The sequence below is a fragment of the Carya illinoinensis genome, chromosome 6, assembly GCF_018687715.1.
Source record: "Carya illinoinensis cultivar Pawnee chromosome 6, C.illinoinensisPawnee_v1, whole genome shotgun sequence".
Classification (NCBI taxonomy): domain Eukaryota; kingdom Viridiplantae; phylum Streptophyta; class Magnoliopsida; order Fagales; family Juglandaceae; genus Carya; species Carya illinoinensis.
Window position 1 is genome coordinate 8,033,664 of NC_056757.1, and position 72,089 is coordinate 8,105,752.

Consider the following 72,089-nt stretch of genomic DNA (forward strand, 5'->3'; position numbering starts at 1 on the left):
AAGAAAACACAATAAAAAATAAATATTGTGAAAAAGCTGAATAAATAAGAAATAATGTCATTACTCTATTTGGCTTTCAACAAATGAGTGCCTCAGGTGTTTTTTGAAATTATGAACTACGAAATAGGTCAAGCACATAATCTCGTGCACTAAAAGTTGACTTAGAATAAATAGTAGAAATAGGAATGGTCATCACATCCCATGCAACTTTGGTCAAAATGTACTGTATTTCATTTATCTTCCGCTCGTGCCTCACAATCATGTTCTAAATATTAATCAATATGATTTGTTCATCAAATCAAATTCAATAATTTATTGCTCATACTCAATTCAAAAACTTTGATGAGGATCATGATCAAGCATACGAGGATCAACTAAGGAGGGAGGCTTAGAATAGGGAACTTCACTTAAACTACAACACTATATACTCTACATGCATGTCAACCACCAATTGTTTCACTTTTACAACCATTCTTTCTACTATATATTTTTTTAAAACCAAAAATACAAAAGACGAAATTAGCATCTTGAATCAAGAACTAAACTGATGAATATTATCAGTGATTCTTTTAAATTGCTCATTTTCTATTCACTAGATCATTACTTTGACTCAATTTTTATAATTGTGATTAGGTGTGACATACAAAGCACTAGAACTCACAGTAGCATTATAAAAAAATATTTAAAAACTTAACCAATACTCTAAACTCTCTCCCACTATGAAAATAGTGAAAAAAAATAATCATCATTTGTTTCCAATCGCAAAAATAGATTTTGAAATGTTTCTGATACTTTCAACACAAGTTCCATCTTGTGGAAACATCAAAGCAACTTTGAACAGTCGATTTTTTCCTTCTTTATACATGATTATATCATCACAGTCTTTTAGCTTATTCTTTAGAATGAGGTTCATAATATGCGCATAACACCTTGTGAGTGAATATTCAGATTGATAAGGTTTCATAAATACTTTGTAGGGCCAGTCAATTTGTACTCGATATCACCTCAAGATATTCCCACCTTAGCCTGAGACTAGGTCTAGCCTGGACCTGTGTCTCAGAGCATGTACTTATTTCAATCTGTCCCTTGAATAGTGACGGGTGTCAATTTGTGCTCCAAACAGAATAAAAGCTTCATTCAGTAATGAATTTTGAACTGATGCAATAATTTCCTTCCAACAAATGACCTCTCACAAACCTTTTTTAAATGATCAATGACAACATCATTTGAGAAAGCATGTTTATACCCTATAGACATGAATCTACATGTGTTCCAATATGAAAATTAGGAATCATACAAAATTTTATAATTTTATGTGTAATTTCCATTCACAATCTATAAAGTGTGCAAATAAGACACAATTGATGTTTTGAATGGATATCAATAGTTAAACTAACTCGTCCAACTACTTTAAATATTTTTCGTAACTTTTCCTCCATTATAAGTAGTGTAACATAGTCTCTCACTGTATTGTCCTAAATCCTTGAGTTTTCACTACCCTAAACACGAAACCTTATAAAAAATATCATCTCTGCAATTGTCATTCGTACATTTTCTGCATCAAAATTATGTGTAGTTTTCGATTCTGCTTATCTCACTCATGACTTATAGTTTGTTGATCTATTGGTCGGATTATATTAGGATTTTGCTTACAACATTAACATGATATAGCATACTTGATGTACTATATTTTTTTGAGGGACAAGATAATAACACTCCACTTTTGGGTCACTTAACGAACATCCATCTATTTTGATAAAATTTTTCTACATTATTGCGGGACCATACCCTCCTTTTGGGAGGATGGATAATAGTGTTACTACTATTGGACAAGTTAGTGTTTGAAGCCATATGTTTGCTTTCCAAAGGAATAGTTGTAATCTCATCATCTCTTAAATTTGTAAAAAATATGAGAAAATATAACACAACTTCCCAATATGTGGCAATGTCTACTATATGAGTTAGTAGAGTAGTTTAAAGTTATGCCAAAATCTTGGACAGTGTTGTTTGTTCAAACACAGACACTTGTATACTTGTCATATACTAATTTCTTATATTTCTCGTGTCCTTATATTTTATATTATATATTAGTTTATATATGGGTTGTTTTGGAAGTGACGCTCCTACATATTAAAGAGATGGTGATGTTAATACTCTTTTGGAAAGAAAATATATGGCTTCAAATATTAACTTGTTCAGTAGTAATTACATATGTCTCATTCTTCTCAAAATGAGAGCAATGACCCTTCAATGGTGTGGGAACATTTTACAAAAATATATAGATGTTCGTTAAGTGATCCAAAAATGCAGTGTAATCATTATTGTAGTTCCAAAAAATATGGTACATTAAGTATGATATATCATGTTAATGTTTATAAGCAAGACCTAATAGAATCAGACCCATAGATTAACAAACTATGAGTCATGTGGGAGATAAGGATATGTAGCAGGGCAATTGCATATAAGTTTGATTTAGAAGAGGTATGAATGGAAATCGCAGAGACAATAATTTGTTATGAGGTTCCGTTTAGGGTAGTGGATTTAGGAAGGTATGTAGATCACATGAACCAAGGTTCTAAGTGCCATCTTGAATCACTGCAGTGAGAGATTGTATTAAATTATTTAAAATGGAAAAGAAGTATAGAAAATATTTAAGGTAGTTGGGCAAGCTAGTTTAACTGCTGATATCCATTCAAAATTTCAATTATATATGTCTTAATGCACACTTTATCAACCGTGAATAGAAATTACACAAAAGAATTATAAAATTTTGTATGATTCCTAATTACAAATGAGACACTATTGGATGAATGTAATGTCTATAGGATTGGAGTATTAGCAAGATATTTACTATTACAGTTGACAATACTTACTCAAACGATGTTGCCATCGATTATTTAAAAATGTTTGTGGGAGTCATTTGTTGGAAGGGAAGTATATTTATATAAGGTGTTGCATGTATATATTGAATCTCATTGTGAATGATGGGTTAAAAGATTGTGATTATTCAATCGCAAGGGTGCCCAATGTAATTAAGTATGTTAGATCTCTAGTAAGAATGGAAAGATTCAAAAAGTGTATAGAGAATGAGAAAATGGTTGTTCAAAATTGGTAAGCCTTAATGCAACAAAATGGAACTCGACATATCTCATGTTGGAAGTAACAATAACATTTCAAAAGTCATTTTTGCAATTGAAGAATCATCATCATCATCATCATCATAGTGTGAACTTAAGGCCTCTTGAAACTAGTGATTGGTAGAGAGGTAGAGTATTGGTAAAGTTTTTGAGATTTTTTACGATACTATTGTGAAACTTTTTGGCTCTTTGCATGTCACACATCTAATGCTTATTTCGAGCAACTTTGTGGCATTTAATCACATTTATAAAAAAATGAGTCAAAGTGATGATCCAATGTTGAGATGTATGACGGCAAATATTAAGAGAAAGTATGACAAATATTGCTAATTAATTGAAAAGACTTAACTTGATGATATTCATTGATGTGTTATTCTTGATCCAAGATGCAAATTTAGTCTTTTGCATTTTTGGCTCAAAACAATATATGGTTGTAATTTATAGAAGAAATGATTGCAAAAGTGAAATAGATGATGATTGATATGTATGGGGAGTATAGTGTTATTATGGGAGTTTAAGTGGAGTTCCCTATTCTGAGCCTCCTTCTTCAATTGCTTCTAGTATGATTAATTATGATTCTCAGCAGAGTTTCTGGGTTGAGTATATGAGTAAGAGATTATTGAATCTAATTTGATAATCAAATTAGACATTGATCAATATTTGGAATATGGTTTGTGAGGCACAAACTCCAAATTCTGATATTTTGGATTGATGGAAGAAGATCAATGAAGTTTATATCCTATTTTGATGAGAGTTGCATGGGATGTGATGTGTCTATTCTCATTTCCACTATTTTTTTCTTAGTCAACCTTCATTGTGCAAAGGGTCATGTGCTTGACCCATTTCGTAAATTCGATATTTCTAGGAACAATTGAGGCACTCGTTTGTACCTAAAATTGGTTGATAGATCCAACATTCGTGCATCATTGAATAATGTTGAAAGCTTTGAGACGAAATCAGATTTATTTCTTATTTGTCGATTTATTAAAATTTTTTATAATATTTATTTTTATTATGAAAAAATTTATCTATTTTCTCATCATCCTCTTATCATTTCATGATGCGGCAATACATCATATGTTCTTTTTTTAGAGTTTGACTCAAAATCAAGGTTTATACTCGTGTTGATGAAGGAGTGACTACTCAAGGTTATATAATTTGCATGATGATATGATTTTCATTTTCACTTAGAAACTAAACCACTTTCAAGTTAAATGCTAAATTAGCTTGTTGTATGAAATTTATGGGCAGAATGTTTTTTTTTTTTTTTTTTTTTTTTTTTTTTATTTTTTTTTTTTTTTATGCGGCTTGAATTATCTGTGATTATGATGATTATTTGTGATTGGATTATGCAGCTTGAAGGATGCCTCAATGCATTTAACTGATTGGGCCAAAATTTCAAAAGAATCCTTTCCAAATGAATTGAGTTATTGGCAACAGTGTGATCCATTGCAATCATTTAGATCTTTTTGCTTATTATCTCCTCTACATGTACTTAAGCTAGGAGTGTAAATTTTAACCGGAAAATCAGCCCGGATCGGACCATTCGGTCTAGAACCAGTTTTATAAAATGGAAAATCGGCCAGAATCGGACCGATACTATTTAATATATTTTTATTTATTTATTAATGTTATACATTATATATTTTATATTATATATAATTTTTATATATAATATAATAATATAAATTATAATTATATATAAGATAATGTTATTATAATTTATAAAATAAAAGTTTAATCTTAAACATGAAAATTTAATTGATCATATGCTTTAAATATATAATATTATAAATATATATTATTTATTAATAACATTTTATCATAGATTCATAAGAAGTAAGAACCAAAAAAGAAAGAAAATCACTCAAATATTATTACTAAATTTTGATGGCCTAATACACTTAAAACTTTTTATATTTTTTCTCATAAGTACATAAGACATTAGTAGATAAATATAAATTATATATATTAGCATATAATTTATATAAAGCTATACTAATAGCATAATTGTTTTATATAGCAGTTTTTTTTTTAAACAGATTTTTTTATAATAAATATGTATTTTATTAAAACTAAAAAAAGGACCGAATTGGACCGAAAACGGATAAAATCGAAATACGGTTTAGGAAGGTAATTGGTGCGTAATTAGTTTTGAAAAATATAAAACTGGTGTCTAATAGTTTAGTCCTAGATTTTATCTAAAACTGAACCGGTTACACCCCTAACTTAAGTCCAAGTGTACGTTCAGTTTTTCCTTCATTATCACAATATGCTATTCCATTTCAAATTAGTGCAGGTACTCAAGATTTTAATTTTAATGCATTATTTTAAGAGACTGTTGAAAGAAAAACACTAATATGCTGCTTGGAGCATATCGCTCCACTTGACCACTCGCTTCTTTTTTTTTATTTAGTGATTAAGGAAGTAATTTTAAATATATTGATATATATATTTTTTATTTAATAATTAAAAAAGTAATTAAAAAAATATTAAATTTTTTTTAAAAAAAATAACTGAGCCGCACACTCAACCTAAGAGTTGGGCGACGTAGTAGCCGCAGCCTTATTTTAAATATGTCGCGATGTGAAGACTTCCTGATATCAAAGTCATATCACGTTGATTGTTTGGTTTGGTTATGTATATTATTATATTTGCAAAGATTAGATTGGTCATTGGTATTTGTATCAAAATTGTATGGCTAATGGAAGTGCCATAAATGAACTAGGATTGTAGCTCTTTATTGGTAGGTGGGAAGGGGAAGCTTCATGCAACAAGGCCAACTTGTTTCATGCAACAAGGCCAACTTGTTTTTCTCTGTTCCCACGAAGGAAGAAATTTTAGATGAGAGAGAGAGACAGTTTGCACCAAGCTTCCCCTTCTACAATTGTCTTAAGAACCAAATCACTAATGAGAAAAGATATTTATAATTATAAATTATGCAATCATCATATAATTATTTTTAAAAAAATAAATAAAATATAAAATTTATATAAAAAAATTAATTTTTTAATAATAGATCACATTTTTTTTCAAAATAATTATGCGATATTTACGCACTTTACGAATATATGTAAAATTACTCATCACTAATATATCTAGTAGAAATTAAAACTAATTGCTTCACCTGCTTTTTTTATTTACTGAAGTATTCATGAAAAAAGATCCTTATTATGTTTTGAATTTATTTCTCATTTTCAAATATTTTTTTCAACCAATCCCCTGAAATCAAAATGTAATCGGAACGAAGTAAAAGAAACAAATTTATTTGGTTATCTCCCAAATCATTCAAGAAAGCTCTAGAATCGACATCCAAAACTAGTTACAAAGAAAACCCCATTTCAGATTCTTTGGATTTCTAGGAGGAAATGAAAATCCAAGATATATATCGCATAAAAAGAAATAGATCAGAAAGCAAACAGACAGACCAGGCTTACAACTCACAAAAATATTTGACGTACCTATGGGGCTGTTACATTGAAACAGCAGCTCAAAAGGCTTTATAATCTAACATATTACGTAAAGTCACATCAATTTATAAATTTACTTTTGTATAATTTTTTTATATTTAAAAAAAAAAACTAGGAAAGAAAGATAGGAAAACAATGCAAGCTTTAACGGTTAATTCTTTATTGAAATCTAATCGTTGGATGGATATCAATTCCCAAATAACCTTCTCTGTTTTAAAGTTTTGAATTTTCTAGCCATTAGCTGTAAGAGAAACATGAAATACAAACGGCTACTTCTCTCACCTTTGAATTTAAAATATTATATTTTAATATTATTATTGTTTTGAGATTTGAAAAAATTAAGAAAAAATTAAATTATTTATTATATTTTGTATGGAGATTTGAAAAAGTTGTAATGATGAGATGAGAATTTTGAATTTGAGATAAAAATTTCTATCTACCAAACGGAACCTTAGTGATTTTCTAGCCGTTGAACTGTTAGTAATTTCGAGTACGTTGCTTTGTGCTCTGCTTATACGAAGAAGATAATGATTTAGGAGCATGCAAATTGCTCTGGATTCGATTAAAAAAAACCTGTCACATAAATAAAATCAACACGTTATTGTAGCTAGAACTCTGATTTTGTTTCGTTCTCTTGTGATTGTCACAGCATTCGAAACATGTACTTTTGAAAACATTTGACATTATTGCAAACAAATTATACGCGACATTCCCAAGGGATTGATTGCCCCACCGTATGCCCCCCACACTCGACACTTTAAGGGCCAAACTTCTCATCATTAAACAAACATCTTCATAACCAAAACTTAAATAACTAACAAAGAGCATCCCTACCTACTACTGATTACAAAAGCTACTACAAACACAATTTAATTGCTCCAGGCACTAATATTCAAATTCAAGTGGCTATTTTCATCAACAGTTTTGAGCAATGCAGCAAAGATAAGCTGTAATTATTCCTTAAACAGAAAGGGTTCAGTAAGATTCATCTTGGACCCACATCCACATTATCAAATTGCAATTGCACCTACTCTGTTGTCCCCACAGGTTCCGAAATTTCATTTTCTTTAAACTTTTCCAAAGCCAAAATTCTTCTATCAAGTGAGTTAGAGATTCCTTCGATCTGGAGAGAGAGAGAGAGAGAGAGAGAGAGAGAGAGAGAGAGAGTACTAATTACAAACCAAATCAAACAGTAAACTGTCATATGGTTATTCTTGACCATGGCAGGAATCTTAACAACTACAATGGTAATGACCATGTCCTTAAAACAACTATAATGGTCATGTCAATGAAAAAGGCATCAACCAAATGCAAAATTAAAACAACATATAACTTTTTCTTTATCTAGGAGAAACCAATTTTTTTAAGTTCAATACAAATCTACTTGGGGTAAAAGTTTCCATCAAAATTTCTGCCAAAGACAACATAGTTTTTCAAATATATATTTGCTTTTTCAGTAACTTACTCACATCTTGTGTTTCTAGAAGTGATTTGATCATGGTTCTTCCATGCAAGTGCTTAGTAAGTTAGATTGATTTAACACAGACAAACCTAGAATGGAGAGGATCATGGGTTGGAACAAGTGTATTCCTGACCGTGCTAAGCTTAACAATAGTGCAATGACATATCTCTTTGGTCCATAAGATCCAAAGACATTATCGAGGGGTGCAGATTCATAATCGACATATGGAGATTATTGAGCATCAAATAACATCCAAAATGCTTCAGAAAAAAAGATTCTTCTAATCTTCTTTTACCCTGATACAGAATTGTTAAGTACAAAAAGAGAATGCCTTGGAGAACGTTACTGAACCATCCTTTTTTTTTTTTTATCAAAGCAATGTTGCTGAGCCATCTTATTGAAAGTAACAAAAGCATCTCTAAATATACAGAGGTGCATGCTCAGATGAGTCACATTCCTCAATAGAGAAGTTGCAAGTTGCATATTTACATTAGCACCAAATCTTGATTTGGAAATGCTTTTCGATGCCTACAGACAGCCTCAAATCATGTTTCTGCGTAGTTCACACAGTATGTGATACGAGAATTAAAGGACTAAACTTCACATAATCTACAGATGAATGTAGGTACGTAAAGCCACAAGAGAGAGGGGGAATAAAGGAACATGATATTCTGATATCAATCAGGTTCCATTGTCTCCCTCACTTTATTCAGACCATGGTTTCCTTCACTTTATTAGAAAAAGTTATTCTTACTAATAAAGTGATTATGCTTTAATAATATTTCTTCTTCTTCAATAATATGACACATGCATGCATATTCATGTATGATACATATACAAGAGCCATTATACCATGAACAAAGCAATATATACATGATCAATATTTCAGGTTTAAGAGGTGATCACAAAAATAACAATATACTGGTGATAATACTGATAATTTCTAATAATATTGCGGCTTCTACTTCAACAAAAAAGCCAATAGCCTCAAAAGATTGTATGCGGTTATTCCAGCGTATATATCTAGAGCCACCATAAAAAAGTAATGCAAATACCATACCTCTTCCTAGAACTAAGAAAAAATAATAAGCATAGTCCAATGCCTACTTCATATCTCTCATGGCCATCATATCAAGAATGCCATTTATGTTGAGATCAAAATCCAACTAATCTATTTGCCACGATTAGTGGCTTTGATCAGTTGAACAACCATCGAGTAGTTAGAGCAGATAAAGGAGTAGAAACAAACCTATGAGACAAAACCCAAAAAGTCAGACCTCCAAAGGCAAGCAAGGATCTATTTATGATCAACTTTGACAAAACATAAGAAGCAGCTTTAGATATGTAAGAAATGATCTGAGATGGGCAAGGTAACAGCTGAAAATGTTGAGCTGCTAGTAGAAGATACAGTCCTGAAAAGGTTACATACAAGAAAGAGCATTTAAGCTAAAACCAAACCAAAACAGTCTTCATTCAGACACTTAAGATTAGTCACTGTGGCTAGACAACAGGAAGGACTAATTGAGCAATTGTGACTAACAGAATGGTTCAAATTGTCCTTTCTTTTGAGAAGGTCTTTCATTATTTAGGCAAGACTTCCAGTTATACAAGGAAACTTAAATCTGTACCTGCTAATTACACAGTGTGATCTTAGGGAGCCATATATGGTAACCTAGCTAATTTACATAGAGTGATTTTAGGAAGCTATACATGGTAAGCTAAATCTTCTCTCCTATTTATGAGAGTATATACAGCCTAGATTAATAGCTATTAACAAGGCATAATTTATGGCCTTCTATTGACAGTGACAATGGAAACTTCTAAGCAAGATGCCTTGGTTTTGATTGCCCTAACACCCAACCTTCCAAAAAATCAAAACCCATATTATTCATCTAGCTTGGTCTTGTCTTTTCCCTCCAACAAAGAACAACACATCCCAAACCTAACCCTGAGTCCAATATGAAAATTTTCATTACCTAATTAATTTTGAACCCCCAATTCCTCTAAACAAAAGCAACTCACCGCGCAGCTCATTCCTCATTAACATGAGGACCAAACCAAACAGGAAAAACATTGTTAACAAGTCATCAGACTCCACAAAATGGTCTTGTGGAGCCATGACAAATGCATATTTACCACTTCCAAGCATTCTACAAAATTTAAGGAATATCATGTACACACTTCTCCCGTATACCTCCATTTTCATTAAAAAGAAATTTGATAAAAACTAACTTTTGAGTTATGGCTTGATTTCCTACTAAAAATGCCATTTTAGAGACTTGGCTTGACTGTTGCTCAACCCTGGCTCAACCCTACTCGACTGTGACTCGACCTTGGCTCGACACTTCACTCGACAGTCATCTTGAGTAGGATGCAACCAATGAGTTTGCTCGACACGTCGCTCGAGAGAGAGCACCTGCCCTAGACGTCCGCTCAACACGTTGCTCGAGCAAATGTTCAGTTTTAGGGTTTCTTGCACTGTGGACTATAAATACATGTTCTACTCATGTATTTTTTAACTCATCAACAGCCAAACATTGTGGAGAGAGAGAGAGAGAGAGAGAGAGAGAGAGAGAGAGCCCTTTTATGAAGAATCTTGAGAGTTCATTGGGTGTATTGGGGCTTTGGAATTGAGGATTTTGTGATTGATCTCTTGTACTCCATCTTTGTTCATAGTGAATTTGTTGAGACCGATCCCGGGAGTGGACATAGGCTCACATTGAGCCGAACCACCTATAACTTGGTGTTCTATGTGTGATTGTCGCTATTTCTTTTGTTTGCTTCCGCTGTTATACATCAAATCAACCTTTGACAACCGGTTTATCCCAACACTAACAAATACTACCTGGCAAAAATTCACATACTAATTTATCATTTCACAATTTTTTTTTTTTTTTTTTGATAAGTAAGAAATTTATTAATAAACGTAATTAGGCAAAGCCCAAATACGGAAGTGTACAAAGAGAGACACCAAATTACAAGCTAACCCTGAAAACATTACAAAAGTCATTAAAACTAAACCCATCCAAGACAATAGTCGAAGCCCAAAGAAACAAAGTATGATAAAAGAAATCTCTAATTCCTTCCACCGAACATTCTCTCTTTTCAAAACAGTGTCTGTTCCACTCATTCCAAATGCACCACATAAGACAGAGGGACCATCTTCCAAATGGTTGCAATCTTGACAATTTCCTATAAGCCCTCTCCAACATGCAAAGAGGCCCACCACCTTATTGGGCATCACCCAAGCAATACCCACGTTGGCAAATACCTCATCCCACAAAGCCTTTGACACTTCACAATGCAAAAGAAGATGATCCGCTGATTTGCCCCATTTTTTGCACATAAAGCACCAATCCAATACAACGATACCACGCTTTCTTAACTTATCAATGGTAAGAATTTTCCCATGAGAAGCCAACCACCTGAAGAAAGCCTCCTTAAGAGGTACCTTGCATCTCCAAATATTTTTCCAATGAAAAAAAGAATTGGAAGAATGTGACACCAAAATCTTGTAGAAAGATCTAACTGAGAATTTCTTGCTACCATCCTGCTTCCAAAGCAATCTATCCTCCCCTCCAGAATTAATATTTAAAGAGTAAAGTAAGCTGTAAAAATCAGTAATGTCCCCCACTTCCCAATCTTGTACATCTCTAATAAAGCTAGCTGACCACTAAGTAGAACCAATGGAATTATCCATGTAATCTGCCACGGAAGCATCCTTATTCAAAGCAATTCTGAAAAGGGAGGGGAAAACATTTTTCAGGATCTTATCCCCACACCACAATTCATGCCAAAAACTAATCCGGTTTCCTCTACCCACCTCAAATCTGAAATAACTATAAAACTCCTCCCAACCATTTCGAATGAATTTCCACATTCCCACACCATATGCCCCTCTTACTTTATTGGATCACCAACCACCCCAAGTACTACCCTATTTGGCATCGATAACACTCCTCCAAAGAGCATCCCCTTCTTGATGATACCTCCACAGCCATTTCCCTTAAAGTGCCTTATTGAAAATTCTCAGCTTTTTAAACCCCAAACCACCCAAAGAAAGAGGGGTGCAAATCTTATCCCACTAAGCAAGTGGAATTTCTTCTCATTCTCCATACTGCCCCACAAAAAATAACGAAAAATCCTTCCCATTCTATTGGCCACACCCATAGGCAAGGGAAAAAGAGATAAAAAATAAGTTGGGAGATTAGATAAGGAGCTCTTGATTAAATTCTACTGCCTTTAGACAAATAAATCCTTTTCCAACCAGCCAAAAGACACTCAATCTTCTCTAAAATCCCATCCCAAATAACCTTGGATTTGTGAGGTGTCCCCAAAGGGAGGCCAAGAGACTCCAAAGGCAAGCTGGAAACTTTACAACCCAAGATATTAGCCAATTCCTCTAGATTATTAACCAAACCAACAGGAATCAATTCAGACTTTGATAAATTCACCTTTAAACCGGATAATTAATTAGTTATCAAATGAATTAGTTACCAAAAGCTGTAAAAATCATTTAACAAATTAATTAGTTACCAAAAGAAGGAAAAAACAATTAAGTTACATTTTACTCTTTCGAGTACTTCAATTTCCATCTCGACCAAATGAGCTTTTATAAGAACTAAAAAGAAGCATAAATCTTTCAGAACCCAGATTCAAAATCAACTAGGAATCGGTTATATCATTCGTATAGTGTAAAAGTTGAAAGAACTAAATGTCTTATTTAAAAGATTTCAAAAAAAAGTTGAAACGACCCCATAGTGATGTCGATGTTGGGTGGTAAGATACCTGTTCGGCAATGGCCTTCTGGGCAACCCTGTAATCCCTGTGAATAATGTAAAGCCCCAGAAATGAAGCCGCTCCAGCCCCCATGAAGAACGACGCCAATCTCAGTCTCAGCACGTAACCCATCTTGCTCCTCTTTCCTCTCCTAATATTCTTTCTCCAATTTCTATTATCCTTTATTTATAGTCTACTTGTTACCAAAACGACCGCGCAACAATCACAGAGACTCAGAGAGAGAGAGAGAATTTGACTTGGACGCAGTAATGCTTCTTTGCAACAATCATGGAAAGAGTAATATTCTTGCATTTTTATTTTGAAAAAATATAGTTGTAAATATAATTATGTACTAATTTATACATTAATTTGATGTGATTAGTTAAAAAGTAAATTTTATTAAAAATAATGTTAATTTAAATTTTAAATATGAATAAATCAGTATTAATACACAGATTAGTACACGACTTTGCTTATATGTAATAAAACTTTTTTTTACTATTATTTTACTATTAAGTTATTTTTTTTTCTTTTGTTTTATGAATTTGGATTGAAAATTTAAAGAAATAACCTTCTAACATAATTTAGAAAAAAATAAATTCAATCAATCAACATAATCATGTAATTTAATTAAAAACAAATTCAATTTTATAAAAATTTAAATTTATTTTCTTTTAAATTATACAAAAAGTTCATATTTTAAATTTTTTAATCCCAATTCAAATATATAAAAAAATAAATAAATAAAAAATAAAAAATAAAAAATAAAAAATAAAAAAAGAGAGAGAGAGACTAGATGGTAAAATAATAGTAAAAAAGATGTCTTTACTCAATGATAAATATTGTTATTTCATTGTTAAGTTATATCAATATCTTTCTTTGTTAAAAAAAAATGCTAGCTGCAAGCACTGGGGGCAATTGGCGTGCAAACAACTTTACCACGTCAGTGTGTTGTCATTTTTCTTCACTCTCTCTCAATTTCACTCCATCCCTCCCCTTCGAAATTTTTAGTTGTAATCCCTCCGTCTCCGATTCCTCTCTCTGTCTCTCTCTCTCACTCTCTCTCTCTCTCTCTCTGCGTATAAGCAAATAGCCACCATTCTAAACAAACTTCAAATTACTACTTTTCTTTCTTCTATTTCGATGTTTCTTTATTTGCATTTGCGCACAGAGTAACTAAAAGACTGGATTTTGTTTTGCTTTCTAACGTTTTGGTGTTTGGCATTGGATTTAAGGGAGTGAAGGGGGAACTCAAGGTTGAAAGAACTCTCGATCTAAGCCTATGAAGTTTCTCTAACTTTTCTAGATTCTGGGTTTAGGCTTTTGGACTAGTTCTATGAGTGTGAGTGTCTGAGATGGAACAATCTTCGAATGCTCCAAAGGGCATCCGAGTTCAAGCTCCACTAGTTAGTATAATTGATCCATAACCTTTCTTTACATTATTATTATTTTTTTAAAACTATTTTCTGTAAATTGATGAATTTTCATGGAGATCCCCCTTTTCACTCTCGATGGTCTCTATCTCATAGAGAAAAACATGGACTGATGACTATTTTTAAAATATGTTATCTGCATTGCTCTATACGATCTTGGTTTTTGATTGGAGCTTTTTGCTTCCTGGTAAAATCAAAAAAGGTTGAAGTTTATTGTGTTGATTGCTTTTCTTTCTAGCTTCTACCTAGTCAAAATTATGCCTCACCGTTTGGCTACTGTGAAAAATACAAGAGAACGAAAAAACGCAAAATTCAACTAATTAAGTTTGTACTATTGGCTTCTCTGCTCTCAAACATGAAATTTTTTCACCGAGCAGAACACATCAATTTTATCTTCGTCTTCGTGTGTAAGAGAGACAGAAAAGAGAGAGAGAAGTCCTTGGCTTGGGTAGGAGAAGTTTATGAGAAAGCAAAGACAGCGCAGATTAGTTAGGGAGAAAGAAGACGAAGAAGATTTGTAAAGAGAGAACTCGGTGAGAGTGCTGAAAGAGACGGAAGGGTTCAACCTCTACTATTCACCCACTCATCGAATAAGCTTTGTTTATTTTTCTTTCTTTACTTATTCTTTTTTGCTCAGTCTTTTTTTTTTTTTTTGAGGAATGCTATATACAGTCATTTTTACGTACTCTTTGCGCACTCCATTAATATAATTAACTGAATTAATTTTTTTTAATACACAACCAATCATATCACTGGAATGCACAAAAGAGTCCGTAAAATTGACTGCACATAAATTTTTTTTTTTTTATTACAAAATATACAGTCATTTATCTCCCATTTGCACACCCCGCATGTACCTAACATAGCTCATTTTCAATAAAAAAAAAAAAAAAACAGAGCTATTTTTTTAAATAACCTTTTATACAACTTATATACACGTGGCACTTCGAATTAATGTTTTTGTCTCCATTTGTTTTTGTCTTAATAGCTTCCACTCTTCCTGAAGTTGAACAGGGGAAGGGCCAAAAAAAAAAAGCCCTTTTACATAAATAAAAATTATTGTAAACCAACTGGGACACCAAATCACAGTAAAGGCAAAAAGCTGGTCCGTCTTCAACTTAGAATCGGTTGTTCCTCCAATCCATTCCTTGGAAGGGGAAAGAATGTTGGAGCCAATGTCCTAACGCGGTCATTTGCTTGGATGCCCATTAGCGCTTTTATGGATTAATACCTTGAAAGATGCCTCGGTAAGAAACAGAATTTATGTTGGCTACTTCAAAAATTGCTTATACCAAAACGCCTCCAGGAACAAAGCTGGCTTGGGCAGCCAAAACACAGCATAACTGCAAAGAATCTGATCCAGGTCTAGGTCTATTTCCATCTGGTAGAAGCCTCAAAACTAACTGTTCCCGGCTCCATGGCAATGGCACATTGTGATCCCGGTGATCCCAGTTATCAATCACTGGGATACACACGTGCTGCTGGAATCTTCGGCGGAAGCACAAACACAGATTTGCGAGCACAAAATTCCGATATGAAGGCGAAGCTCTTTGCACATAAACGGGCCCTGGAAATCTTATCGTGAGACTAATTTTATTGTGAGACTATTGACACTGAAAATCTTGAACCGGTTAGCTAAAAGCATAATTTGTTTTGGCAACTGCATTCTTCAAAGTGCAGGGAAGCTGAGCATTGAGTATAAACTATGTGATGCACAGACGCAATTGTGTGCATGAATATCATTGCCAGAGGCAGAGAGTTGAGTTTTGGGTAAGCTAAACACTCACAAAGTATATTGTAATTCCGACAAAGCAAAGAAACGGAAAAAAGAAATCAAAGCAAACCAAAGAAACAATAACAATTTCAATCAGACTTCTATAAGATAATCTCACTGAAAATTCAATCAGCAAGAATATTCTCTTGCAAACATCTCGATCTTCAAACTCGTGCATATTACTGGTCAAGATATTATCCACATGATTCCACGTCTCCTGTGAACAACAAAAGATACTTGATAATTTTTTTGTCAAGCACAAAAGCTACATGATCAATTACTACAGCAAGAACAATTTTATGAGTACAAGCAAAACATGGCAAAACATGTTGCAGTTACTCAAATCTGCCTCTCACAAAATAATAAATTGCATTACACAGATTGGTTTTCATTTAGGCTTCTCAAAGCATCCAGCCAATTATCGTTATCGCACATGTAATCAGCAATAAAATACTTGAATAAACCCAGAACAGTTGCAAAATTAAATCCAGAAATCTCCTAAGGCAAGTAATATTACATTTGCTGCCCCTACTCCATACTCATAATTAGAAATGAGTATGGCTGCATCATAATTAGAAATGAGAATAGCACTTTACTCTTATTGTACAATCTCATGACAGGAAAGCACATTTTCAACGCATATAACTGGACAAGCACCAAAATTAATGTAGAGATGTCAAGAGTGTATAGATTAAAGTAGGAAAGACCACAAATGCCTGTGCATACTTAAAAGTAGGGTTGGGGAATCTGTAAAACCTTGCACTTAAATAAATGCTATATTCCACTATTCCCTACAAAATGATGAAGGGTGCAATTTGAGTCGGTTAACTAAAAATATCAATGGAATCATATACTTGCCAAATATTGGCAGAAGAAAATCTTTTCGGATGCCACCAACAAAGCATATGGACCTCAAAGACACTAATCCCATAACTGTTCATTATTCAACATGTTAATGATATACTGCACCTTTTTATTTATTGATGGCAAGGTATCCTAGAGACCATGCAAATGCAACATGTCTTTAACCCAATCAAACCCCGGACTCATGTAACGCATCCTCATCACACGAATCAGGTAAATCATCAGCTATTCACCAATAAGATATGACCCCTATAACTTGTTAGCACCCAAGGGTTTGAACCTTAGACCTAGAGGGAGCACACCACCAAGACAAGGCCCATACTTGTTGAGCCAACCCCTAGGGAGGTTTTTTATTTTCAAACCTTACATGCCCGAAAAAGGGGTAGTAAAATAATTGATAGCCTAATAATTTCAGAAATGAGGTATTCCATTCTCGTGACCTCCAAGGAGCCCAAAGATGTAACCACAATATTCCTCCGCCATAAGTGAAGATTCATTAATAAAATTACAGGGTACCGTCCTCTTTGCTAAAAAAAAGATATTCAATTGCACCTTAATCTGGTTCTCAACATCACAATAATTAGCAGAAGTGCAAACATAAAATCAAAACTAACTATCTGAGGAGAATTTACTGCAAACACACAGTTACTTACCAAGAATAAAAAGCAGACTTGCTATCTTCTGGAAGAAAATACGGCACCAGTCATCCTGTGACGGTAAGACAGAAGAATTAGTTTGAAAAACTTAAGTATAAACCAAGAAATTAAACTAAAGCAGCAGCCAGTTAAAAGGCTTTTAGCCATACCTGCCCTGCTGTTTTCCAACAAAATTCAGGTTAGCTCTCCCATTAGCTGGACCCGCTCTCTGGGTACCATTCAAACTTGATCTATTACTAACATTTGCTCCATTCCCAACTGTCACAAATGTAGACTGTACAGCCCTATTTTCAGGGCCATTCATTTCCTGAGGATCTTTAGGTTTGCTCAAAATTTGCATATTCAACAGACCTCTAGAAAGACCAAAACCAACACCATTTGATTGTTGATTCTGCGTCAAAGTGAGCTGTGATGGTTCATCAGTTGAATTTGGAGAGATGCTTGCATACTCCTTGAAAGCTGTCTTGTCAGTTTTTAAATTTTTGTACTCCATGGATGGAACTTTTCTCAGTCGGTGAGGTTGTGCCACTGGAGTGACAGCCATTGAAGGCAAAATTGAGGAGTAAGGAGACGATGCTGCAGCTGCTGCAGCAACCTTGGCAACAGCTGCTTCAGCTGCTATCATTTCTTGTGCTCCTTCTCGAAGCTGAATGTAGTCGCCTTCAATCATAAATAGCTGATATTGCATTTCAAGGTTCTCAGATCACATTACACACCTATATATCAATTAAAAGAAGATGATATATACATGTATTTGTGCATTCTGAAATTCCAATAAACTTACCTCAGGGTGACCAAACACAAAGTCATCAAGCTTTCCATATTTTTTCTTGTAATCATGCCAGTGTAAAGGTGCAAGCATCTTGCCCAACCTATTTGGTAGCTGTAAACAAGACAAACGCCAAATTTCTTCAACTCAACCAATTTTAACAAACAAAAAAATAGCACACTTGCTATAATGGCCAAATATTTTATGGGTAACCGCACTAACCGTCGAACTGATTCGAACTTGACCACCAGCAGGAATTGTACGAACTATGCAAGCCAACAGTGATCTTTCATCAAGAAGAGCAGGCTCGGAAGCCTTTCCAGCTGTCAGTATATTTGACTGCCCAGTTGAGACAAATGATTCGGGTAAAGCTGCACTGGCACTGTTTACTGTGGTTTCACTGAGATTAACAGAATGGATTGAATTATCAGATACTGATGGGTTGGTGACAGAACTTGGTCCTTCTGCTGTTGATTGGCCTTCTAGTCCATGATTAGTCGAAGTCAGTAAATTCTGCTCCTGTGCAGTTCAAGTGCAAGAGAAGCTTAATCACTGCCCTACTTACCTGCTGCTCTAAAGAGTAACCAGGCTGACTGCATAATTATGTAAGTGCTGGGACTAAATTACAACAAACCTTGTTTTCACTGTTTTGGTCTAGAGAATCCAATCTTACAGCATCATGGGATTGGGAAGAAATTTGATGCAGGCTCTGCTCAGGTTTGGGAGCAGCAACATAACCTCCATCACTGGACTCAAGAGCCTGAAAAAAGAGCTTTGGTGAGTCCATTCAGTACTGAATACAAAACTAAATGATTATCAGAAAGGAAACAACTTCATTCACAAGACCTGTGCTTCCCCAGAAGATGACAAGACTTCAGAATCAGGATTTGGCCCATGGCCGATATGAACATCCAGATAGTCTTGACGAAGAGCTTGTCCATTAACAGGCATTTCATAGGAGTAGTTTGCATCTGATCTCACCATACTCTGGTCAGTTTGGGATGGTGGAAGTTCATTATGTGTAGCTATCTGCAAACCCTCTGATACAGCCTGAAAAAAAACACAAACAAGTTCATATGACATTGACAGGAACTGTTGGTTCATAGAACATTGACACCCAACAATAACAGACGTAATGTTTTTATTTGTCAGGACCTGTTGGTTCTGCCATTGTTGCAGGGAACCCATTGCTGGTATTGAGTGGAACTGTCCAACATGAGATGAAGGAACATGCAATGGCAAAGAATGGGGAACCCCCTGTTGATGCATGACATATGACGGATGCAAAGCAGTCACTTGTCCAGGTTGAAGGTAGGTCGGCATTCCAAGCAGACTTGGAGGTGCAAGTGGAACACTGGAAATGTACTCCGCCTAAAAATGAACACGAGAATATCAAATGCTATGTACACATATTTGAAATTGCTCGTTTCACTTCTTATCTAATAATAAAATATCATTCCAAAATGGAGATCCCACAATAGTTTTCCAATGACCAATACTAAAAAAATAGATGCACTTGCCCGCATGAGTTCACCAGATTTGCATAAAGTCCGCCAAAATCAACACGGGTTACACAATTAATATAAGGCCGTGCCACTTTGGAAGTCAACTGTTGATGCCAACTGATGACTGGAACACATTGATGATATTAATTGTTTCCAACCATTTCTAAGAAAAAGTTACTTTCCATTCTTCCAAGTAGAGAGCCTCGGATTTGACACATTATTAATAATTGTCAAAATAATTCATCCCAGATCCAGTATAAGAACAAAAAATCACAAAACCGGTGAAGGAGCTTCTTGTGTAAACAATAACATGTTTTAAATCCTCAATCCACTTAACGATAGCGAAGTGCAAATCTTGGACCACTTAACCAGGTGAGGCTTAGACTCGTCACCAATTTCTCCCCACAAGGCCCTTGAAGTTTCTGTAAATGTTGGGTTGCTCCCACAGGCATAGAGAATAAAGGCAAGTAATATGAAGGCAGGCTGGAAAGAGTACCCTTAGGCTACGTTTGGGTAATGAGGTGATCTGAGATGATCTTTGAATAGAAGTGAAAAAGTGGTGAAAAAGTAATGATAAAATAATGAATAGTCAGATTGCTCCACTACCAAAACACAGCCTTAATCTGTGCAACACTCACTTTGGACAAATAAAGCGGTTCCATCCTGCAAGATGTCATTCCACTTTTCAATAACATTATCCCGAATGGGTTTTGCCTTAAAAGATGCCCCTAATGGAAGGCCCAAACTTCATAAGTGATGAGACCCACAGCCAAGAATATGTGCCAACCCGCCAATGTTATCCACTACCCCAACCAGTGTTCAAATTGATTTCCAATCTTGAAACAACCTCAAAACATAAAAAACCTCAAAATATAAAAATAAGCTTCTCAAACCATGGATATGCTCCTGGCTGGACTTGCAAAACACAAATGTATCATCAACGAACAAGAGATCAAACAAAGCAAACTCTTCATTATTTCTAGTCCCCACAGAAGAACCTGATTAAAGACATCTGTTTTCAGAAGCTAACAATATTCTACTCAATGCCTCTACTACAAAAAGTAACCTACATCAAGGATCCCATGTCACAATTCCTTACAGTTTCTAAGAATTCTGCGCAGGTACCATTTATCAACACTAGAAATTGCACCAAAGAAACATATTAAGCTATCCGCCCACAGCGTCTCTCCCAAAAGTGACATCTCCTTAATAAATACAACAAAACTATTGGGCCTACAACAACAGGGGTGGAGGTCCTATAGCTTTTTCTCCCAAAAGCTATAGGCCCAGGGCCACCAAAAAAAAATATTCTAGAAGTTTTGCTCAAATTTCAAAATTTGATCTCGAGCGTGAAAAAATGAATTTTTTCTAAAAATATAGAAATTTTGCCGCCAAAAAACTCATCATGTTTTAGATTCTGTTAAATGGAGATATTATATTGTAATAGTTTTAGTCGACCCCCTCCCTCCCCCATAAAAAAAAAAAAAATTAAAAATAAATAAATAAACACAAACCTAGCTTCATGCGAGAGTAATACAATAAAAGCATTCAAGTAGACATAGATTATAAAATAAAAAAAATGTCAAAGATGGATAATTGTGCTAAATCAAACGGGATACAAAAGATTATTGCTTTGTTATTATTCTGTGTGGGATTTATGCCTGTCATTATTGGGATGTTGGGGAATTATTTCCATATAAAAGACTTTATTTTTTGAAATTCCCGCTTGACTGGATCTTCACTCGGCAATCTTAATCATTCTCTTCCATGGAATTCTTATAACTTTTTTTCATAACTTTGTTTTCTTTTTCTTTTCTATATCTATTGTACCACTAACCATTTTTTATATTTTAAGAAGCTTTTACCAAGTATCAAATAAGGGAAGGTCATCCACTCCACATGTCAAATATCAATGGTTCTGCCCATGGGACTTCCTACCATGGCTTATGCAGAATATGATATATTCAAAAAGCTCCACTTTTTATATCAATTAACGGCTATAAAAGAAGTACAATTACCTGGGTTGAAGGATTGCCAGATGAAGCACTGCCTGAATTCCCACTAGAAAGGACGCCAGAATTTCCTCCCGATGTACCACCTCCATCTGCATCTAGTTCGTTTCCATTGCCCTGACCAAACTGAGACACATCCTTCGAATTTTTTTGGGACAAACCAGACTCATCACCGTAAGTTCCACTCCTTTCTCGTGCATCAGTCAGCTCAAGTTGGAGCTGTTGTATTGTATGCAGATGAATTCTTTCCATCTCTGCAAACTAACACCAAAAACCCAAAGACCAACAATAATCAAAATATGATCTATCCTCTATGCTTAACACAGAAATTAAAAACTCAAAATCATCAAAACACAGATATAAAACCACATTGTATTGCTTATAGCGCAGCTTGTATTATTCAACTCCACAAACCTCAAGTATTGCCCAAAATATACTGATAATTAACAAAAAGTCAAATGGGCAATCACAGATTCATTTAAGTCAATAAGAAAAAGCATAAAATACATACTTATGCCCACATGTATATTTACATACAAGACCTGTCCTTGACAATCTAAAGACGTTACATTTTAAACTGTTCCAAATACACCCAAAGTTCAGAAAATCCAAAAGGTGCAAAATAGAATCCAAAGCAAGCTAACCTGTCTTTGACAACCGAGCCACAGCTGGTTATATTGTTCAGTACGTTCACGCAGTTCAGCTTGTAATGAATGGGTTGTAGTTGACTGCAAGACATCCATCTCCTGAACATGAGCAATCCAGGCTTGGGTTTCTCTCAATTGTTCATCTTTATAAATAAGGGTTTCTTGAGCAACCCTATGCTGTATGATAGGATCATTATCAGGCAATGAACTTCCTAATTGCATAAGATCTTGATTTTCAATTATCACTTCAATGGAATAACCCAAGTAAAATGAACAAACCTGGTCTTGCAACTCAAAAATCTGCCTCTCTTTTTCTTGAAAATGCTCTTGAAGGTCATGAATCTGTTTAATATGTTGGGCTCTTTCAGCCTCAGAGTGATCACGCTCTCTTCTACAAAAAGAAGCAAGGCATCAGAATTTGTTCAAAATGTCCAGATGACTTTCAAAATGGTGTGAAGTGGTACAGAGTTGCAAGATATCGAGACAGCCATTTAAACCATACTAAAGGCTTGAAGAAAAGGGGCTAGAGCATAAATATGGATGCTACACATAAATTCACACCTGAATGATGCTAGTTCTTTATCTTGTTCTCTGAAGCGGTCCTCTTGAGCCCACGCCTGCCCAGTCAATTTAAAGGAAGTAATTAAGAATTTATATAATACCTTACCCAAAGGAAGAAAGAACATATAAAAAACAATCAAGCACTCAACAAACCACTTCATTATCCAATTTAATTGCATGAAGCTCCCTATCTTTCTCTTCCATCTTCCTTTCCAACTCATGTATGGTCTTTTCCCTTTCACGCAGTTGCTCCTGCCCAAATAACCCAAATTTAGAACAGCGTGAGGATGGCCAATAGTAGCCTATTCATAAATCTGCTCCTAGAGATCAATGCCTGATTCAACATGTAATTTCAACAAAAAAAAATACGTTTCTTTGAAGCTCGAAATACTCCCCATATGGCTCTGCCCACAATCTGTTCATTCCTATCTTCTTATATAACTATATTGATGAATTTATGAATTGCTTAACATTATTTTCTACAACTACTTTTTTTTTTTTTTTTTAAGTAAGAAACTTCATTGAAATGAATGAAACTAGGTGGAGCCCATGTAGACAGGAAGTATACAAGATGAGACACCTAATTACATTCTAGAAAGCTGGAAAAAAAAAAAAAATTCATGAACATTCTCTCCCTTTACTACAATAGCAGAAAACCACAGAAAAAGAGAAGATACAAAAAAATTCCAGATATCCCCCACAGCTCTTTCCCTATTGTTAAAACATCTGTCATTTCTTTTCTACAACTGCTTATAACAAGAAAAGCTCCTTTTATCAAGCGGTGCTCCAAAAACACTTCTATTATAAACCTATTATGATATAAATTGAACTACAACATCAAACCTGAAGCTTGGCAGCAGAAATAGCATGCTCTTTCATCTGAGCATCAAAGTTGCTTTGCATTCCCATCATCTCAGATCTTGCAACTATTTGAGCTCTAAGTTCAATCTCCGCCCGTTGCAATTCCTCTCTTTGCCTAGCAAAATTATGAAGTCTATGCAGCAAAAGTTCATCATCTAAGCTACCGTTCACTGTGATTGAACAGAAGTCAACATCAAGTGGCTCTCGTCCCTGCTGCACCTTGATAGAACACCAAAACATCTTCATTTAAAATAACTCCTTATCATTAAAGGTATTTCCACTAATCAGAATCATTACCTCATATATAGTTCTCTCATCTGTCTGTGCCAATTTCGATTGTTCCAACTCCTAGGCATCAGAAAAATGCCTCATTAATAAACAAAATTTCAAATACAAAACTAGCTAAAAGAATAAATAAATAAAAACCAAATCTCAAACCTTCATGTCAAAATGCAATCCCTACAGTTCAATTTGACTACTAGATGGTGTAGGAACTGGGACAAGATAGATAGATTTCACATCTCTGACTATTTCATTATTTTTTACCCAGGTAAACTGAAGGGATATGTTTTCTTTATCTGTTTGTCCATTTTCCAAGATTATATAGATATAGGCAAACACATTGTTGTTTTATTTCCCAAGAATTTATTTTAAAAGGACTCGAGTCAACTAAATGAAAATCCAAAAATTTTTCTTTTAAGCTCGGTGACCGAGGTGCCTCCTAAATGACAAAGAAAACACAAAGTTCCCCATTTTTTTTCTTTTCCTACGTTACCTCAAGACCATTTTCCTAAGACTCTACTCTTCCTTTTTCCCATTAATAAACAAAATTACAGATACAAAACTAGCTATAAGAATAAATAAATAAAAACCAAATCTCAAACCTTCATGTCAAAATACAATCCCTACAGTTCAATTTGACTACTAGATGGTGTAGGAACTGGGACAAGATAGATAGATTTCACATCTCTGACTATTTCATTATTTTTTACCCAGGTAAACTGAAGGGATATGTTTTCTTTATCTGTTTGTCCATTTTCCAAGATTATATAGATATAGGCAAACACATTGTTGTTTTATTTCCCAAGAATTTATTTTAAAAGGACTCGAGTCAACTAAATGAAAATCCAAAAATTTTTCTTTTAACCTCGGTGACCGAGGTGCCTCCTAAATGACAAAGAAAACACAAAGTTCCCCATTTTTTTCTTTTTCCTACGTTACCTCAAGACCATTTTCCTAAGACTCTACTCTTCCTTTTTCCCATGTTCCCCGAAGTTTTAATAATTATAGTCCAGAATAGAACTTTTCCAATTAATGCACCATCTAACAACGATATTCCATTAGATAAAAGAAAACATGTATTTTAATTAGATGAAACCAAACTACTAGATCCCTGAAGCTTTCAAGCTTTCACCTAACAAAAGTCTTATATAATGAGTAACAATAAAATCATGAGATAAAATGACAATTATATGTATTATACGTATTATATATATATATATGAGGAACCCAAAGACCTTACAAATCCAACATGTCTTCTACCCAATTAAATCTCAGACCCATCTAATGCACCCAAATCACTCAAATCAGGTAAGTCTTATCTTTTCACTGATGGGGCGTGGCCCTAGAAATTATTTGCACCCAAGAGTTTGAACCTTAGACCTAGGGACCATACCTCAAACACTAAAGACTCTTACCACTTGAGCCCAACTAACATTATAATAAAAATCAAGCACAGAAACGTTACGCTGCTCATGCTGAAGCAGAAAAACTAATAGTAAAAGCTGAAACCCAGAAATTTTTCTCTTTCGTCTCTTTGCCCCATTCCCTCCTCCACCAAACCAATATTTCCATTACAGCGGAATTGTGATAGAGATTTTTTTTTAGTTAAGAAAAATTTTATTACCAAGCATACGCACAGCCCAAGTAGGAAGTATACAAAGGAAATACCTACTACACACTGGAAAGCAGGAAACTAAGATAGAAATAGATCAGTACACTAGAATTTTTTTTTATAGAGATATTTTAACTAGCACGCACAATGTTTTTTCGCTATTAACCCACACAAAATCATCGAACTTCCCATGTTTGGCAGCAAAGAAAACCACTGGAAGTAAATTTAGCATGTAGAGAAACACGGGTAGCTAACAATAAATAAATAAAAAGAACCCATAAACCCTCAATGGAGCTGCTGAGAGAATTGATTTGTTTCTAGTATCGCAAGCAAAGGTGTCAGGTCCTCTAAGCCATAATCATAACGACTAACGACTAAATTCGAATTTAAGTTTCTTTTTCCTTTTCCCAAAATTTCTCAGAAACCAAACAAGCCCCAATGCCACAATCTTCTTTAACGAGAGCAGTACCTCATCCCCAGCGTTGCGATGTTCCGAAACGGCGCTCCACTCTTTGCGGGATGAAGGAGACGACGATGGTGGCTGCAGCGAGAGAGAACCACCATGCGTGGTAGCGGAGGCGGCGACCAAGGCCGGGACCTCCATTGAAATCAAAAGTTCCGACACCGCCCCAACTCGCTCTCCCTCTCTCACTCTCTCTCTCTCTTTCTCCCACTACTTTCTCTGTCGCGCACTCAGAGAGAAATTCCTAGGTTTTGACAGGAACCAAAAAAAAACCCTAGAATTTGAGAACTTAACGATGGAGGAGATGAAGCAATAGTAAAATGGAACTGAAATCGAAACTACAGAGAGGGTGGTGCAGATTTTGGGTGGCAGAGATTGGGAGGGTTTTGGGAATGGAGGATTTGAAAGGGGTGGGAGTGTAATTAGCGAAGAGTGCGACGACAGAGAGGTGATTGGGTGTGAAAACTTTCCACCCGACGGAGGCTCCCGCCATATACAGGCAAACTTCGTATCTAAGTCTCACGCATTTTGCACCCACTAATCACACTATTATCTAGTTACGAGAAGTTAAACATATTTGTCAATGAGTTTTGCTTACGTATAACTATAGTCGCATATTAATCTCTGTATCAATATTAATTTATTTATATTTAAAATTTAAATTAACATTATTTTTAATAAAATCTACTTTTTAACCAATCACATCACATTAGTACACAAATTAATACATAATTATGCTTGCAACTATATTTTTTCTTTGTCAATTTAAGGTTGTGCAAAATATAGCTAGAGTCAAACGGTGAATTTTTTTTTTTTTTTTACCGTGGCTTCCTTTGTTTTTACAATATTTCTTAATTTATCTTATCTCATTTTATTTAATTATTATGATTTTTTTAAATTTTTACATAAAATTAAAAAAATCAATTTTTTTAAATTTTAAAATAAATATAATATTAAAAAATATATTATAATAATATTTTATTTTATTTTTAACTTTTATCTTAACTCAACTCATCTCATTTTATCTCGTATGTGAAAAGAAGTGAGGCTAACACCACTTATGACTTTCCAACATCATTAATTAATAACATGTAATAGAATATATAATTATTTTATATGGTAATAATATATAACTAAATATACTAGCACTAAGGATGGTGACCATTAATAAATAATCATCATGTACTATTATTTACTTATAATGTATATAGTAGTCTAGTAGGTGTACTAAGTAGATTAATATTAGATGTATGCTATGTAATTTATATTAAAAGTATACTATTATTTTATGCATAGTTATATCATAATCAAAGATTACAAATTTTAAAAGTTAAAACATATATTTATAAAATTCAATAATATTTCTAAGTTCTCAATCCAATTATTAAAAAGAATAATCGCTCATCTTCATCAAAAAAAGAAGAGTAGGGATTTGATTTCGGACCTCGAGAAAAGGCAATTAAAAAAATTAAGAAAATAGTTTTTAGATATGAGAGTTAGAGTAAAAATTATCAAAAAGTCAGGATTAATTTTAGTCAGTACACTGAAAATCGGCCGATATTGATCGAAACACACTGAAATAACTAGTATTTGATCAGTACAAAATATCTACCTTTCTCGTGTCGGTTACTATTTCATCACGATAAATACTGGCCAGTACAGCACGGTATTCAAAACCTTGATCATGATATTTAATTGTTTATACTATAACTAATTTATAGTTCCACAACATGTTCCAGTTACGGCATATACTCATAAACTATTAACTGGATTCGTACATTTGTCATTATCTAATTTCAAGTATCATGGATTCTATCATTATAGCTTATAAGCCTAATACTATATTCATATTATAATCGTGATATAACTATTAACTTAATATTTTACTCGTATTGATACTAGGATATATATATATATATATATATCATATAGTACATTTATGTCTATATATTATTTCATGGTATAAAAATATTATCGTTAGATAAAAAAAAACAAAAGAGAACGAACAAAGCCATTATCATTTAAGATTCAACCGTTACAAAATAATCCTATTGGAAAGAGTAATTCTACTCTTAAGCCGGTCTGATCACATACACCACACACTGATGATGTGGCAGATCCGGTCTTTTAAAAAACTGGTCTAGCCTAAGTTGAGTTGTGCTTTCCCTCCTCCCCTCTCCTTCTTCCATTCTTCTAGAGATTTTCTTCTCCCTTTGTCGAAGATCATGTTCCCTCAGCGCTAACCCCTCCCTCTGCTGAATCCGTCTCCCCCTTCCCAAAACCGAATCCCTCTATCCCGTTGATACCCCTCATGAAAAGTCCTAAGAGGACTGAAAAATCCCTCCCTCCATCCCTCTCCTCGTCGACAACCCTCAAGAAAATCTCTTAGAGATCTAAGAAAATCTCCAAACTTTTATTTTGAACATCTATAAATCATAAAAAAAGCTACCTCTTGATCTGTGACTTGAGAACTTAAAATAAGATAATGGGACTGCATAGGATCCTCCTCTTATTTTTTGTTTTTGTTGTTTAAGGAATTTGAGAGTCATAATCTAACTCCAGAGTTGTTCACTGTGGAGATCAGAGAAAATCAGCGAAAGCGTTTCAGTTGAAATGGGTCTGGAGTTCATCGTTGGCATCTTTGGAGTCCCGATTCTCACTCATGTTGCTTATTCGATAGATGACGTCCTATGCAAAATTTCTTTTTCAGTTTCCTTTAAAGTGGAAGATGACATCCTGATGGAATTGTAGGATTTTGTTTTTTAAGAAATCTTTTTACTGAAATTTTTTAGAGAGAGAGATTGCCATAGAGAGAATCGTAGTGTAAAAAGATGATCTGAAACACGGCAACAGAAGAATGTTTTTTGAGAAATCTTTTTACTGAAAATTTTTAGAGAGAGAGATTGCCATATAGAGAGAATCATAGTGTAAAAAGATGATCTGAAACACAGTAATAGGAGAACGAAGTTGTTGGCGGTGAAAGGCTATGGCAGACGACGGTAGGAGAACGTCTTTTTCTCATAAATTTGAATAGGGAACCTGATCTGGGGAAAGAGTAATTTAGGGAGTAAGATGCAATAAAGTACAAGAAAAAAAAAAAAAAATTCACATCATCGATGTGTGGTGTGGGTGAAAGAAGGGGCTTAGGAGTAGACTTACTCTATTGGAAAAGGCAAATTTTGATAAAATATATATATATATATATATTATTTTTAAAATTATAATAATTTTGAAACTATTATCCTACCTGCACAAAAAAATTTTATTTGTCTTAGTTTTTAAAATATTTGCTAGAAAATGATATTTCAAAACAAAAGAAAAAAAAAAGAGTAAATAGTTAAGATTGTAAAGTGAGAAAAAATAATAAATAAAGAATAGAGAAGTTTTATTTTAATAGAATAGAGAAAAAATATGAAATGAAATGTAAAAAGCTTTCAAAATATGAGTAAAATTTTAACTCTTCTTGAGATTCAGAATTTTTCGAGAAAATGTCTCATCCTTCAATATCATTATTGGGTCAACCAGGCCAAATCATGAGTGAAATATCATGATCGGGTCGATCAGGATAGATCATGAGTGAATAGAAAATCTAAAATGTACATAGCTATTCCAACGGAAATACTTTTCATAATTCTACCACTTCTACTAGAAGTAGCCTTTTTAGTAGGAGTTGAACGTAAAGTAATGGCTTTTGTGCAACGACAAAAGGGTCTAGATGTAGTGGGATCGTTCAGATTGTTACAAACTTTGGCAGATGGTTTGAAATTAATTCTAAAAGAGCCTATTTCACCAAGTAGTACTAATTTCTCCCGTGGCTACATTTATTTTAAGTTTGGTCGCTCAGGCCTTTGTACCTTTTGATTATGGTATGGTATTGTCAGATTCGAACATAGAACTACTTTATTTATTTTCTATATCTTCTAATAATTAGGAGGCAGCCATTCAGTTGCCTATGATACTAGGACCAATAGGGCAAAAATGGATTTGTCTCACAGGTGTTGAATGTAGTGTTTTAAATTTCGTACTGTACCGATCAGTACAGAAATTTTATCACCAGCCCGTACTGGGTTAACCCAACCCAAATAGTAAGAAGAGGGTCAGCCAAACAGCGGGTAGCTCCACTTTGTACATTTGCTGAGGCAAACCAATCGGGTATTTTAGAAAAGGGAAGTGAGCTTCTCACCGAAGGAGGCAATAGGGATGAATGAGGCGGGAAGCTACCGCTGCTAGAATGCAAGCTTATCCTTAACTATTTTTTAGAGTGTACCATTATTGAAATAATAAAAAATCATTTTTGGATGAATGAATCGGAATGACAAATGATTACAGTTGCGAAAACCGGAGAAAGTTGAGAACCGTTGGTTACCTTTTGAATCAAATTAGCTACAAGCCAAGTACTACGATTGCAGGGGGAGCAAAGCTTCATCGATACCTTTGCTTCCTCGTTGCTTCTTTCTGGCAACTAACTTCTCAAGTAGGTGGCTTGGTAAGCAAGATACGTTTCAAATCGCTAAAATCCCTAAAAAGAATAGGCCATAATGGTGGGAAAGGAGGCCCTCCCTACTTCAATGGAAATGGGGGAATCGTCTTTTCACAGCCGCTCCTCTACAACTACCTTTTGCCAACATGATCACGAATGAAGACAGAGAATTGCATAGATAGAAGGATGAAACAAACCAACACAGTTTTCCTGATTGGAACGATTGAAGAAAGAAAGAGAATGGTGGCCCCTTTCACCCAGGGGGCATTGTCGGGGAACAATGTTAGGGACAAGGTGAGAACCTTTCATTGGTTACACCCTAAGTGTTTGTTCTTCCATATTTAGACATGGAGACAGATCCAGATACACCATAGTTCAAAGACCAACAACCTTCAACACACACACAGTGTCTTTCTCCATGTACAATCCTTCGATACCATCTTTCACTTTAGAAAGAAACTTTAAATAGTTTTAGTCTCATACCGACAGTTGATTACCATAAGTGGCCTTATCCACTCTTTTGTAGAGTGTACCAATCTTCGATATGGATTCTGTTTTGGTTCTTCTCCACATTCTTACCTGGTGATCAATGCCTATAATTTTTTCAATTGAGATTTCAATATAGAAAGATCTCCTTATTTCTTCACCGCGGATTTTTGCATCATTTTCTTGGAAAGATATTAGATCATCGCGGTACAATTTCAATGAGTCATGCTTACCATTCCATTATTCACACAAACCCTTCGATGATCTTATAGTTGGGAGCCTTAAGAGCACATTTTTGTAACTCCCAGAGAATGGACTAATCCTCCTCTGTCTCAACCTTGGCGAAAGCCCTCATTTTTTTGATGAAATGTCCACTTTTGATTCAGTTCAGTTAGTATTGCATGAAGTGGAACGATGATAAATAATCAATGAAGGTTAATGCCAATTATAATGAAATTGGAAGCAAAAGGAAAATAAGAACAAAATTTCTAATTTGTTTATAAAGCTCCCCTAGTGAATCAACATTACTTTTCAGTGTGTATACATCAATTTATAATCTCTTTAATAAGAAAGTCTAACCAAATGCTATATTTTCTCTCTCTCAATTGTATAAAGCTAGAGTGACCAACATCTATACACTAAATTTAGAGTGAAGGGTGATAACAAATATAATGAAATCATGGCACTAGCTGTCGTAAGCTAGAAAAATAGAAGGCTTCCACAAAAACCTTTCAAAGCCAATCCAAATCCATACATAATGTCAAAGCCAACCCAAATCTAGTATATAATATCACTATAAAAGTACAAGTACATAAAACCTATAGTACCTCATGAAAATTAAAGCAAAGAGACAAATGAGAGAGGTCGACTTGGGCTAGGCGCGACATAAGGGTGGCTTCTGAGAGAGAGTGATAGAGTTAGTGTGAGAGAGAGGTAAAGGAGAGAGTTCGATGGATATCTCACTTGAGACAATGTTGTTGAATGGTAGCCACACTGTGGGAGGTGCACTGCAAAAGGGAGAGAAGGCTCGGCCTAGACACGACGCAGGGGCTTTTAAGGCAAAGAGAGTTAGTATGGAAGAGAGGTGAATGAATGGTTATGGTGGATATCTCTCCTCCAATAACACTATTGAACCCATGCTAGGAGAGTTGGCCTGTGCAATGCAAAGGAAAGGGGGCTTGGTAAGACACGAAGGAGAAATGACTTATGAAATTTGAGACATTTGTGACACTATTAAATGGTGGCCACGTTAGGAGGCGCAACGCGAAGGTGAGGTGGGGAGAGGTGCAATGCAAAATTTGAGATGTGTTTTTGAATTTCAAACATAAGGGAGATGGGGTCCTCAATTGTCTAATAGAGATTTTGAATCTTAGAGAGAGAGGGCATAAGGAAAAAAAAAATAACATGGGCTGGATAGTAGAGCTATAGTAGAGCAAATGTAAAATTATCATTACTATTATTAATTAATTCCATACCAAATGGCACGTCCAGTCAAGCAATACTGCCTAACAAACATCCCCCTTTAATGCATTCATACTTGAAATACTCCTATTAGCCTATAGTGCAAAACGTTCCCTAAAAGGGTTATGGCCCAAAATTTTAAAAGTAACCGACATGGGGTAGGTATCTGTTCCATTTCGAGTTAAATTTCAATTTTGGTCAATTCTGGTATTTCGGTCAAAATGGTAATTCCAGTTTGAAATTAAGTTAAATGTTGAAGCAATGATCCTTTTGTAAATATGTTGAAGAATGAGAGACAAAATTATATTTTTATAGCCCAGTCAACTATCCCATCATCTAATCTACCCTTTCCTTCCGAGACTCCATCCATAACTCCCTGCCAAAACACTTTTCACCTTTGACTTGTTATCCAATGTTTGACACTGATTGGACCAACTCCATCTTTTTTAGTAAAAATTTATAATGCTTTATACTCATAAAAATTTTGCATGGTGCAAGTCAACTTGGTGTGTTTACTATGGTCTTAAAAATAAAATAAATATATCAATAAATATGTGTTTTACATATATGTGTATTTTTAAGACTTAAAAAGTATTAATAAGTTTTTCAGTATGTATATTTTTAAGACTTATATTGATATTATTTTAAAATATAGCTTATATATATAATTTATTCATTTAATGTTTATTCCAAAATAGTATATCAAAATGTACCAATATCGAAATATTTTGTTCTATTATCTCAAACAGAATGATAAATGGAATGGATTTCAAAACTTTACTATCGTCTAAGTTTTCGTTAGATCCACCATATTAAAAGGGAGAATGGGCTAAAATCCTCTTTTGGACCCATGGTCCAAACTGTTTTAAGGGCTCATAGCCCATGACCTCCTGTGGGGCCCATATAGGCATGACCCAATAAATGCAACCAAGTCCATAGTCCACATATATCGGACCCACAATTATTTAAAGGATGGAAATTTTGGAATAAGGTCCCAAACCCGCCGTACAAAGCGTCAAAACAAGATGGTACGGCATGGAGATGGCCGAAAGAGTTGTTGGCCACCAATTAAAGCCCAATCAATGATTCGTTGTATTTCTCTTTAATTTAATTTACAAGTGATTGGTTGCTGAAAGAGAGGAGTTACTGTTGAGACCCAAGTCATTCATACTTACACTTATGTGATTGTATTTAACTACTACTGTCAAGATTGTTCATGGTTTTGTGTCTTAGCTTTCAATACTCTTTGCAAAATATATAACGTACAATCTAAGAAAAATGAAGGGCAGAATTAATCAAGGTTTGAAGTCAAGACATGCGTTGTTCAACTGTAACTTATCTCAAAAATTTCAACTAATAAAAATAGATAAATTTAAGAAAAATAATATTTATATTTGTAGAATGCGCAAGTGTTGTGCAATCTCTTTAAAAAAATGAATAAATATAGGACTTGCGTAAAAAAAAAAAACTAATTTTTTAATAATAATAGACCCTGCCATTTTTTAAAACGATTGTGCAAAACTTGCACGCGGAACAACAGTATGTAGTATTACTCTAAATTTAATTATTATACTTGTATTATAAAAATATTGGTTTCATATAAAAACTAGCTAGTTTTTTTAATGCCTAGATGATCAATGTCTCAAGAATGTGTTTGGCAATGCATACCTATATCTCAAGGCTCTTGATCCATGAGAGAATATTGCGTCACTTATTTTTTTCACCCCCAAGTTAATAAAAAAAAAAATATTTTAAAGATCATGAGTGTCAAGATCACTGGTTGAGATTGATCAGTCAATTACAACGTAAATTAAAGAAATGGTTAACCTATAAAAAAATCTTAAAAAAAAATAGTTTACAAGCTGATGTGATCTGATATGTAGATATATTTAAATTATAAAGATCCATGATCACATTAAATTATGTCAATTTGTATAAATTTACTTTTGAAATATCTCTTTGTAGATCTAAAACATTTAATTTATTGCATAAAACTGTGCTTGTTTTAAGTTTTATAGTAAGATATTTGTAACCCTTGCTCATAAAAGTATTGTGCAAAGAGAATCAACCATATATATTTTAGATTCTAGCTAGCCAGAGGTGATACAGATAAAGAGGAATTGACATATATATATATATATATATATATATATATATATATATATATATATATATATTCATTAATTATAAGCCTGTAACGAATTATAGGCTCAATTAAATTTTTTAACATATGACTAAGATCTGAGTAATTTATTGCTATAATAATGGATAACGTTGAAAAACTAGAGCATGCATCTCTTTCTATGTAACATTCAAAAACTTCCATTAATTTTTTATTTTTGTTTTTTAAAAAAAGTGCAGTAGACTAATATATATAAAGTAATGCTACATTTAGTCGTGAAATATGTAAAAGCTGTGCAATCGCTTTTAAACAGTGTGATTTATTATTAAAAAGTTAATTTTTTTTTCGTAAATTTCATATTTATTTACTTTCTTTAAAATGATTACGTGGTACTTGCATAGCCATGACTGTAAGTGTCAATTCTAATATATAATATATAGTAGTATTGGTCCCCACAGTCTTCTTTCTCGGCAAGAACCGCGTAGCCTAAGCCAGACAATCCAGGAAAGGGGGGAGAAAATGTTGTTGCAGTACTTATTCTTAAATTAAATATATAAGAAAAGAAGGAAAATAAGAGTAGGGCAGGCAGGCAACTTCAGGAAAATAATTGTGTAAATGCAAGCTGTCTTTGTAGATGAAAATGTCTACTTAATTAATATGCATGCAATATATGTATATAATAATAATAGATCGAAAGAACATTAATCTCATGAGTCAGTTAAGGGAATCCAGTCAATTAAAATGCCAGCTTATAAAGATACGAGATCTTAGCAGCCTGCACAGAATGTCAACATGTTCAAGAATTCTCGATCATGAGCATTGTTAATTCCTTGGTAATTTCCCTTTTTGCTCTGATCTTTCCCATCTTACCTTTCACAAAGAGAGTAATGATCTATTTACAATCTTTTTTTTATAACTCTTATAATAAATTGTGCATATTTCTATCAAATGATGTTATTTTTACAAAAATGATCCTAATAATTTAAAATAGATCGAATTATATAAAAATCTAAAAACAGAATTATAGTAATTAGATAACCCAACTACCCAAGTTTTTTGGGGGCAAACCATCTAAAATTCTAGTACCCATCTGAACAAGCAATAGAGAAAAAAGACAAATCTAAATGACTGGAGAACCAGGCTTCAAAACAAGATCGTCGTCGTCTGGTCCACACCAACAAATGACACCCACCAAACAAACTGCATGTACCATAAACTAAAGAACCAAATTGGAAGAAGCAAGAGACAAGTGGGACAAGAACTACAAATTAGATATTTATTTAATTTATTTTTATTATTGAATGGACTTCATTCTTATCCTTGCAAGTCTTAAGGCCACCACACACCTTCAAATTCCATGGCCCCATGCAAACCCTTTGCCTCCTTCCATGTCCCAATCGTGTCCTATACGTTTATCTCTCTCTCTCTCTCTCTCTCTAGCAATTGCTCTTTCACTTTCATGTGTTCACATTAACAACGATATTTCTGGGATTCAAAAGAGAAAAATAAAAGCAAAATTAAAAAAAGAAAAAGAAAAAAAAAGAAGCAACTTGAATCGTGATTTTCCTCTTTGTTAATTGTTAAGGAACAAGGAAAAGCAAAAAAGGCAACTTGAAATGTGATTGTCTGCTTTGTAAGGCTCCAAATATACAAAAGGCAAACAAATTAATAATATAATCCAGCTTGTTTTCGTCATCATCATCTACCTAAATCCATGGGTATTGATTCTGGAAATAAAATTCCATAAAGAAAAAACAGAGAAGAGGAGAGAAATTATAAAAAGAAACAGATTTACATCATGATCATTACATGCATGACATCAAACCCTAAAGCACCAAACATGATGGTGGCTGTGATGGTGGTGGTGGTGGTGATGATGAAGTTGTGATTTCTCTTTATGAATCATGTCCTGGACGGTGCGGAACTGCTCTACGTGACAAGGGATGGTGATGGGGCCTTTCTGATCAAAACCGTACTCTTCCTCTGCCTCCTTCAACAACTGCAAGAAGAGTGGATGACTGAAGTAAATCACAGGAATCACAAACCTTTGTTGCTCTTTTCCTCGACCCACCAAGATTGCCAAACACCCCTTCGGGATGTCTTTCAGTTCCTTCTTTTCATGGTGGTGGTGGTGAAAATGAAGGTGCGGCATATGGATGTGGAAACTCAGGTAGTTTTTGTCAACACCAATCCCCATTTGCAAGAAAACCCAGAAAGCCAAAACTCCCCACCCCTTTCTTTAATTACAAAAGAAGCTCTAGTTTCTTGGTTTTTCTCTTTCTCGCAAGGTTATAAGAAAACAAGAGAGAAAGGCCAAGGATCAGAGGCAGAGATGGCGAGGTTGAAGAGGGTAAGAGAGGAGTCTGTTAAAGATCTTGGAATATTGCTCATGATAGATGGAAATCAAAGACTACAACCTACATATGAACAATGAAAGAACGAAGGAAAGAATGAGTGAAAATTTGAGAGGTTTTTGCAGGGGTGGAAGCCAGGGTATATATAGGGCATCAGGGTACGTTTCTAGCTAGGGTTTGCTTAGTTTTTACAACATCATTGTACAACCAACGATACAAATCGACGTATCCTTAACAATTACTCGGTTCTGAAATATTCATATATATACACGTTTATATGACCATTAATTATATATAATATTGTTGCCGTCTTATAATTAGAGATCGAGGTCGGTCCAAAGTCCAAAATGCTTTTGATTTACAGCTGGAAATGTGAATCATGTTCTATATATACATGTAATTAATGCCAGTAAGCCTTGCTATTTCCAGATAATTATCAAAATTTATGATATTGTATAATTTAAGAAACATTTCGAATTTTCTAGTTATAATTAGAGGGTTGACTTCTAATTAATCTCTAGAATACACGAACTAAATGAAAGTATTCTAGAGAGATTACACGATTTAATTGGAGAGTAAATCATTAATGTCAAATACTAAATATTAATTCAGGGATAATAGGGCAAAATTAAGATATTGTAGATCTACCTACCTTATAAGATGTCTTATTGCATGCATGAAGTTACGTCTTCCAGAAGGGTTTTAGGTGAAAGAATTGACCCCCCCAATAATAGTAATAATAATAATAATAATAAGCTGGTTTTCGAAAATATTTGCCTATTTAGAATCTCTTACCAATTGTCAAGCACAAAAATATTTTTCTTTATCTTTTTCATCAAACCAATCAGTATTTTTTTTATATTGAAAAATTGACTTTATTCATTCATCAAAGAAAAGTCACATATATGACCGGATACATATAGGAATAGAAATTCTCAGAACACAAGCCAATTACTGCGTTTGAAATTCCATCAGTATACAAATTCCTTATGGTCTTAACTACCGTTATAGCTCTTTATAAGCACTCTGTCTAAAACAGAGACTCATACCCCACCATTTACAGTAGAAGAGAACTTAACCTCTACGGACAAAACTTTTAAAAGACTATATTTCTTCTTCTTTTTTCTTTTTAATTCTTTAACTAAGCAAAAGGAAATATCAATGAAAATAGAAAGATATGTGTGAAATAGTGTAAAAAAAAAATAGCTTCGTTGTGATCACAGCTAGTTTAGTCCATTTTTTTTTCTTTTAATCACATATGTATTAATATAAGAAAAAATTTATACATCATTCTATTTCTTATCATTTCCTTATCATCCTATGATGTAAGAATAGAAGAGGGTTTTAGTAAAAATCCTATTAACCAATAATATAACTAGATCAAGAAGGGACGAAGATCCAATAAAAACCCTCTTATACAAGAGATGAAGTGCCAGAAATAAAAATAAAAATTAAAAGATAGTTCATGATCACCAAATAAATTGGTTTCCACCCACTCATACATGGATCTTAATTTGGCATAACCAATTAGGGAATCACCTGGATTTGAATTCTCCGAATTAATAGAATTTAGAATGGGATTTAGATCAATGGAATTAAGAGAAATAGATATATGAAATGAATTTCAAAATATTTATTTTATTTGGATGGTTAATTAATTAATCAGCAAATATATATTAAGGATTGACATTTAAAGGAGACGAGACAACTCTATAAATATGCTTATTGATAAAAATTCAAGTCATCCAATGAAGTCCACAAGCAAGTCTTCAATAGTTAGGAAGATCCTGAAATTAAGCGATTTTTTCCCCAAATTAAAAAGAAATTTTAATTATTACACAAAAATTAATTAAATACGTAACAAAGACCAGAATTTTGTAATTATAAATCTGTCCCAAATCGGAATTAAAATCACATTCAAAAGTTAAAACAAAATATTCTTTAAAAAGATAAAAAGTAATATGTAATTAATTGACATGATTTTGATGGGAAAATTAGCAGCGGATTTCATGCGTGGTCCAAAACGTATGGACCACCATTGAAGCGTAGTGTCCACGACTAGCTAATCAACAGAAATTAAAAATCGAGATTGAAATGAGAAATGCACAAGGACAAAGAGATAACTCTGAAAATATGTTTAATTGATAAAATTCAAATTATCCAATGAAACCCATAACCCAAGCATGCACAAATACCTTGAAGCTTCAGTACTGCTTGTTACTATATAATTTGCGTTGATCTTCCTTCTCAAAATATTCCAACGTTATCAACATCAAATTTAGCAATACTTCTGTATTAAAAATCTTGATTATTTGTAGGTATAAATTTTTCATGCAGCATTAAATATTCACTAAATACTGTAACACCCACATCATATATCTCTCTTTCCTCTCTTGTGGTCCTATAGGTCATGAATCAAGTACGTATTCTAGAGAATTTCTATCTGATCGATCATCGATCTTAACAAAAATTAGCATGTAGTTTGAGGTCGCACGTTTTGTGAATTTGTTTTTCTTCTCTAAGCAAGCGAGTAAATTTTATTAAAAAAATAAAAATAATGATACATGAGGAAATGGTGAGGTTCACCAACAAACATCTCAGAACAATAATAATAATGCAAAGAGATGGATAAAAAAAATAAAAAAAAATAAATTCTAGCAATCAATTTCTTAGATTTCATCCAAATCTTATCAAGAAGGTGCCGACTTAAAAGACGATTATAGGACGTTTGCAAAAAGTTGCGAATAATACCACTTTTGTGATTTTATTGAAACTATCCCTGGCCTCCTTCTTCGTATCCTCAATTAGGAAATAAGTAACATAATTAGATTAACACCAATCAAGATTTTGGACCATAAGGTCACAGACCACTTAACCGATAACATGCAGTCCTTTCTGTTGTACGTGAATTTCCAATCATAGTGTACGACACAAAAGATATTATTTTATAGATAAATTCTAGATGGAAGCTGCCTTACACTCTATACTTACCGCCTAACTCAGATGTGATTTGTTATTTTTATTTTTTTATTTTAATATTTAAATATGTATATATTTAAATAAAAGTACAAAAATATCAAATCATGGTCAGATGGAAGTGTACGGTGTAAGCTAAGGTTTCCTTGTATAATAACTCTATTTTATATTACTCTTTATTTTTCTCCAACAGACACTCCTTTAAGATTAAGATTAGTAGAGATCATCAAAGCTACTCCTACTCCAGTCCTGATAGAGAAAGCTCACCTCTCACATCTTGCAAGCCAACATAAAAATAGTTTTTTCTTTTTCCTTTTCTTAATAAAGTACTTTATTTTCAACAGATTGAATTAATGGGAAAAATCTGAAATAAATTGCTAGATTGAAATGATCAATGCATTTTGGGCTACCTTGGTCAAATAAATCTAAAATAATGCATGAATAAATATAGCAAAAATTATTTAATCGTGATTATCATTAATATTTTTTTTCACATAAATCCCATGAGTCATGAACATTACACACCATATTTGATTTTTTTCCCTTTAGCAAGTTGTATGCAGTGTAGGGATGATGAGTAGAAGAACTCAATTAGTTTAATATGAATAAAATAATAATAATAAATATAGTGTGTGGAATGATGAGTAGTAAAATTTAATGTAAGAACTATGAAATTACACTTTCCTAATGAAAAATGTATCTAGGGTTTCTAATTTTCTTGCTAATCGGTAGGACACGTGGAGAACGTAATGTGGCAAATCTGTGCCAAATCAGCAACAATGGGTCCATAAAGAGCTAGAAGCAACAGACAATGAGCTAGCATTACACCTCAGGATGAAGAAAACATCCGATAGCATGCATATTATAAGAAAAATAGGTATTTGTCACTAAATTCTTTTTTGGCGATTGAAATTTAGTTGCAAAAACTGATTTTTACTATAGTGAGATTTTCTTTCCGGCAAAAGAGGGAAAATTGCATGCACATGTCTTCAACATTTAAAGTCTTCGTTTGTATAGACTATTATTTAATATTTTATTATTTTTTTATTATTTTTTCATTATTATTCACTAAGATCAGCGCAGTACCTAAATGTAAATATCACATCGACTTCATTATTTTTAATTTTCTTTTAAATTAAATAATTTCTATTAATGAATCGACGTTTTTTTTATGGAAAAAATATTTTCTATCGCGATTGATTTTGACTGTTGATCACCTACCCCATGTGGGGGAAAACCCGAAGATTGCACCTTCCAATCTGCAGTGACACGCGATTATATGTTGTTCCTTTGTATGCTTGAAGAGTCATGCATAAAGTTTTTTTATTTTTTATTTTTTGCCTGAATATTATGTCGAATTTAGTAGGAAAATACTTATCAAATTAATTTAGTTAATTTTAAAAAAAAAAATAAAAGCTTTATTAAATTTCATATGTTTCATTTAAACATACGAAATATATATTTTTTGACATGGCAAATTAATACGAGTTTGCCTCGATCTTATTTTTCTTTTGTATCTAAAAATCTGGATAAATATTTATCTTTGTTAATTTTATTAAAAAATGATAATTACTTCTTATATATTCAGATATTGAATCATGAAAAATCTAAGTAATCCAGCTTGAACCCACTTTCAGGAAGTACTGATGATACGATCTTTATTCAACATTGATATAGTAGGAACATGTTTTCAACGACAAGATCATGATGATATTAATATTAATGTTGTTAAAACTTTATGTTAAATCGTGGGATCAAGAAAGAATTCGAGATTGTTAGAGACTATAACATTAAATTGCGGCTACATGTATTGACATTTCTGATGATCTTTAGATATTGATCCTCACAATATTCAAGTACGTACGTACTCCATCGATCGCAAAAATACCAAATAAAGAATATTTTTTAGGTATCTTTTTAAGATAGTCATGTATATATCAAGCTCTTGGTGGAAGCCGAAGGAAGGTACACTAACATTAGTGGACCTTCTTTTTCCTCTTTCTTTATTCCCATCCAACTTTCCAGGTAGCCGGCCCCTATCTTCCCAAGATCTTGTGTGGTTTGAAATAATATTAAAATTAAAAAATCATAAAAATAGAAAGAATTGAGCTAATAGCATGCATGCGTTTTCTCTCAGCTTGTTGGGTGAAACTTTTTGACTAACCAGCTAAGAGTAGGTATAGCTAATTACAATCCACAAAAATGTGATAATTTTACAATTCAAGCATAGGAATTAATTATGTCTTTTTGCCAAGAGATCTAATAAAGATGGACCGAATCAAAACTTTTTAGGGCATATTTAGATAATGAGATGAGACGATACTTCTGTTAATAGTAATAAAATAATTTGTAAATAGTAATAAAATAATTTGAGTTAAGATGTTTTATTGGATTTTAGAAAATGTGAGTAAAAAAATTGAATACAAGTATTATAAAGTCAATATATGGTTAAATTATAATTTTTTAATATAGATTTTTTTTTTGTTTGAAAGTTTGAGAAAACTATAATGATTAAATGAAAAAATTAAAAATTTGAAATTGAAAAATATTTATCTTAGAGTGATATTCAGAAAAAAAATTGTGAGAAGTTTTAAAATGAGAGATGAGAGCATCTCACTTCCCAAGCCCTTCACTATATTAAGCAACGATTAAAATAAAACAATTCAATAGAACCGGAATTCATTTGAAAGACATAAAAAGGAAGATTATTTCGTACTCTACAAGACTCATTTTGCATATAGATATGGCTTCTAAACTCGATTTGTTTCTAATTATTAAACAAGGGGTCCTACGGGGCCCATTGCTTTTGTCCTCGCCAATAAAAGAAGAAAGTGTAAAGTTCTTGTTCTCATGGAATTAATTTGTTTGGAATATAATCCTTTTTTTTTCCTTAAAAATAAAAAATGAACAGTCTTCATTTTGTGAGACCCAAATGGTTCGAAGTCTTGCGGCTGAAGAAAATTAAAGGTGAGCATGGGTTTTCTACTCACTACAAACTTTGGGTTTTGGTAGGCATTATCTAGTGCCAACTGCAAAATATAGGGTAACCAAGGATGGTAAGACGAGGAATTTATTCAAACTCCTATATATTAAGGAAAGCTTGTGTGCCACCTGGCCAGTATTGCTTAAGTGTACCATTCAGTAATTCTATTTTTTTAATTTGGTGATTAAGAAAGTGATTTTAAATGTATTGATATATTTTTTTAAAAAAATATTTAAATATATTAAAAAAATATGAAAAAAAAAATTAAACTGGCAGCATGCTCAACATTAAGAGCGGGGAGTCACACTAGCCCGACTCATATACATAAAAGTCTAATTTTATCTATTCTACCTTAATTCCCTCTCCATTTTTACAGGCCTAATCCATTATTTGGTTGCACGTCAATTTGCTAGATAAAACATCAATATCAAAATAAATGTAATCTTATCGACATAAAACATTGAAGCTTGAGTTTTAATACTAAAAACTGTAAATATATAAAATAAATAATAAGATTTATATCTTTCTGTCAGTTTATTTTTTTTTTTGAGAAAATGAAACTCTGTTTCCTTCATTCGATATCCGGACAATTACAACTTCTGACTTGAGAATACAAGTCAAATTCTAACAGTTCATGCTCTCCAACCCACAAATTTCTTTGCGGTTGACAAGGTCTTGTCCAATACCTCCAGACAAAAGTCTGAGAGATAAGCCTCCAGACTAAAAGTCTGAGAGACAAACACTATCTTAGACCTGTGTCTAAGATAGACCACACAACTCCCCCTCCAAAGAGTGGAGTACAAACTCTACGGACCCTAGGTCCTAGAGAGAAAACTCTACGGACCCTAGGTCCTAGAGACAAGACTTCCCAAAGCACCACTAAATAAACTAAATAAAATAAAATATATAAAACCACCCAAAACCACAAAACAGTAAACTAAAAACAACTGAACGGGACTGGAAAGAACACATGGGCCCGGTCCAACCAAAAGGTCCAGTGGGAAACACGTGGGCTGAACTGGCTGAAGGAAAACAAGCTGCTAGGGTTTCGTCGCTTCACCCCCCGCCGCTCCCCTTCTTTCTTTCTTTTCCACTGTTGGGCAGTAGCTGCCGTACCACCCCTCGGCGTCGACCACCTCCGAAACAAAGAAAGGGAGGTCAACCTCCGTCGTGACCCAGGGCCTTAGTGCCATTAACGCTCTGTTGCAAGAACAGAGCAGCACACCCTTCGGACGGGCATTCCCACCGTAGCCTCGCCTCGCCTCGCCCCAGAACATCACCGTCAGCTTAGTGCCATCAAAATCAGGGTAGCCAGCCTCACTCATCTCTAGAACGATCATCCTCGGCGAAACCACCATGCAAAAGGAGCAGGTGTTCCTCGCCTTGAGACAGCGCCGTAGCTAGAGAGAAACAGCTAAGCCACCAAGCCACAAGCTCCAAAAGTCTGCCACCATCGACCGCTAGAGGCGTTTTCAACCGTTAATCCACCCTCGACTGCAGCCCAGCAACCTCTGTTTTCCTAAGTGGAAACAGAGCACCATAGGTGGACCACGCCACTCACCTCGAGGATCTCCAGCTTCATCAACGCTGCCACCCAGCCACCATTTCGACGGCACAGCGACAGAGTTACTACTATAAAGGGAAGCCTTTGGAGAAAAGGACGGAAGCCACAGTGCAACCGACATGCAGACGGGTCCCTCGCGCTTCCATAACTGTAACCACCTAAGCCCTTATTCTCAAGCACCTAAACAAAGCAAAAACCAAAAGAAACTGGAGAAAACCGGTAAAGAGCAGGGAAAAGGGGAAGGTGGGAGGGAGGGAGGAGCCGAGGCTCCCACCTCCCTCGAATCGGCTTTTCTGTTCTAGGTTCTAGAGAGAAGTGAGAGCCTCTCTCTCTAGAAGGAAGATCTTTCTGTCAGTTTAAACTTTTAGAATAAGTGATGTTTTCATATTGAATCAAAGCAAATGTTTTAAGTTTGAACTCTGACTCTATATTCTATCACATTTAATTAAATATATATTCCATGTGTTGAGCCCGCTTCTTGAAGGGGAGTCTAATCCACACGTAAGGGGAAAAAATGTTAAGATATAAAATAAATAATAAAATCTATATTTTCTAATTATTTTAAGTTTTTGGTATTATTTTATATTCTTTAAATAATTGAAGAAAAGTCTACATATCTACAATAATTCAACTCTTATTTTATTATAATGAGGTGACATTGTGATTAATTTTATAATTTTTAAAGAATATAAATATATAAATATAATAAAAAGCGATAAGTTTATAAAACAAAATGAAATGAAAAGGAAATTCCCAATAGTTAAATGTCTCATTCTCAATAGTTTCGTGCCTTCTCTTTCGATGTGAAAGTTTAGCCCTTTGAATATATATAAATTGAGGTGTGATAAGACTTTAAATTCGGTGGCCCCAAGTACTACGATTATGTCCTCTTAATATCTTATAAGCGAGCAGGGCCAAGATGATGATCTTGCGAAGGACGCGTTGGGGTGGGTGGGGTACTAAGGCATCGAAGAAATTAACACGAATAATTCCGAGTATTCTGGCATGATGAATGGAATAAAGCAGCTAAGCCAGCCATGAACGAAGCCAAGGTCCAAGCAATCATGTGGCCGGCGCCTTTGCTTTCGTATAAAGTAATATTGGCTAAAGTCAGAAGCAACGGTCGAGCTATCTAGGACCTTTCTTTTAACTTTCTTTTTCATCTAAAGCTATGTATTTTGCATATATAGATGCTTCCCCTTTTATCTTGTTCATTTCTTTTTCTTTCGTAGTGACTTGAAACATTGCTATCTGTGTTTGTTTATGGAAATTAAATTCATAATTATATATTCTTCTTTATTTATATATTTTCGCAGTTATTCATTGTTATATATATATATATTATGTTTATATTATTCTAATTTGTTAATTATATGTATTTATGTTTATAAAATAATTCTATTTGAATGTTTTTATAAACACATCATCCACGCGATAATTTAATTTAAAAAATAAATTTTAAAATTTAAATCTTACGAATTAAATTATGCAACGTGGATGGTGTGTGACGTAAAGGTTTACAAATAACATTACTACTATGTTTATACTTTTGTCACGTATTGGATTTATTGTCAAACTTCAATCCCTTGACAAGTAGCGAGAGCTTGTTCCATTTTCTTTCATAATAGTCTACCATCAAATTAATATTCTAACTTATCCAAAAAGTAATAAATTGACAAAAAGAAACTCACAAACTAACATGATTTGATATATTAAATGCATGTTTGAGTAATGAGACGAGATAAAAATTTTGTAAATAGTAGTGAAATAATTTGTAAATAGTAGTGAAATTATTTGAATTAAAATATCTTATTGGGTTTTGAAAAATCAGATTGAAAAAGTTGAATAAAAATATTATAAAATTAAGATCTAGTTTGGTTTGGTAGATGAGATTATATCTCATCTCAAATAATCATTACAACTTATTTAAATTTTTACATAAAATTTAATAAACAATTCAAAATTTTCAAATTTCAAAATAAAATAATATTCTAATAATATTTTATTAAACTTTCAACTTTTATCTCGTCTCATTCCATCTCATCTATATAATCAAACGAGTTTTTAATATTATATATATTTTTAAATTTGAAAAAATTATATTATATTTTATGTTTTATTTGCAAGTTTAAAAAAATTATAATAATTAAATAATAATTAGATTTAAATATATGTAAGTTTATAAATTTATATTTTTAAGATCTCTTTATTCATGATATTTGATTTAAAACTCATTTAGAATGTTTGGTGGACAATGAAGTCAAAAATAATAAAAAAATCTCGCCATTTTACGGGCAAGATTGATGTTGGGATAATGAGATACATAATAAACTAAACTGTAAGGTTATCCATATTGATATCCAGCTAATAAAAGTTCATAATCATGTCCAAATAGTAAGTGTTGTTGTCTAACCCTTTTGTTGAGTAACTTGCGTCGCAAGTCTAATCCGTAACTTACTAACTTTCCTTCGCAAGGAAAACAACGTCATTGAATTTATTTACGGAGCAAAATACGGAATAGTCCATTTTCATCTCATTTTAATTTAATAACTGTCACGTATACAAAAAATTATATAAAATAAATTTATAAATTAATATAGCTTCATATAATCTATTAAATTTATTTTATAATAAAAGTAACTTTATAATATAATGTATCGCATCAAATCATATCAATTTGTAGGTTTATTTTTATGTAATTCATTTATTACTAAATTATTTTCTTTTTAATTTTGTAGTTTATTAAGGGGATGTCTGGAAAAGTTTTTTAACTCATCATCTCATGATTTCATTTCCTGTCAAAATATTATTTAAATACAAATATTTTTAAATTAATTATTACAATTTTTTTTTAAAATTTTAAATAAAAAATAAAAAATAATTTAATTATTTCAAATTTTAAAATAAAAATAATAGTAAAAAATTATATTCTAATAATATTTTAATTTTATAACATTTTTTTTCAAATTTTTTCTTCTTATTTTTCAAAATTTAATAAATACTTAACTCAAACTATTTCATTACTATTTACAAACCATCTTATTATTATTTACAAAATTTTTATATCATCTCATGTTTCAAACAATCCCTAAAACTCTCGGCTGTATGGGCGCAATTTAGATTGATTTCTCTTTTATTTACCACATATATTGTTATTTTTTTAAAATTTTATTATTTTCAATCATGCTTTAATTAATAGACATATGAAACTATTAAAAGTGACACGTCATTCGAGATATACAAATTTTATGAATATAGAAACATTTGGCGCACATTTATTGTAATTAATATAGATAAGATTAATTTCTTCAGCAACACAACAAGTTAACAACTCACGTTCAACTTAAGTTGCAACAAAAAATGTTTAAAGAAACTTAAGGACAACTTAAGAAAAGTCATGCGTACAAAAGATAAAGCATACGAAAATAAGAAAAATCTTGAAGGTGCTTAATTAACAAAGAATAGAGAAAAATTTGATGTTAAGATCGAGATTTTTAACGAGTAATACTAAATATAATCTTAGAGTATGCAAGTTCTATGCATTATGTTCGAAAAAAAGTGAGATTTATTATTAAAAAATAATTTTTTTATATAGATATCAAATTTAATAAATTTTTTTAAATGAATACGCGACATTTATATATTTTAGAACTGTAAATATATTTTTTTAAAATTTATAATTTTTTTACTTTTAGAGCCAAAAGTTTAAGTTATGAAGAATTTTCATTTTTTTTTTATATAATATTGGATCTTAGATAGTCATGTATCTCAGATTTGGAGTTGGATAGTTAGTTTTTAGAGGACTTGAATATTCTTTTATAAGATTTAAAAATGCAAAAATGAAAAAAATGTTTTGAGCTTGACTTTTCTTCACAGAAAAATAAGAGAGAGAGAGAGTCTTCGAGAGAACGTGGATAAGAACAAGTTTATGGACCAAGTTGGCAAACCTGTGGGGGCTTGGATCTAGATCATTTAGAATTTTTGTTCAAACTCTAGATCTTTTTTTTCCTTGAAAAAGAAGCTTTTGAGCTCATTCAATTATATCAAATCAGAAATATATGGAGGAGATTCCTCCATAATAATAATTACATAAAAAATGAATAAAACATATTTGTCAAGACATGTTATATTACTTTGGCATTTCTTCTGACATGAAGAGCATCCCATTTGACAAAATTCTTTAGATTCTCCTTAGCTTCACACAAACATTCTTATACTAGTCTAAGCATCATCATCCTTCTTCAAAGCCCGAATGATCTGAATGCAGTCCTCTTCAATTATAATATTTCTTAGTCTCAACTTCAAGCTAAAAGTTGTTGCTCGTAATGCCTCATATGATTTAGCCAGTAAAGAATCTGGAAAGAGATCCTTGTTTTTCTTCGTAGTCGCAATAATCATTCTTTCATAATCTTTCAACACAACCACAATTTCAATTCTGGAATGAATCTTGTTTACAGCTTTATCTCAATTTAACTTGTAAGTATTCATAGGAGGGGTTCCCCACATGGTTTTTGTACTGCTACTTGGCCCTGAGGCATGATTCTTCTGTTCCTCCACTTCGTGTAGCAATTGCAAAGTTTGATGATCAGTAGCACTCACTACTTTGTTAGGATGATTGAACTCTTTATTGAATATGAGTTCATTTCTTCTCAACCCTACCACTAGAAACTCCTGCACCAGTTCAGTTTCCATTATATTTGACATAGCTTCTACTAGTTCTATCATATTCCCGGGAAAGAAATGACTTTTTTGAAGCCTTTTTAAACAATGACACCAAATTTAAGATTTATAATAGAAGAGAGATTAATTAGAGAATATTTATTAAGATATATAATGAAAACTCAAAGTAGACAACTGTTTTCCTTTTTAAGGCCCAACAAGTAGCCACATAAAAAGGTTTCATGATGCTTGTGTGACAATGGGTTTGCCACGTACAAGCAAATTACGTGATCAAAGGTCATGATGACCATCAGACTAGATCAGTGCATCTGAATTTCTTGCAAATTATAATTTTCACAAGCAGTTTCATGAGCCTATCTATCTCTACCCATAACATGACCTTCTCCCCCTTTTATTCTTTATCATCACAATTCATTTTTCCAGTATTATTTACATATTTTGGGGATAACATAGAAAATCTGGCAGCAGTTCACTCTAATATATTATATATACGTAATAGCATTATCTCAGCCCAATACAGAAATAGCATACAATATTATTAGCCCATGGGCCTTTGAACTTTGATTTTTCCTTTTTGGGCAAAATAGATGGAAGCAACTGTTATCCCATTATTCTCATAATACTGTACGTAGCTCCAATGGATTTGCTAGTCTTTGATGAAATAAGTGTTGCATATTTCATATTTAAGACATGGGTCATGCATCACTCCTCGTGTGTTGCAATGAAATTATATATCTTCCCTAACGCCAATATGATCGTACGGCCCAATCATTTGATACACCAAGCCTTCTTTCTAATGTGCGGTATAAGAGGACAAGGGCTATTCATTTGGATTTCGGATCGGGTATTGGATTTCGGATCGGGTACTAGATATACTTGGCCCGGATATACCAAGTTTTGAAACTGTATGAATTCAAATTTTTACAATCTAAAAATCCAAATTACGGGTTGTACCCGGATTTTTTTTTTTAAACCTATACTATTAAACTTTTTTTCAAGAAAAGGATAATGCTGAAAAGCATTTTTTTTAATCCAAAAGCCTATATTAGATTACAATTTTTTCAACAAAAAGTTTTGAAATTTTTTTTATATATAATACAATTAATTACCTTACTAACTAAATCCATCTAAAAAAAGAAATTCAATATTTATCATATAAAATGCATGCAATACATAATGTAATTCACTACATATTACATTATTTGGTATTTATACATTACATTAAAAAATACAAAATTACAATATATGAAAATTACATATCTAATAGTCCTGTTTTATTGCGGGACCCATGAAAATTAAATATCTATGATCTTTTTGCAAGCTATAACAATTTCCCATAACACACCTGCATGTCCATTCAAAATGAAATAATGTCAACAAATTATACAATAAAAATATTCTAAGCTGCAAATAATTGATAGTGACATAGAACACTCAAAGAAGTTATTGTAAGAAAGATATAGTTTAGCCATTCAGTGCAAATGAGCGTACCTAGTTTCCATTAATAACCATTTTGAGATAGAAGTTATTAAAGTTTAAGAAATAAAGTCATGCAAATTGGAAATCTATATAGCACTAAATTTTCCATGCAGTTACCAATAATTCAATATCAAGATTTATAATCATTACCAAATGAAGAAAACTCAGGGAAAACATTTTTTAAAATAAATGTAAAATGGGATACACAAACCGGGTCACAACTCTTTTGTGGTGGTTAACTAGATGTTGGGAAAAGCTGGAGTACATTGGTCTATGTTTGAATTTCTATATTAGATTTCAGTTTGCTGCCAAACTTTACTTGAACACGCAATCAAATTGGTGTTTTTTTTAGGTAAATTGTCCCATATTGATATGGGTATAATGTACCAAACATCCACTTAATGAATGATTTATATGAAGAAAATGAGAGTATTTCACCTATGGATAAAGCTTAGAAGCCTCAACACCAAAAGATGCCTCAATCTCAAAGTTTGTAACATCTCATTTAAAAAATGCTACGAGATTGAGCGATAGAATTAAGTTCAAGGGGATGAGAAATTATGCAAGAAAACCAATACCAAGTATCAATCAAAACAACATGGACTTCACTGAAATTGTCTTTGCATTCTTTAGCAGGGGAATGAGAATAGCTCTACTCATAGGAAAACTTTTAGAAACGATCCAGAAGCACACAGTATACAACAACTAGTCAAAAGCGTCTATACTTCATAACTTTGTAACTAAATAAAGCCAAGCTTAAAGGAACAAATTTGGTACCCATTTTATTTACTTGAAGAATACCCATCAACGGGGAGGAAGAGAAAAGAAATGACATTTGAAAGCGGATGTAACTTTTTGATGGAAGAGAAAAGAGAACATCAAAACAGAGCAAAAATAGCAAATCCAAAGACAGAGTAAAATGATAATCGGGCCAAAGATGCCAAGAGGATAAAATGCGAATTAGGAGATCAGATCTAGAACAAAAAACCAAAAGCAGCTCAAAGCCACGTCTTAAATCTAACCAAAAACAACTCAAAGTCACATCTTAAATCTAAGAGTAGTAGGTTTCGGCACTCATTAGAGAAAGGCTAGTGTGATACCCTATTTTTATTAAAAGAGTATTTTAATTTAATTAAAATATTAGTTCTTTTGTTTTAAATTTATCGAATTTTAGTTGGATTTATTTAGTTGTGAAATTTATTTTGAGTTGTTTTCTTAATATTAATTATTATTTTGTGTTTAAATTGCTCTTTAATTTAATTTAATTTACTTTTAGATTTTAAATTTTGTTGTTAGTTTTTACTAGTTATTTATTATATTTTAGCTAGATATTGTGTTTAAATTATTTTATTCAATTTATTGCTTTTAAAATTATTTCGTTGGATCAGTTTCTTGACCCTATATGTGAGGATTAGATCTCATTTTTTTCTCTATCTTTTCTTTTTCTTTTTTCTTCTTTCTCTTTTTTTTTTTTTCCTTTTTCTTTTCTTTCTCCCATTTTCTCTCCCGGTCTCTCTCTCCCCGCGCGACACACTCTCTCTCTTCCCTCTCGTTCATTTTTTATTTCGTTCAGCCACTTCACCGCCGCTGTGACGTGCACCGCCCCCACCATCCTCTTCCCCACCCTCCGACGCACACCCCCTCCAATTTCCAGCTCCTCCGGCGCCAACAGTAAGCCGCACGTGCCCTACCAAGTAGCAGCTCAAAATCCTCCCCGCTCTGTTGTTGTGCAACCACCAACCATCATTTTTTCACCACTTCATCACTAACCGCTTGCCAACCTAACATACCCATTTCCAACTCCGATCCATTTCTGGAGCAACCGCCACAAGTTCAACTCTATTTTGGTCATTTTTCACTTCCACCGCAGTTCTCACCGCCAGCCACGGCTAACCACCACTTCCATTAGCTTCACTAACACCTCTAAGTCATTCTCTATTAATTAAAGTCTTGGTTTGTTTCCATTCAAAAGTGGGTATTTTATGACCCACAGCCATAATGTAGTTTACACTGTTACGTTGCATTTCTGCTACTTTTTGCAGCTTCTTGATCATTCAAAAAAATATTTTATAGCGCTGTAAGTATTTTTTAAACTTCATTTAAGACTTAAATACATTATTACTTTTACAATAAATTGTGATTGGTTGGTTATGCTGGACTGAGTCCAAGGAGTCGAGAGTCGAATGGATTTGAGAATTGTGTTATTTATGTTTGGATGATTGAATTGTTGGGTATTTTGTGTCATGTCAGTTGCATTGCATGGTGCATGCATATATATATATATATGTGTTAAAAATTGAAAACTGAGTTTATACGTGTAAATGAATTTTTGGATGTGTGTGTATCACGACCCCAAGCCAAGATAGGGCATTATCTCGGTGGAGTTCATTAGTCACTCGGGAGTGGAAAATATTGAATGACATCCTCTGAGTTGTCGCTGGGCGACAACAGGATCGGACGATACAGTAACGATGTCGTATCGACTCCGTGGTTCCTCGGCTGGCGGGGACTAGAGGATGCTCGGTCATGATACGCGCTGGGCGCGAAGCTGGGTATCACTTGTGTAGATGTCATATGCATAGTCGTTACCTACGATATGACATAGAAGCCAGAGTGTGCAGATGATCCCTAGGGGAGATCATAGTGTATACAATAAATTGGAAATTAATTTTGATATTAGATATGAGTCATTTTCTGAGAAACTGGCGAGTTTGATTAAATGTTATTTGTGGGTCATTTTTTGAAAAAATGGCGAGATTTTTATAAGTGGATTTTCATAAATCATTTTCTGGAAAAAATGTAGATTTCTTATTTTGGGCCATTATCTGGAATAATGGCAATGAATTATTTTAAAGAAATTATTTTTGAGCAAAAAAATGAGATTTTTGACGTGCGTTAGAAAATGATCATTTTTGAGAAATGATTATTTTCGAATCTCATGCATATTGCATTATGAACACGTATATTATTGAGTTTTAATTTATTTTTTATCTTGTGGGTGTTTGAATTTTTACTTACCTGTGGTATCATTTTTGGTACTATAGATTTTGATGCAAATGAGGAGGTTGAACTTGAGGAGGCGGCTCCGCCAGAAGACTGATTTGGGGTTGCTTGTAGTATTGGAAATTATTTTCCTTGCCTTTATATTATGTATTTTGGATTTATGACAATGTTGAAACATGTAATATTTTGATACGTTTGTTTTAAGTGAGATTGTATTTAAGTAAAATTCTGGTACTTAGTAGATTGACTTTTATTATCCACTGCATTGTTTTATTGTACACGTATTGTATGTACACACTTGACATTTGGCGATGGGATGTGTCACCCGTCTTGTTATCATCCTGAAATCTCAATTCTCACGTATTTGTACGTGGGAGTTGGGGGCATCACAGTTAGGGCTTCAGCACTTAACAATCCATTCTCATCTTCCCTAACTCAAAACTCATCACAAAACTCAAAACCCATGACAGAAGCATATCATGAAATACCGAAAACCATGTTTATAAATGCTCAAAAATCATAAGAGAGATAGAGGCTTACCAAAATGCCAGCAGTGAGAGTATTAAGAGAAATGGCTGCAGAAACTTAGGGTTTCAGCATTCGGCGTGCACACACGAGAGTGGGAGAGAAAGAGTAGATAGCAGCGAGAGAGTGAGAGAAAGTGATTTGCATTGGGGGCAGCTAGGGCACTGTATCACATTTTCTTTCTATTAAACATGGGTACCGAGTTTTAAAACTGGTACCCGGATTTGAATATGCGGATTTTCCAGGTCGAAACCCATAACCAGACCTGGCCGGGTCATAAGGAACAGTCCTAAGAGGACTTGGGAAAGTGGGAGACCTAGATCCCAATTTGCTTCGTGGTCGACCAGAATTATTCTAACATAGACAGGCGATTTGTTCACACTCAATTAATGGGCCAAAAATAATGCACTTAGTTGCAACAACCTCTATCACAAGCCCATATAAGACACATAAATGGGCCAAGAATAATGAGCTTAATAGATTGAGAAACATGTTCATAATAGATAGAAGAGTATTTGGGAATTAGAAGTGCTAAACATGGTTAAGGTTTTCGGTGGAAGGCAGCAAATGAGTTACTACCTTAAAAAAAAAAACCTGTTTCACAAAAAAGATAGTTGAGGATCCTTTTTGCCTAATTTTTTATAGAGAGGAAGAACCAGTGATGCATGTGCTTTGGGACTCCTTTGCAGCAAATGATGCCTAGGCTAATGGTTTAAGTGGGGTTCAAAAGTGGAAAATGGAAGGAGGGGATTTTCTGTTGCTATGGGAAAAGTTGATGGGAGTCCTTGATAAAGAAAAACTAGAAGAGATGGCTATCCAGTTTAAAAAAAGTTTGGTTGAGAAGGAACACTTTTGTTTTAAAAAAAGGGCTTACTTGTCCAAAAAAATTGTTATCTTTAGCAATTGAGACTCTTGAGGATTTTAAACAGGCAAACAAAAGGCTGAGCACAAAAACTCAGCAGGTTGTAAATGAAGTCAATAAGGTAAGTTGGGTTAGACCTATAGCAGAGTTTGTAAAGGTGAATTGGGATGCCTTTTTAGATATGAAAATAAGGAGAATGAGGATGAGGATGATTATTAGAGATGAGAATGGAGAGGCTTTGCTTGTAGCTTGTGGCAGTAAGATGAATGTGTAGACAATAGATGTAGCAGAATGCCAAGCAGAATGTGTAGGCAATGCAAGTGTGCAGTGAACTTAACATTCAAAAAGCTATTTTCGAAGGAGATGCATGCAAAGACAATCATAATGGTTGTGAAGGATGAAGAAGAAAATATGTCTTACTTCATTCCTTTAATTGATGATATTAGGAATGTATTGAAGAATATGAAGGATTGGTTTTCATAGTTTGACTATAGAGAAAAGAATATTGTTTCTCATAATTTGGCAAAGGCTGCCTTAAGCTTAGTTGAGGAAAAAGTTTGGATATAAGAGATTTCAGATTTCGTTGTAAATAATTTGGAAAATTATAGAAAATGTATGCAAGAAAGTTATATATGAAATACTGAGGTTTTATTAAAAAAAAAAAAAAAGAATAATGGGGCTTAAAGTGGACAACAATCTCCTCTTCAGTAAAGCTATTAAAAAATAAAAAATAAACCATCCATCCAATATCCTTCAAGCAATTATACTTAAAAGTTTGTGTAAACAGTACTTTTTTAATGCTAGTAGATGTGACAGGTTTTCATATAAGTAATATCTTTGACGTGTCAATAAGTTAGTTTGAAAATAAAAGTTTAAGATTTACACAAAGGTGCACTAGGGGTGCTACTTGCACCCTACTGGGCGTGATTGCCCCTAATCCCCCTGGCCCTGCATGGATGGGGGCAGACCTCTCATCTGTTTGCCCCTTCCCCCTTGCGGCCAGTCCACTGCCATTCATGGCTATGAGTTATCATAGCCGAAAACAAAATCTACATAAAAAAGTTTAAATCCACAACAAATTTACAAAACCATCTCAACAATTCACATCAAAAACCAAAACTAGCAAAAAGAAAAAACCAAAAAAGCAAGAAATTTGAGGACATGAGGAAAGAAGAAAAGAATAGAAAAGTAAATGTCGTCAACGGGTCTATGCTGCCAAAAAAGAAAGAGAGAGAAAAGGAAAAGAGAGCATATGGAGACATGGGTTGTGCGGTTGTAGTGACTACTAGAGGAAGAGATGGTGGTAGTGCACGATAGAGAGAAGAGATAACTCAAAACGACACATAGAGAAAGGAGGGAGAGAGAGAGGGAGGGAGGAGAATCCTAAACACCCCCTCTCTAAAACGATGTTGTTTTATCATTTATTTAATAAAACAAAAAGAATTTCATTACTAAAATGATATTATTTTGATAACGAAATCTTATATATATATATGTATGTATGTATGTATGTATATTTATATACATATAAGATTTGGGTTGGGCCTAAGCCCAGACTGGGGGTTGGGCCCCACTTCCGAATGTATGGACAGTGTTGTAAGGTGCACCATGAGTTGGGTTTAACCATTAGTTTTTAGCAATACACTCGTTACCGAGAAAGAGAAGAGGAAAGAGTTGCATTGAAAACTATAATCCAAAATTAATATGATTACAAAAGCCACCTAATCGCTCAATCCCTAATGATTAGAAGACACATATTAGATCGACACGTAGCCCCACAAAACTCCAAAATAAAGCAACAGCAAATCCTGATACAAGTTGAATGACATTTGAAATGAAGTCGGAATTGTTGGGTCATCCACACCTAAAAGAAAAGAAAAAGGCAAATAATGGCCTTACAAGACAAATAATGAAGTCTTTTTCAAAAGCAATTGGATGGCTCCTGGGGAGAGGAAGAAGGATGCATTCATGCTTTCCTTCACACGCAGTTTCAAGAAAAAGGCCGCCAAGCCAGCTTCCTAGTCGTACGTACTGGACAAACGACATGATCTGTTAATAATTAATATAAAAATGAAAGAACAGTGTATATAGCCTTCAGCACTTAAGGAAAGCTGATACTGTTCCTTCAAATTTCCCCACTGATTCAGTTCAATTTGTACTGGTTTTTTTTTTTTTGGGATCACTTTGCCTCATTAATTACTTCTAAACGACAATAATCAAGATGTGTTTTGTCCTTTGCATAGAAACTTCCATCAACTTGTTTACGTATTGATAATTGATGTGAATCCGGATACAAACATCCTACTCAGATAGGATCAACATCATAGGGCTAGTATATACCCTTAGAAGAGGAATAAAGTGGCATATTGAGTATTATCTCCTATCATGGTTTCCTTTTTCAAATATGTTGTCGTTGAGGAACGTTTCAAAAAATAAAAAAATCATGAGATATGCTGAAAGTTGATTGTATGAGTGATTTGCTATCCTCATCTTATCATAAAATGTTGTATCATTAAAATTGTTTATATTAGTGTTAGTTTTTAGTGACATTTATTGCATACCATCGAGATGCGGGGGAAAACTTGTCAAGTTTTAAGTCTATTCTATTTTTGAACTTGTTTATAACTTGATTATATATGTGAAGCTAAACCATGATTTTCTTCTATTACTAAATAAAATGAAATACATACATATATATATATATATATACACACACGCGTGCAAAAGAAAATAAAGGACTCATTTGGATAGTGAAATGGGATGATATGAGTTGTGAATAATAGTGAGATTGTTGAACTGAGATAGGATGAGATAGTTTTTAAAATTTTTATGTGTTTAGATTAGGAAGTGAGATGATTTGAGATGGTTTATGAATAGTAAGATTGTTAAGTTGAGATGAAATTATTTTGAATTAAGAAGTGATTTTAAGATAAGTGTTTAGATAAAAGAATATCTATCCGTACGAGTTGAGATGAGATGGTTCATCTTGGAAACCAATTATGATCATTTAACATTGTATAATATTTTTTCATATTTTTTCAATTTATGATCATTTAACATATGAATGGATGACGTGATTCTACCAAAAGAATACAAAATGTTATGGATGCATGAAAGAAAGAAAGGTAAAAGTATATAGAGTCGACATGACACAATATAAACAAAATACGTTAGTTTCCAAGACCAAACAGCTTGCAAGAAGCTGTTCTCGACACATGACCAGGTGCTAATTTCCTGACTTCTGCGAAAAACAAAAAAAAAAAAAAACAAAAAAATCTTTCTCGAACCCTTATAATTTCCAAAAGTTGAATTTGCTTTCAAAATGTGTAATGCAAATCAGAAGAAAGCAGCTCAACACTTCGTTGCCTAATTGTAAACCACGACAGCTAGCGCGCAAGAGCTCCCGTGGCGTGCAAGCCAGGAATCCCGAATGCATCTCCTCGGCCTTGAGTGTTGACCGACACGTACGAACCAATTCTTCCTCGCTTATTTCAAGACACTTCACCACACACGACATGGACACGCACGCCAAACCATATATGCAGAAACGTTGGACAATCAAATAATAGGACCCACATCATTGGACTCAATTTTGCATTAATTCCCTGCATACTTATCCTCGAAACCAAGTTGGATACGGAATGAAATGGCCTTTGGTATGATTAGCTATCACTGTCAAGCAGCTTGCTTTCCTCCCTTTTCTTTTTCCTTGTGATTTAACCCATTACTTTGTGATCTGTCTGTATTAGGCGATTCAATTGTGATCCTCATCTTATGCCTAAGGATTTATGATGAAGTCTTATTCTTGCACCATCATCTTATCCTACCCAAAGTGATAGACATCAATACGAGGATGATCTACATATTCATGTCATTGTACCAAGTACTCATTCTTTTGATGATCTTTGTCCTAAATTTTAATATCATCTTCATTCATATTTTTTATGTGACAGCATTTTTAAATTGCTGTTGTTTTAAGTTATTACGTATGAAGCACTTAAGATCATGTATGCATCATCAACATGCATGTTCGGGATGAAAAATTTAAGATAGGAGAGTATATTATTATTTATTGAGCATTGAAAGCTTCCTGAAAAATTTAATTGGATAATTATAAATTATATATAATCTATTTAATTTATTTGTTTATCTCTCTCCTCATCACGTCTAATTTATTTTCAGAGATGAGATGAGATAAGATAAAATCTTTTGAAATATGTTGAGATGAAATGAGATAAGATGAGATTAGATGAAATATGTATTTGTTTTTAGAAATGAGATGAGATTAGTTTAATTTTGTTATAGTTAGTAATATGATGTGACTCACAAATATTTGTAGTACTTTTTATAATATTTTATTTATTTACCAATGCTGCATTTTTTTTTCTGCTTCCTTTTTTTTTAGCTACTTTATTTATTTATTTATTTACCAATGGTCCATTTTTTTTTTCGCTGCTTCCTTTTTTTTTTTTTTTAAACTAAGAAAAACCATTTGGTCATTTTTTTTGTTTTGTTTTTGTTTTGGCTGTTTATTTTGTATATATATTTACCAATAGTGCATTTTTTTTTTCTACTTCCTTTTTTTTAACTATTTGGTCAATTTTTTTTTCTTTTTTGCTGTTTCCTTTGTTTATTTATTTACTAATGGTATTTTTTTTAACTATTTGGTATTTTTTTTTTTTTGCTGCTTCCTTTATTTATTTATTTATCAATGGTATTTTTTTTTCTACTTCCTTTGTTTATTAATTTACCAATGGTGTAATTTTTTTTAGATGAAAACTTGATAAAAAACTTGAGATCTTTTGAGATGAAAACTTGAGAAAAAACTTTTGAGATGAAAACTTGAGATCAAAATGTGTGTTTGTTTTTGTAAAACTTCTGACAGTACGAAAACTAAAATTTTCAAAGTTTTCGAGTAAGAAACTATAGAAAATTCAAATAGTCATAAGTTACTAAAAATTTTTCTCCGATGATTTGATTGTCAATAATCAGAGTTCAAACTTAGGGGAAGTTTGTACACCGAAAGTGCATGTAAATTCAAAAGTTCGTTGATCAATCTGGGAGTTTTCAGTATGCGAAAATGTCACAATCAAGTGAACATATACATGATGGGTTAAAGCTTTTTAACTCTCACTACTCAAAGGGCAGTTATTTTTAAGCTAGCATGACAGCAGAGCTACATGAAGAGGATCCATACCTCACAGATCCAGACATCGAAGTTGACATGATATATGTCACATGAACAATTCGATAAAATTTCCCTTTTACATGCGATGGAGAGGAGATTCTGTCTGGGCTGAAAGAAAAGTGCAGGAGACAATGCACTTCCTTTCACTTGCCCAATTCAAGTTTTTTGCAGTCGTTAGTCAAGAGAGGGTTGAAAATACAAAGTATAAGAGAAATTGAGATGGATAAAAGAGGAGGGAGCGGCTACATGTCTTATAATTGATTAAATACAAAGCATAAGTCTTTATTTATTAGAAAATTAAATGTAGATGAGATCAGGTAAATAATCTAATAATTATGAAAATAAAATATCTTAATTTGATAATTATGAAAACTAGATCACTTTATTAGGATAATATCCAATCAAATCTCTAACACCCTCCCTTAGTGGAGAATTTTGAATTTGAAATTTGAAGTTGTAGATGGTCTTGGTCAACTATAAGATCAAAGGCAGAAAGCTAAAATGGGTGTTCGGAGCTTCAAGCAATACACACAACAGACATTTAAAGAACAATTGGGTTAACAAAGAATCCAATAAGAAAAGCTCATAACAATTACAAATACCCCGGAGGTGTTGATTTAAGACAAAATATGGTTATATGTCGATGAAACTTCTGTGAAAGAGGTAAAAAAAGCCGAAGGATTGAAAAAAAAACAGTTAAATTTTCCAAAAGATCGAAACTAGTGTTAGCCGAGGGATCTGATACCATGATAGAAAACAAAATATAATAGAAATTGAGATGGAGAAAATAGAAAGAATGAGAGACTTTGAGGACTACACATTTGTTTTTATCCTCAATTGTGATTAAAGACAAGTTATAGTTCTCTATTTATATGAAAATTACATAAAGATGAGATAAAATAAATAATCTGCGTATTATGAAAATCAAATCACTTGATTAGTATAATATCAAATCAAATCATCTCTAACAAAATAATATATCAACCAAGAGAAGCATTCTTGATAACTTCTAAAATGAATAAAACCCCAAAAATCAATGTTACGGAGGATAAAATTTTATTCTCAAGTCGGTATGTAGAGTATATATTTTTTTTTCTTTTTCAAGAAGAGAACGGTATCTTAATTTTATTTATAGGTCTCACTTGTGGTAGAGGAATACTATGATTACAACCAAAACATGTGGGGGTTACAAATAATTATAAAAACCCAACACATGTATTAAATGATAACGATAAAGCAATACCTTAATAAGATGGAGCAGAGCAAAAACAAAGAAAAACTACCTGTATTCAGAACTAAACAATCCAGTTAAGATAAAGACAGGAAAAAGTAAGAAGACAACAAACCTATGGGAAGTTGCTATCTGCGTTAAATAACGTGTACTCTAGCTTGGTCCATTCGAATAGCTCCCAAGCTGTCTTTCAGGAGACTGCGTTTATTTGCAAAGAAAATGTCATTACCATTAGTCTTCAACTTGGCCAATCTGTTAGTTACGTGATTCATTTCCATGCAAGAATAGGAAATCCTCATCACTAGTGAGCTAGCCTTGAACTTAGCCTCATGCATACATGTGTGACTCTTCCAAGAGACTTGGTCATCTTGCTCCCACCACTTGACCACTAACTTAGAATCAGTTTTAACTTTGATATACGTAATATTCCTCTGAACACAAAAATTAAGGCCATCCGAGAAGGTCCTAATCTCAACATTATTATTAGAGCTTATGCCATAAAATATGACAGGCAAAAATCATGTGGGCATTTGCATGATACTTCCACCTTCACTTCTTCTAGGATACCCTAGGCTGCTTCCATCAACATTGAGTTTGACATATCCTTGAGCTGGTCGCATCTATTTCAAAATCTGAGTCGTCTTTTACTTGACAGACATTTCCATCAATTCAAGTTATTTCAAAATTGCACCTCCTAAGCATTTGATAAAAAGTTTATTCGTGATATAATTTTATGGTGTATAGTATATCTAATATAGAGCTTGTATGATATAATTTATTTTAAAAGATAAATTTTAAAATTTAAATATTATAAATCAAATCTTATAATTTAAATAATATAAATACTATACTCTAGATACTGACTTAAGAATATAATATCTTTGCAAAGAATTCTTATGACTAACCAAATGACTTTAATTATCTACTTCCTCCATTTTCCCGACTGAGCATTTCTATTCCAAAAACAAACAGTAATATATAAGAATTATCTTCGCACTCTGCATGGTGGGGTTGGAAGTGCATTTAAATAGCTGTATTACCATCCCGATTCCCAGGTAAATGCTTGCACACCTTTTAAAAAATGCAGAATGAAAAACCCAAACATGATGGACTTGCAGATGCAGAAGGTGGTCACGCCTCTTTTTTGTTTTTTCTTTTGAGAAACTGAAGATGCTTGTCCTTTTCCCCATCTCCCCTGCTCCATTAAGAAAGACGCCTAAATGGTATACTGTATAGGTGAGACGGTGACAAGCATAGACTATAGGGTTTTATTTATTTATTAAGAAATATCATTAAAATAGAAAAAGGGTGAAGGCAGAAACGACAAAAAGGCACAAGAAGGTGAATGGCACACGATATCCAATCCCATTGGTTGGGGTAATCCAAAAGTCCCAAGATATCTACTCTCTTCAATGTCCAACTATATATCCTACAGCCCTTCTGCAGTTCTAAAGAACTTTCATTTCATCAAGGAGGGAATTGGGGTGATATCTTTCGTTCATATTGGCTGAAAGAACTTGATTAACATGAATTCTCATTACAGTTGAGAAACAGAAAATGGAAGGAAGGGAGGGCATGTCTTACACTCCAGCAGTTCCAGAAGGAAGACATGATGATCAAAACCTTACCTGCCAACAGCCAAGAAAGAGGATGAACAAGAAGATCATGAACAAGAAGAGATTTAGTGATGAACAAATCAAGTCACTGGAGTCCATTTTTGAATCAGAGACGAGGCTCGAGCCTAGGAAGAAGGTGCAACTGGCAAGAGAGCTTGGGCTGCAACCACGCCAGGTTGCCATATGGTTTCAAAACAGAAGGGCTAGATGGAAGTCAAAACATATAGAGCAAGAATACAGAAAACTGAGAGATAATTACGAGAATTTAGCATCTCAGTTTGAGTCCTTAAAGAAAGAGAAGCAATCCTTGCTCATACAGGTATAGTTCTCAAACTTCTTATAATCTGAAAAGGCATTCCAAATATCTTTGCAAAATTGATAACCATTAAGCATGTTATTGGCCATTGAAACAGTTGCAGAACCTAGGTGATCTGCTGAGTGAAAACCATGATGGGAACGGGGAGATCAGCAGCAAGGGTTTGGAAGGAAATAGCACAGCAGGTAGATCAGATGATGGAAGTTCTGACAGTGAGACTAAAGCAAAGTCGAGTTGCTTCCAGAAAGGAATGGAACACAAGGGAGTAATGATCCCAAATGAAGAGGAGAATGGCGTTGGAAGCTTTGGGGAGGAAGGACACGGATTTCTGAACAGGACCGAACCAAATGGTCCCTTAGCATCACTCGACGAATGGTACAGTACCTATGATTCAGGTGGTCTTCTTGATCACTTATGTGGCAGTTCATACTGGCTGAATTCTAGGAGTTGAAAAATGCACCTCGCTCAACTTGAATGAAAGATCAAAAGAAACACATGCAGGAGAGAGGGAATGTGAAGTGGATGGCTCAAGTACGTCTTGAATTTTTTGCCAAGCATCCAAAACTATGTTAGATTGGAAACCTCACACTGACATGATTTGGCCAGAAATTAAGAACAAAAGTAAATTTCAGAACAGAGAGAACTCAGAGAGAAGTGAAGCCGGCGAAGAGGATTAGCCACTAGTTAGTAATTAGAGGTTCGTTCAGACATGTATGCCAGCGTGAGTGTGTGCATGTTTTGTGAGGCAAGAATATGTAAGTCGTAAAAGTCTGAAGAGCATCAAACGATATAGAGAATGTTTGAGATGATTGCTTGAAAAATATAGCATTATAATGTTTCATTATATTGAAATATGTAAATAGTTATTTTGTAATTACTTTGTAAAACTTGTAAATAGTTACTTTAGTTATAAGTTCATTTTATTGCACGTGTGCTGCACATGTACACGGTTTCATTTTAGAAATTATAGTTTCTTCTTCAAAAGATTTCTGGAACTTTCTTGAATCTTCTTGTATTTTTGGATGATTGGATTATCCAAGATTGATTTTCCTACATGGTATTGAAAGAATTTTTTTTTGATTCTTGTTGGCTTCTTCTTCTTCTTCGTTTGCAACACTTGCTGTGAATCTCACAGACAATTCCTCAAGTTTGTATTTTCTTTATCATGGTGACAATCCAAGGATCATTCTTGTATCTTAGTTTTTGGGTGAAGATAATTACAATTTTTGGAGAAAATCTATGAGGATTGCTCTCAGGATAAAGAACAAATTAGGGTTTATCAATAATAGTCTAAGTTTTCATTCAAATTCAACTGACCCTATGCATGTTGCTTGGCTTCGATGCAACAACATGGCCTTTTCATGGATTCTGAATTCAATTTTAAAAAAATTGCAATGAGTTGCATCTATATTGATATAATTGCAGCACTCTGGGCTAACCTCAAAGAGAGGTTTTCACAGTTGAATGGGCCACGGTTTTTCCAACTTTAGAAGGAAATTTTTCTTTATTTCAGGAAGACATGTCTATAAGTGATTATTACACTCAATTGAAAACTTTATGGGATGAATTACTAATTTTTAAACCATTGTTGAATTGTGGTTGTGGACCAAATTGAAATTGTGGCATATTGAAAGCAGTATTGGAATATAAAAAACAAGTATATGTGATGATGTTTTTAATGGGGCTTAGTGATACATACTCTAATGTTAGAGCCAAAATTCTGTTGCTAGATCCCATGCCACCTATAAACAGAGTTTTTTCCCCTAATTTTACAAGAACGGCATCGTAGTCTTCTTGTTCATAAATTTTCCAATTTGGAGTTTACTACTTTGGCCTCTATTGCACATGATTCTCAGAAATTTGATTCCCAGAAATCTGGTCCAAGATTCAAGTCTTCTTTGCAAAAATCGAAGTCTATTTGTTGCCATTGTGAAATGATAGGATACACAAAAGAAAAATGTTACCAATACATAGGTATCCTCCTGGCTACAAGAACACAAAACCTAGAATCAATTCTGTTGAACTCTTGACCATCTATTCTCCTCTTGCCCATTTACGGCTCGTATTTGGTCACTCTTGTGCGATAGGTGTGCGCTCCCACGTTCACATCAGAGATGAGAGACAAATGTGGAATGGCTATCTTGAAACTTCAGTGATAAATCATTACTGTCCTTGATAGTTAGATTGATGTTCGCAGCATTTGTTTACTCCTTATGGAAGGAGAGGAAGATGAGGATGCAAAGTGATAAAACTAGGAGGTTAGTTCAAATTTGCTTGAAAATTCTGGAGTATGTCAGAACTAGGACCATTTACCTGCAGAATTTTCCAAGGTCATCTGCAAATATCAGGCTGGTAGAAGTCGGGGGCCTTACTGACAACATCTGTAGCTAACCTTGTTTGTTGTCACAGCTTGGTTTGCTTGTGTTGTAATGCTGGATTTGTTCATCTGTCTGGGTTTGCTCCACGATGTAAGAGTGGCTAGTAGGTCTGGTAACACCTCTGAAGGTACTTCGGCGGAATTATGATCCATGGGGAACCTACTGTAACATAAAGATTTGACTATTTTTTCTTTAAAAGAGGATTTTATCCTCAAAAGCTTTTGACTTTGCTTACTCGTAGACCGCACCTGGAATGACATGGTTTGATTCCATCTCGTGTGAAACCGAATTTCAAGTCATGCCTTGACCTCTCCTGATGCCTTCAGGGCAACTAAGATTGACTGCCATGACTCCCCTTGAATTTCCTCCCTTCACCTCCTCCGCTGGGGAAAAGGGACAGACTTTAAATCCTCCTTGAGGAGAGAAAAATTTAGATGCCATTTTTTGAGGACCAGAGGCCTATTGGCCATATGCCAAGGAGCTCTCTCCAAAACTGAATTCAAACTGTCATAGTAATCCAATTTGAAGAAAATAAAGCCATTTTAAGAGGAAAGTACTCATACCTATTTATCTTCTCTGTGCTTCCTTCAGATCACTCGTTCTAGGCTCGTTCAGTAGTTCACCCATTAAGTTAAGAGTAGATCTTTCCTCCGTTCCTTTACTGTACCGCTGTTTCCGTGTCTATTTGGATAAAATACCTTACCATGGTCAATGCTCAGCCTTGCCAAGGCCTAATCTCCCATGTCTTGCTCGTAGTGATGCCGATTCCTCTAGCGGCTCAATCGTATGAGATCAATCCTTTTGGTTGAATGTCCTATGCTATGGCCCGCCCCTCTTTACACGAACGAATCCGTATTATTATATGTAAATGTGATTGGACTGGAATTGTGATTTGCCGGCTGGCTGGTCAATGGTTTTAGTTGTATGGTCATTTTTTCCACTAATAATCCGAGGAAAAGGCATCATTGGTAGGTGGCCAAGCGAATTGGTGTATTTTGAATGCGACTCTAGTCATAAGGCCCAGTCCTAGTCTTCAAGTCCGGTCATCAAGTCAGTATCAGTCCCGAGCTATGAAAAATGATGTTTTTTTGTCTGCCATTGGGTATTATTTCACAAAAAAAAAAAAAAAAGTTCGTGAGATACCTTCATTGCCATTTACTCAAGAACAATGTCAACAAATACTCTCTTTACTTGAGATACATAATTCATTTGAAAAATCTGCTTTAGCTCATTTACTAGGTACCACATCTCAGCAAAACCCTTAGTCCTTTTTCAATCAGACAAGCAAATCCTTCTCTATTGTCAATTTCAATCCTTGTTTGTTTTCTGTTAATAAATATCATTCAAATCTTGATATTTCATGGATTATTGACACTAGAGCTATTCACCATATGGTTAGCTCAGTGTCACTCTTTTTCTCTTATTCCATTGTTAAATTAGCCTTTGTTCACTGCCAAATGGTTATAAAGCACTAATTACACATACATAAGTTGTTAAAATTTCAGATTTCTTGGTTCTTAACAATGTCGTGTGTATTCCCTCATTTTCCTTTATTTCTTTTATCAGCTAGTTAGCTTATCCATTCTTCTAATTGTTGCCTAATCTTCTTCAATAAATTCTACTTCATTCAGGACCTGTATGCAGGGAAAATGATTGGTTTGGGTGAAGAACGAAGTAGTCTTTACTATTTGCTGTACAATAAAGCATCAATATCTAATGTAAATTATTCTAGTTGTTGTACCTTCAGTTTGTACTTCTAATTCTGTCAATTAGGACCTATGGCATTATTGCCTAGGCCATCCTTCTTTTCTTAAATAGAGTTTCACATAGATTTTTCCCTGTCATAACTTCTTCAAGACATACAAACTATGATGTATGTCATTATACAAAACAATCCAGATTAGTTTTTCCCTCATTAAATCTCATACTTTTTATTCCTTTGAAATAATCAATTGTGATTTATAGGGCCCATTCTCTACTCCTACTCTTGTAAAATCAATTGTTGATGATTTTACAAGAGCAACTTGGGTGTAGTTAATGAGAACCAAATATGAAACTAGAACCGAACTTATTTCTTACATTGCTATTGTAGAAACACAGTTCAGTTCTAAAGTAAAAATCCTTAGGAGTGATAATGGCTTAGAATTTTTTATGTCCACCTATTTTTCTACTAAAGGAATTATTTATCAAAAGAGTTGTGTAGCTACTCCTCAACAGAATAGAGTAGTAAAAAGAAAACATAGGCATTTACTAGAAGTTGTACATGCCCTAAGGTTTCAATCCCATTTACCTCTTTGTTTATGGGGTGATTGTGTTTTAACAACAGCCTATATCATAAATAGGTTACCTACTCCCATTCTTATATCATAAATAGGTTACCTACTCCCATTCTTTCTAACAAATCACCTTATGAACTTCTTTTTCTTCAAAAACCTAATTATTTCAAATAAAAAGTGTTTGGTTGTTTATGCTATGCTAGTACTCTTGTTTCTCAAAGATCAAAATTCAATTCTAGAGTTAGGAAATGCATTTTTCTGGGCTATCCATTTGGAGTAAAAGGAACAAATTGTATGATTTGTATTCTAAATATTTTCTTGTCTAGTGATGTTGTATTCTATGAAAATCTCTTTCCATATAAAAACAATAACAACATTTCTTTAGATCCTTAATTAGTCTCTTTGGATTCTTTTGTGCTGCCCACTCCTGCTTCTAATACACTTGTGGCTTCCTATCCCATTAATATTGCAGAAAATTCTTTCCATTCTGTGCCCATTGATTAGTTATAGCAACTTTCAGATCCTAATATTTCCACTAATAATCCTCCTGTTAGAAGGTCTACTAGAATAAAACATCCACAATAATATCTATAGCAATATCATTGTGATTTAATCACTTCTTCTTTATCAAACATTGACTCTTCTATTGCTACAACTTCTTCTAAAATAAGTACTCCTAATGTTTTGTCTACTTACTTTTCTTATAAGAAACTCTCTCATACACAATGTGCTTTCACCATTAATCTCTCATCTCAGTTTGAACCCAAATACTACCATCAAGCAATTAAATTTCTTTATTGGCAAGAGGCTATGAGAGCATAATTATCTGCACTTGAGAAAAATAATACATGGGTTCTCACTAACTTGCCTCTTGATAAACATCTCATTGGTTGTAAATGGGTGTATAAAATTAAATACGAATTAGATGAGACTATTGAACGATATAAAGCTAGTCTTGTAGCTAAGGGGTGAAACCAACAAGAGGGGTTGAATTTTATTGACACATTTTCTCCTGGGGCCAAACTTACAAGTGTTAGATGTTTACTTATTGTTGCTTCTTCACAGAATTGGTATTTGCATCAATTGGATATAAATAATGCATTTTTGTATGCAGATTTAGATGAGGAAGTATACATGACACTACCTTAAGGGTATGGCAACAAGGGGGAGACTTAGGTATATAGGTTAACTAAATCACTACATGGTCTAAAACAGGCTTCAAGGCAGTGGTATTGTAAACTCACTAAATATCTTTTACAACATGGTTTTACACAATCCAAATGTGACTATTCATTGTTCACTCAAGTTTCTGGCTCTACATTTCTTGCCCTCTTGGTATATGTTGATAATGTGATTGTGGCTAGCAATGATCTTAAGGTTGTCCAAGACATAAAATCCATTCTTGATAGTACTTTTCAGATTAAGGATCTTGGAGATCTTAAATATTTTCTTCAGTTAGAAGTGGCCAGAACTTCTAAAGGAATTTCACTTTGTCAAGGCATTATGCCTTGGAAATCTTGGCTAATACTGGTTGTCTTGGTTGTAAACCAGCTATGGTCCCTATGAGTTCTAATCTGCATTTGGCCAAGACAGATTCTGCAATATATACAAGGTTGGTTGGAATGCTACTTTATTTGACAATAACAAGACCTGATATGGCTTACTTTGTGCAAATCTTGAGTCAATTCATGGATAAACCTGCCTAAATACATTTAGATGTTGCACATCATGTATTAAGGTATCTTAAAGGTAAACTTGGTTAGGGCATATTTCTTTCATCTTCCTCTTCATTGCACTTGAAGGCATTCATTGTCTTTAATTGGGCAACTTGTCCAGTCATTAGAAAAATCAGTCACTAATTTTTGTATGTTTTTAGGAGATTCTTTTGTTTCTTGGAAATCAAGTAAACACAGTATAGTTTCTTGATCTTTAGCTGAAGCTGAATATAGAATCTTGGCTTCCACTACTTGTGAATTAACTGGTTAATTGCTTTACTACAAGATTTTGATATTTCTACTTAGTGTTTAACATTATTATTTTGTGACAATAAAGTTATCCTTTACAGTATGACAAATCCTATTTTTTTATGAGAGAACTAAGCATATAGAAATCGATTGTCATTTGGTGCATGATAAGATATAAGCCGGTGTGCTTCGAACTCTCTATGTCACTTCTCAACATCAGCTAGCAAATATATTCACAAAAGTTTTGCCTCTTACTCAGTTTCTTTATCTTCTTTTCAAGATGGGTATTCTTGATATTTACACTCTATCTTTAGGGGGAGTATTGAAATATGTAAATAGTTACTTTGTAAAACTTGTAAATAGTTACTTTAGTTGTAAGTTCATTTTTTTACACGTGTTGCACATGTACAAGGTTTCATTTCTTGTATATATGTATGTATACTATACTTTCTACCTTGAGTAATATAACAAAAATTATAGTTTCCACTTTAAAAGATTTATGGAACTTTCCTGAATCTTCTTGCAATTGTGGGTGACTGGATCATCAAAGATCGATTTTCCTACATATTATGCGAATAATAGCTTAATTTCAATTGACTTATTTGTAAATTTTGGAGTATACTTTAACGTAAGATGTTACAAGACAATATATTGAAACCCACAAGTCAAGACTGTCTTTGAGGTTCCATGAACAAAACATATCATAGATATTATAAATAATAGTTACTGCTTTACTGTAAATAGTAAATAGTTAGTTAATGATAGCTGATGTAAATAGTTACTTTAGTTACTTTTACTTCCTTTCCTCTGTACTGATATAAATAGTTGCTCTCACGTGCTAAAGAATAAGTTGAATATAATACAAAGTTCTTTTCTTCTGTGTTTTAAGGAGTTTCTTTTAGTTGGATAGTTTGGATTTGCTTCATGGTATCAGAGACCCTACATTAGGGTTTTGCTTTTGACCGCTGCAAGATTCACATCTGCTACAAGATTTTTCAATTTTTCTTCAAGGTCTGATGCAAGATGAGTCCTCAGTTTCGTTGCATGTTGAAGATTCTAACCCTTTCCATTTGCAAAGTGGAGATTCTCCAAGTTGTGTCTTGGTCTCCAAGCTTCTTATGGGTGATAATTACTATAGTTGGTGTAGATCAATAGAAATGGCATTGAAGGCCAATATAAGATATGATTCATAAATGGCATTATAAATCCACCAGTGGAATTAGATCCTTTTTTTGCTGTATGGGATAAATGCAATAGCATAGTTCTGTCATGGATCATAAACTCAATGTTGCGAGATCTTGAGGAAACAATTGTTTATGCGAAGACAGTAAGAGAAATGTGGGACAGATTGTATAATCAATTCTGTCAAGGAAATGGACCAAGGATCTTTCAATTGCAGAAGGAGCTTTTGATTGAGCTAAAATATTGCACATTTTAGCTATTTAAAACCAATGTATTTTAAATTCATCATGACATTATTATTGGTTTTAAATAGAAAAATGGTTAATAAGGATAAATCAAAGTTGTGATTTTAATTGATTAAAAGCATCAAATTAACATTGCATATTATTTGCATGCAGGAGTTTAAAGCATGTATCTTCAGTGCCCATAGCAAGTAGTTTGGTTCAACTCCAAAAGTTACTCATAATTGGTTGTGAAAATATAGAACAAATTCTCTCTTTGGAAGCAGCCCCTATCTACCACCCAAACATCCTTGTGTCAAAAGTGTGAGAAGATGTTATGATGCGAGAGTATGCATGGATTTTGAAAGGATGACCACGTCCAACCAAATAAATCTAAATTAAGGTAAGGAACATGTGATGGATTGGAAGACAAAGGCTGCTACTGTCCACCAACT

The 72,089-nt window shown here is 33.6% G+C and overlaps 2 protein-coding genes and 1 long non-coding RNA gene across 5 annotated transcripts; 1 reads left to right on the top strand and 2 right to left on the bottom strand.

Annotated features, from left to right (window-relative positions):
• Positions 1 to 7,363: 7,363 nt before the first annotated feature.
• LOC122314347 lies at positions 7,364 to 13,124 on the bottom strand. The gene is made up of 2 exons (XR_006243689.1): positions 12,858 to 13,124; positions 7,364 to 7,730 (listed from the first exon to the last, which is right to left on the bottom strand). It is a non-coding gene; the product is annotated as an uncharacterized LOC122314347 (long non-coding RNA).
• Positions 13,125 to 15,973: 2,849 nt separating this feature from the next.
• On the bottom strand, positions 15,974 to 26,822 carry LOC122313323. 3 transcript variants are annotated; one of them, XM_043128207.1, is made up of 16 exons: positions 26,294 to 26,822; positions 24,228 to 24,278; positions 23,913 to 24,140; positions 23,223 to 23,321; positions 23,070 to 23,125; positions 22,788 to 22,899; positions 22,506 to 22,685; positions 21,868 to 22,122; positions 19,500 to 19,715; positions 19,191 to 19,394; positions 18,979 to 19,104; positions 18,567 to 18,863; positions 18,360 to 18,458; positions 17,725 to 18,251; positions 17,573 to 17,627; positions 15,974 to 16,272 (listed from the first exon to the last, which is right to left on the bottom strand). In XM_043128207.1, exons 1-15 carry the CDS (start codon positions 26,426 to 26,428, stop codon positions 17,594 to 17,596), a joined length of 2,619 nt encoding a protein of 872 aa, XP_042984141.1. In that variant the 5' UTR covers positions 26,429 to 26,822; the 3' UTR covers positions 15,974 to 16,272; positions 17,573 to 17,593. The 3 variants fall into 3 exon arrangements, with proteins under 3 accessions (XP_042984141.1, XP_042984140.1, XP_042984139.1); XM_043128206.1 differs by having other exon boundaries at positions 23,913 to 24,143; XM_043128205.1 differs by having other exon boundaries at positions 23,913 to 24,149.
• Positions 26,823 to 63,122: 36,300 nt separating this feature from the next.
• On the top strand, positions 63,123 to 64,487 carry LOC122314489 (homeobox-leucine zipper protein ATHB-7-like). The gene is made up of 2 exons (XM_043130112.1): positions 63,123 to 63,616; positions 63,711 to 64,487. The coding sequence occupies exons 1-2, from the start codon at positions 63,239 to 63,241 to the stop codon at positions 64,062 to 64,064; spliced, it is 732 nt and encodes a 243-aa protein (XP_042986046.1). The 5' UTR covers positions 63,123 to 63,238; the 3' UTR covers positions 64,065 to 64,487.
• Positions 64,488 to 72,089: the final 7,602 nt, after the last annotated feature.

Bases quoted from the DNA above. Each gene is read 5' to 3' on its own strand.
- LOC122313323 (XM_043128205.1), bottom strand. From the start codon at position 26,428: ATGGAGGTCCCGGCCTTGGTCGCCGCCTCCGCTACCACGCATGGTGGT. The intron at 23,126-23,222 runs GTTTGTTGAGTG...TTGACTGGGCAG, and splicing joins TTAAATTGGATAATGAAGTG to GCGTGGGCTCAAGAGGACCG. The intron at 19,716-21,867 runs GTAATTGTACTT...GTTCATTTTTAG, and splicing joins CTGGCAATCCTTCAACCCAG to GCGGAGTACATTTCCAGTGT.
- LOC122314489 (XM_043130112.1), top strand. From the start codon at position 63,239: ATGGAAGGAAGGGAGGGCATGTCTTACACTCCAGCAGTTCCAGAAGGA. The intron at 63,617-63,710 runs GTATAGTTCTCA...CCATTGAAACAG, and splicing joins AGCAATCCTTGCTCATACAG to TTGCAGAACCTAGGTGATCT.